Here is a 58,075-nt window from a genome sequence, read left to right on the forward strand (position 1 = left end):
ACTAAATGTTATTGATACTATTGAAAACAAAAGAAATGAATGTCTGGATATAATGTAACAAATTGTAACTGTCAAACACACTTTAGAGGTGTGTCATACAGTGAGTCTGAATCAGATGTACATATCAGTTACAAGGGGCCTTAAGGAATCAGGACTGCAACGCCAAGGAAGACTGATTAAAAAATGAATTTCTACTCTTAGTCAGAATTTCAAACATGGCTGCAGGAGCTTACTGTCTCATATGGCGCCACAGCTCAACTTCAGCATGACGTATAAAAGTAGCGTTGAGTTCCAAATGAAAATGAAAATAATTTGCCGTCGCGGTTTCGGTTCGCAGACGACGCAAATTTTGGCGATTTCACGTTGTTGTTTTGCATAGGACGGCTAAGAAATGTACAAAGTTTCAAAACGAACGTGCTGAGCTATTGTTCTGCCAATTAGATCTCTTGTTTTACCACGTCCTCGTTGCCTTCCGCCGTCGTGGTTGCTTAAGGTCCCTACTAGTACTAGTTTAACATGATAGGAGAATGTGTCGTCACCAAGAACAATGAAGATATTTTTGTACTATTTTTTTGGCTCACAAAATCAAAATACAAACCCCAAAGAATAAGCTTTTTGAGAATCATAGTCACATGAGTGCATTGTGAGCTTGTGTTAACATTCAACCAAAAGTCCATTTCGTCTATTTCAGTTCCATTGCTTGGGAGCAATAGGATTTTTTGATTTCATGTCATAGTGTTATAGGGCAATTGAACCATGAAAATCTGATCATGGAATAACTTTGTATTTTACAAGGGTAATTGTAAAAGGTGTAATTTCTTACACCTATTGGCAGAAACGTCGTCTAAGAAATAGAACTTTAGCACATTAGTAATAATACAAAGAAAAGCGTTCCTATTTTTCTTTTGTATTTTAATATATTCCTAACATGCTAAAGTACTAGAGTTATTTTTTTCCAAGGCCAACATTTATGCGATAAGGTGTATTTAAATTGTTAAGGCTGTTTGACATTTATTTGTGTAAGTGTAGCAGATATCTTGGTATAGAGAATACGCACAAAATACCTATGCAGTAAGAACATGTGGGGATTGACTCCTGCACATTATGATTTAGTAGTTCAGTGCCGTTAGGTTCAAGGTCATTTAAAATTCTAAGGAATCAGCATTTATTTCCTCATAAGGACATGATAACCACAAGAGGACATTGTTTAGAAAAAAGTTCCAGTTTTCATTTCTAGTTCAATACAATTTTGATCAGTTAGATGGTCATAAAGATAGTGACCTAGCTTGGTCATGTATACAGTTAATATTGCAGTTTGAATAAAAGCATTTTAATAATTTTTTTTGGAAATTTGGAAATTTTCAATTGTTGCAAATAATTTCCAACCCATGATATTCTCAACAAAATTACCTGATTCTGATTGGCCGAAAGGAGAAAAATTTTATCGTAAATTGTACTCTGCAGTATACAATGACCTTAAACCCAAATTTAGCTTTTCTTTTCATTGCAATGTTTTTACCTTTTATTGTACTTAATTCAATTAGAAATCATATTAAACTCGTCTCCAATTGTGTTTGACAAATTTCTGATGCAAACTTAGAAACTTACAAATTACCCGCTTAAGTGATTTCTACAGATCTTGGTCTTCCTTGAAGTAATTTTGTTGAGTGTATTATTTGTACTGCAATGTAGAAACATTATTTTTCTTGATTTTCCATCACAACAGCCATGGATGACAAATTTCCATCTAATAAGAAAGTGATGGCCATCAATATGCCACAAGGAATTTGGCCATTTAACAAAGTACTTTCTTCTAGATACAACTGTTCCCCGTCTCAAGATTGTATTATGGGGATCAACATTATTGAGAGCTGACCTTATTCTACCTCTATGTACATGTAGACCCAAAGAATGAAAATATCCTGTCATAAAAGGCTCACCTGTAGTACAGCCATGACGAGAAATAAAGTTTTTGATGATATCTTCGATCCTTTCATCAGAAATATCAGAAAACTTCTGCAAATGGCCTAAATCATATTCTGCTACGCGTCGCATAATAGTCCATCTTGACACTCCAAACTTTTTTTTGATATTGTGGCCCAAGAGAAATTCAAACCAGGTAATTCTATGAGCAATTCTTTGGGAATATAGAATTTCGTTCGACCCGGACCTTCACTTTCTAAAACAGACGACGGAAGCTTGACATTGCGTTTTAACGACACCCCCTGATGTAAGTTATAAAGCGTAATAAATTCTCTCTCGATTTCAGAGAAAACGTCTTCAATTTTTTCCAAGTTTTTTAGATCTTCTGGATATCAAGATCAGTCAAATCTAAAATTCCAGCCAAAAACTCAACAGTTTTGCTCAGCAGGTCAAGGTGTGCTAACAAGTCAGCCATAAAATCTTCTTCGTATTCTTTTTCTTTTCTCTGAATATCTAACTTCCTCGATTCCATGAAAACAGACGCTAAAAATCTTTCGACTTCTTCACCGACATCCAACTGGCTGTTTGCCGCCATGATGCCACGAGCACAGCCTAGTCCTCTTCCCGTCCTTCACATGAGAATGAGGCCTGGCCGCGCTCGCCCCAGGAAGATTAAATGAAAATTTGCAAGTTCAAATTTAAATTAAAAAAAGTTTAAATTTAAATAAAAAATGATTAAATTTAAATAAAAAGGTTTAAATTAAAATCAAAAAGTTTAAATTTAAATGAAAAAGGTTTAAATTCAAATCCAAAAAGTTTAAATTCACAAATATATGGCCTACATAAGATCAATAATTTAAGGATTAAATATTGCTACCGTTTGGCAGCCATATTCCATCCAATTTGACAGATTTCAAATGGTAATTAGCGTAATAATTGTGCGTAATGCACTGAACAAACCCCACAACTCTAGAACTTCCTGCAAGCATTAGTCTCCATCGCAGCCGTTGTTTGGGCTCGTCACGGAACGCTTCCTCCCCCACCAACCTGGGAGGGAGCGTTGTGTGACAAGCCCAGACAACGGCTGGGAAGGAGACTATGCAAGCATGGGTAACCTCGTCTTTTAAGTGTGACCGAACACCCGACCGATTTTTGATATTTATGAAAATTATTTTCTACTCCGAAAGTTTGTTTGGGAATACCTATGAACTTCTTCTCGTTGCTTGCATTATCTTCAAACTCTTGCGTTACCATCAGAACATCCCGTTCCTTTTACCTTGCCGCCGAACGTTTTTTAAAAAAAAAAAAAAAAAAAAAAAACCTGGATATCATTGATCTTTCCAGTTAGTTGGAAGACATAAACATTTTCATATCATTTTTATCGTGTCCAATCGATGTGATATAGTGAGATATGGGCGCCTGCCTGACGAACGATAATTTGTAGTTGTCGCAAACGTGCTTGTCTTAATTAATTGCTCGCAATGTATTAAATGTCACTTAGTTTTTTTTCGCAGGAGAATGTGACTAGTGGGGTAAAGAAAAATTACTCGGTGGACTCATACAGTGCTTGGAAAGGCACATGATGTTGAAAATCAGCTTTGGTCAAGGGTGGCGACTGAGAATTTACCACACACGGTGTACCACCATTTCGAGCTCCAATTTATTCGCTTACAATAAAATGGTTTGAAAAAGTTCATAAAATAAATAACTGAAATTTGTGTTGAATATGGAAAAGGTAAGCATAGCTTTCAGTTCGAAGCGAAGGTCAGCAAGGAAAACTTACATGCCTGTACATCTCGTTGGAAGTCTTCGTTTTGGCAGTTCTGAGGTTTTGCAGGGTTCGGCAAGCCATCGTCGCGGGTTATTTTTGCCGGCTGACCTTTCTTTATTATTTCACTTTCCGGTAGCTTGTGGAGGCTTACACCTTTTCCTTTTGAATTTTAGTATGTATTTTGACATTCAATCACATGACAGTTCGCCTCAATTCAACGATAGAGTACCGAAGTCGTGACGTCAAGTTACCAGGGAGGCGCTTTGGAAGGTTCTAAACAAACTTATCAATATGGCGTCTTGAGTCGTGTAACGCAATGCTCACTTAGTAAAATGATTGAGTGCTTTACTCCTGACTGTAATCTCCAGTCAGAGAGGGAAACGTGTACGTTTAACAGATTTCCTAAACACCCTGGTGAGTTTGAACGATAGATAAAACTTCTAAGGTAAGAATTATTTGCGATTCTCTCCACGCTTTGATTGCTGACATTGCGTGATCGTCGAAGATTAAAAATAACCGTGATCTTTTGACCTTAAACCTTTTTTAATGGTATAGCTTTTGAAAAATATAATCTGAAGGTTCTTTATCGTAGTATAAAGTAATTTAAACGATCCTTTTAATTATTATTTTGTAGACGACATGACGGAAAGCCAAGTTGTTGCTCGGTTGTTTGCAGCTGCCATTTTCGTGGTAAATTGAAAGTCAATGGTCCCGAAATATTTAAAAGGAAGTGCAGACAATTCTTTTCCAACGTCTGAAACACGAAAGCCTAAAGTTGCTTAAAAAGGAAAGTTACCTCCTAAGAATCAAGAATCGATATTGGTAGAAGAGATAGCAAAAATGCCCAAAACGTCAAACAGGTCAACAAGGACAAAGCGCCGAACAAATTTTGACTATTTATATGTCGGAACTGACGTAATATCCAAGATGGCGTTTTTCTAACCGCGGAAGTTGTAAAAATGGGCAACTTCAAAGCGTTGTTGTCGCCAACACAAAGAAAACTGGACAAAATGGCAGTTATTTTCAAACTCCTGAGGAAAAAGTCTTCTAATTGTGATAAACTTTTTCTAGACCGTACCTTCCCTTTAAGCAAAAAGTTAATTAAGCATACTTTACCTTCTTCCAAAGTGATGACTATATTTTCATCAGAGTTTTATGTTTAAATATTCTAGATGAACATAATTGGGGGGTCTTTAAGAGGTGGTACATTTTCATTTAAAAGGCATACATCTTAAAAGATGTCTTCAATTGAATCTTTTGTATAACCGCGATAAAATGTGGTGAAAATGTGGCCTACGTCCTAATTACCATTTTCCGGTCTAACGTTTAACCGAGGAATAATCTATTGGACAGCAGATATCCATTTCACGCAATTCCTTGCGTCCGTGAGTACGTGTTCACCTCTACTATTCGAAGTGATTTCCAAGTCCACTAATTCTTAGGATGATTGAGTGCTGAAATAATGATATACCACTTCCACGAATATGAAATTACGATTTACCTGCGAGGTCAGCGGCACCAAGGCGTAATTACCCAAGAGTTTGAATGGCACACCACAATATTATTAATTGAGCCGGTTGGGTCTATTACGAACACTAGAAGGTAGCATATCACCCATGGAGTCTGTCTTATCAAGCGGTCTTTCAAATATCAGCGATATCAACTGAAAAAGAAATATGAAACTGAAAATAAGGAGGAGAATGATCTATGCAAATAATATCTGACTGTCAATAGAGCTTGGCATTCAGAGTGACGTTTATCTGATGTTACAAGCAGGCTGGACAATAATAAAGTGATTAGGTCCAATGTTTTCTTGTGCCCGACGTCAGGTCTCATCAGATCTACTCAAAACCTTGTTTTAAGTAGGTTTCTTATTTGGCTTTTCATGCAGATCTGATTGGTTTCCTTAGATCGATATTTTCGAATCCAACCGACGACACTCTGATGCCCTGTTTTTCACATTCATAATTATTCCGGATGGTTGTTTTTCGAAAATGCCATTTTTAACTGACTTGAAGACATATTCTAAACTTTTAACCTAAGATGGCCTTCGAGGGTTATTTTACAATTTTGATTCAGCAAGTCTAAATGATACGCTGCAAAATGTAATAATCGCCGCAAAATGTAAAGCTAACGCAAAATTAAATGCCTTAATATCGACGCCTAATGTAACAAATCACTCAACGCAAAATGTAATAAATTTTCAACCCGAATGGTACTAACTTCTTTAACGCATTGTCTAATAACGAAAAATGTAATAGCTTTCGAATGACCTTACCCATCGTAGATTATATGAATCAAATAAAAGACTTTAAGGTTTCCTTGTAATCTCTAAAGGCAGGGTTCCCCGCTTGTGAATTAATACTAAAGCATTAACTCTGATTTAACTACCATTTACTCGCTCAACAATTGTTCTATATTTTAGCTATTGAACACCAGAGGGTGGGTACATTTCGCTGACCCCCAGTCCATGGACTACCCTCGATGGATTACCTAAATGGACTACCCATATGGACTACCCATATGGACTACCCATATGTACTACCCTAGATTACCTACCTTTAAAAAAACAGAGATCGATAATAGATGGTCGCCATTTTGTTTTCTTAATACCGCTGGTCAGCTGTTCTTCCTTTGATCTTTATTCATTCATCGCGCGTGAAGGGTGGTGAGTAATTCGAATTTACAATATTGTATCTTATAAGCTTGGCTGTTGCTGTCACTGTCTTATAAGCTTGGCTATCCTCGAGAGGTAGGACATCGGCTTTTTTTATCTTTAGATCCTTCGAACATAGTTATGTCTGGTTGCGACAAAAGGGTGGCACTTGTCGCAAGCACGCGATGACAGATTTTATGTCCAATGTAAACACCAAATGTATTAGTGCGGCCCCTGCCTTTCTTTGTCGGTAAGTGTAACTATTTCCTGCTATGTCAGCAGGAAATATTTATATTCTAGGAAATATCTCTGGGCCCAGCTCTACAGTGTAGTTATTTTCACGGATATTGCGATCTTCAGACGATTAGAGCAGTACATTGAAGCTTAAACTAAAGCTACACAACAACACCAACCGTGCGTCTGTCAAGAGCGATCAAGCAGTCCTGGTAGATTCTCGAAGCATTTTTTTTCTCTTTAATAACAGCCGTGGAAATATATCGTGGAAATATATCAGTTTATTTTTAACAGGTTGTCGCCGGTTGAACGCGTCTGGTACAAAAGAGAATGAAGTCCCTCTTTTCGCTCTATTCACTCGCGTGAAGGTAGGTAATTTAGGGTAGTCCATATGGGTAGTCCATTTAGGTAGTCCATATGGGTAGTCCATCGAGGGTAGTCCACGGACTGGGGGTCAGCGAAATGTTCCCACCCCTCATGAGATCTAGTTACGCATAAAATTACAAAGTTTATATAAGGCTATTTTCTGTCATCTATTAGTTTTGAAGCCGCCATGTTTATCATTAGTCTTGCAGGGGTTTGATTGTTTGATTCTTGCTAGATATCTTGCTCTTGCTCAAAATCTCCTCAAACATTCCTCTACAGCTTTGCTTTTCATTTATCTTCTGCCAAGTTCGCAGAATTTCTCACTTATGTTAGCTATGAGGAAACTCTGCACACGCTGGTTCTACAGACTTGGACTGCATACTTTCGGTTAACTTGACTTTACTCTTCACAATCCAACATTACACTAGCTCTACACCTAGGAATATTCGCGAACTTTTTATTAATTCATCTGACGTCCATACATATAAAACGCGTTTTTCTTTTAGAGAGAATTTCTATGTACAGAAATCTAGATTGCAAATGAAATTTAAGTCTTTCTCTGCGTTTGGTACGAGTTTATGAAACTGTCTAAACCCTGACTTGCGTAAGCTCACGAAAAGAGCATTTAAAAGGAAAATTCATAAGTTGCTTTTGACAGGCTATACTTGGGATTGAGACTATTATGTTGACGCCCATTCACTAATATTGAAATTCAATACCAATGATTATCGAAAATTATAACTGTAGTACTTCGCTCGCATCCGTATATCACAATTCTCTCCTCTCTACTTTCCAGTCTGCTCTGCCTGTATTTGTCTTGTCTTAACTCACTAGTAATTTTATTGTATTTAATCTGTATGACAACTGTACGTATCTCTTAGCTTATAATGTAGTAAACTAATGCATGGCTTATAACCCCTATAATATTGTAGTAATGAAATCTCTTTAGTTTATTGTGGTAGTGAAACTTCTTTAGTTTGCAATGTATAGTATTTAATTATTTATTACTAATACCCGCCAAGACTAGCTAATGCTATATGCGGGTTGTGTAAATTTGCTTGTAATGCTCTATAAAATAATAATAAATAAACAAACAAACAAACAAACAAACAAGCACGTTCTGCTCTACGACCTATCTCAATCCCATCATTTTTTGAGTTACAAATTGCTTTGTTTTATTAGCTACGGATATACACACCCAGATACGTAAGTCCGGAGTGATAAGATAATTTAAGCTAACTTGATAAAGTTCCAGTTTTGTTTTACACATTCTTCAGTGATTCGTGGCCACTAATTTCCTGTTACATGGGCTTGCTCGACAATCATAGTGTTAATCTATGCATGCGGTTTTACTAGCGACCATTTGATTAAATACATCATTGTTTGTGAAGGCTCGATTACACGACGCCGGTTAATACTTCCTTTGACATTCCACAAATCAGTGCCAGCGACTGAGCACGTGCAAACTTTTCACGACAGCCATTGTGAAAGTTTGGAATAACAATCAGCGTAAGCTTACACCATTTTTTGCTTCTTGCTACAGGTCATCCAAACTTTCAGCCTCAGGTAAACGGAAGTTCAAATATTCGAAAAGGGTGGTTGCTATGGAGTGTCGTCATAAACCGGCTAAGTTTCCATCATCGCCTTCACAGCCTTTTGCGATAATTGCTCACAGTAATCTGAGTAATTGCTTGAATTTTAGCCTGCAGAGCAGGCGTTCTTGTGGAATTTGGGCGAAAATTAGGACTTCGGGCTTTCTGTTTTATTTTCCAGACTGCGCGTAAAATGGAGTCAGGCGAACAATTAGAAGGTGGGGGGAGGGGGAGAGGAGAGAAGGGAACGCCTGCCAGCAGCACTTGAAAATTTGAAAAACGCCTCCTAATTGGATATGCACGAGTAACGATAATGCGCAAACAATTGGCCAATCAGGTGGCGCGACGGAAGTGGATTTTCACTACCGTTGTTTGTCAAAATTTGTTGTTATTCGAAGGGAAATCACATGTGTCAAAATTTGTGTTCACATGTCGCCTAACGAGAATTGTCGATTTTGCGGCTGTAGTTTTAAAGTTAAATACGGCTCATACCTGTCATCAGAAAATTTATTCAGAGCATCGAAGAGAAGTGATGCTTTTGGGGTAATTTTATCAGACGTGTGTGCTGGAAGTGGCATCGAACTCATTCAAAACAACGAACAGTTATCCGATCGCTGTTGCAATCCGCGTGCTAGGAAAGTCAGAAACTTGGGACAGCTACACGCATTCATCCTCAAGAACGCAAATGACCAATGCAAAAATCCAGAAAAGCCCAAAAGTGCAAATAAGCGGCAATTAGATACGCCAAACAGATCTAGCCCGGCATGGGGGAGGAATAAAGTCGCTCGTATGTGCAAACCACCAACACCGAAATCAAGAAAATGCTTAAATATGAGCGAGAATATCGATCCAGCTTCATCAAAGAGAAACATACCGAAAGACTTGTTGCTTTTAAGCCAATTTCTTGGGCCTTGACAACCTGGTCGTCAACGATGCTTTTCAGAGGGCAAACGACAACCATGCAACTGAGTGTTTCTTCGTGAGAAGCTGCTTGACTCGCACACCAAATCTAAAAATAATGCTTTTACCGAAGCCTGTCGGTAAGACCGCCAACACATCTTTATTTCTGGAAAGTTGTCGTATGGCATCTTGCTGTTCTTGTTTTAAAACAAAGTTCTCTAAGACATCAAAAGTAGCTAAAGAATCGTTCAACGTAAGATCTATCTCTTCTTCGCTAAACGCCATATTGGATGTGATACATAACAAACTGACCTCACATTCTGCTGTCAATAAAAATACTGGACCAATCAGAATTGCCCGTTCGTGAGCGAACGGGTTATTCAAATTTTCAAGTGCTGCTGGCAGGCGTTCCCTTCTCTCCTCTCCCCCTCCCCTCACCTTCTAATTGTTCGCCTCGCTCAATTTTACGCGCGGTCTGGAAAATAAAACAGAAAGCCCAAAGTCCTAATTTTCGCCCGAACTCCACAAGAACGCCTGCTCCGCAGGCTAATTGAATTTGTACAATAGATCTCTATTCCTGCTGGGTGCAAATAAGCCTGTTTTTTTTTAGGGGCTGGATCGGCCTATTGACACTTCGAGATTGGATTTCATGTTAATATGCATAGACAAAAGCGGGAAAGTTTAGTTTCCCGCGGTCGAGTGCAGTTATGGATCCCTTGGAACTTCGAAGAGTTGAATTGCTGCATTCTCATTCTACAGATAAGCCAAGGGAAAGGTTTATCTTAAATTTCAAGAAATGGGGCATAAAGGTCAGCAAGTCTTTCTGAAGTAGCCTGTTAGTGGCACATTTTCCAAGCGAGTTTTGTATATATGGTCCAGCTTTCGGATTTGAAAAATGGCGGAAGCTTGGATGGCCGATATTTTCAGAACAACAAAGTGGCCACCGCCTCTCTATTTGGAGTTGTTTCTGCCATCTTCCGGCAGAAATTCAAAGAAGGAGAGGTGATGAAATATCTGTAGTTGATCGATAAAATAAGTTCGCTTAAAATCAAAACGGAGACTAGCAAGACTCGACCAACAATACGCTTTCAACGCCGAACTGAACATTCAGTTATATTTCAAAATAGAAAACTTCTAGAAAATGACTTAAATTTAAATTAGCCCTTCTGGCCTCGTTCTCCAGTACAAAATTCAAGAGAATACATTATCTCAAGCGAGGCCAGAGGGGCTAATTTAAATTTAAACAAAAGAATATTAATCCGGCAGCCATATAGGAAAGTGGTCTATAGTAGTGAACATTATATGACTTTAGCCCAGTTAATTCATTATTAAGTTATACATGCACTTTATTTATAGGAATGTGCCTATCCTGATGTTCCTCGTGGGGAAGCCTGTGCTGAGTGTTTCATAAAGAGCAAAGCAAATATTGGGGGGTAGGTACAACTCTGCATTTCTGTATTGACATGCATAAAAAAGTCCAGCTTGCAGTATGGTACTTCACTTTCTATTTGGAACCCATGTCTTTAAATCTCACATGGAATATTTAGTTTGACAGACAGTCACCAGCAGAAATGTGATAAATTTGGATTATAAAGGTGGAAACTAAATTCACTGTTTTTTTTTTCTGTCTGTTTCAGATGGGAGAGGCTAAGAGATGACTTGCTCTCTCTCCTTGAAGAGGAACCATGTGATGTAAATTTATGTGCTCTGCATGCAATGTATAACATTTGAATTTTTAAATTGTGTGCACCCATTGTAGTATGGCAGAGTCAACATTGTTTTATTTTAAAGAAATCTATTTTCTTGAAGTTTAATCCTGTATAATAATCTCTTGTTTAGTGTTGCCTGATCACTTCTGAGATATATATTTATTTTTCATATTTCTTAGATTAATATAGCATTCAGCGTAATGCCTGAGGGCCTCTGAGATATATAGCAAACTCAGTTTTTCATTCACGGTTAATAGAGGGGAATGTTGTCTTTCCTTTCTGGTTCATCCAGGCTGAAGTCCTGGCATTCAGTGTAATGCCCGAGTGCTTCTGGGATATACAATATACTTACCTTTTCATTCATGGTCAATCCAGGGAAGTGTTAGTCTCCTTCGCAGCCGCTCGGGCCGGAGTCACGCAACGCTCCCCGTCCCCACGCGGCTGCTTCAAACCGACATACATTCCTTTCTCGGAAATGAACCAATCAATGTTTGGCTTTCATTTTCTTGCGAATGTTCGCGCGTTAAATTTCAACCAATCACCTGGCTCCTTTTATGTATCAGATAATGGCGGATCTCGAAGAAGCTTTCAATCTTGTAGCGTCAAAATTCGGCATACAGGCTTTAAATTCGCATCAGCAATTAGCAATATCGAAGTTAATTGAAAGGAAAAAGGATATTTTCGTTAATTTGCCGACTGGCTTCGGAAAATCTCTGATTTTTCAAGCTTTGCCGTTAGTCATCGACCACGTATCAAGTCAGCTAGGCCACATTTGTGTTGTTGTGTCGCCTTTGCTCACTCTAGTGGATGATCAAGTGGAATATTTGAGAGGCAAGGGAGTTACAGCGGCGAACATTAGCTCTTACACTGAAGAAGAGGCGACTTTGATAGAAAAGGGAAAGATTTCTGTTGTCTTTGGCTCCCCAGAAGCTTGGATTCAAAACGAACGGTGGAGAACAATGCTTGGAAATTCTGTGTATTCCAAAAAATTATGTGCTTTGGCCATCGATGAAGCCCACGTAATAAGGCAGTGGTAAGTGGAGTCTGTATATATATATATATATGCTTAAAGTTTCTGCTTAGCACTCCACTTATAAAATTTTAATCTTGCTTTGCAATGCAAATTGATCAAATACCATCCTTTTCATTGTTTTGCTGCAGTTTAAATTTTTGATGGTTATTGGTTTTTCTTATACAGGGGGACATCCCAAAGCAATAAGATGGCTGCATTTCGTCATTGCTATGGAAAGCTGTATGAGTTGCGGTCCCTTGCTCCAAATACCCCAATGGTTGCATTAACTGCAACAGCAACACAGCTAACTGAAGACACCATCAAAAAAGTTCTCCTAATGCAGAATCCATTTGACATTAAAGAAAGTCCAAACAAGGTAAATCTTACCTATTCAGTTACAAAGATGAACAAAGATTGTGACCTTGAATTATTCTTTGAGTGGCTTGTAGAAGACATCAGGAAATTAAAAGATAAGTGTGACAGGACCATAATCTACTGTCAGACCATAAAACAGTGTGGGATTATCTATGGAATGCTAAGAGGACTATTAGGGAAAGACCTTTTCATTGAGAAGACAAGCACTGGTCAAAAATTGCCCTTAGTAGAGATGTTGCATTCATGCACCCCTGCCTCAAACAAGAAAAACATTTTGATCTCCTTCCAGCACGAGGATGGGATCATAAGGGTCTTAGTTGCGACTATAGCATTTGGCATGGGAGTCAATTGCAAAGCTGTTCACAGGATCATCCATTATGGGCCATCAAAGAATATTGAAGCCTTTGTTCAAGAAACTGGGAGAGCTGGGCGTGATGGCCATCAGAGTAGCTCATTTTTGTTGTATAATGGCATGCTTTTGAATCACGTGGAGGGAGACATTAAGTTGTTTATTAAATTAACTGATTGTCGAAGAAAAGCAATTCTGGAACACTTTGACAATGATAATGAGAGGCCTCTACTGAAACATCTCTGCTGTGATAATTGCGCTAATAACTGTGACTGCGGTTTGCCAGAATGCAAAACTTCACTTCAATATCCTGTGTCTGTAGATGCAAAGAGTAGCACAAGTTCAGGCAGGACAAGAGATATTCAACCACTACAGAGGGAGCATGTAAAAAGTTGCCTGATAAAGTATCACAAGTCACTCTTGGTTGATCTTGTAGGCATGGCTGCAAAAGCAAATCTCAGGACATTGACCAACATTCAATTTATGCTAGGATTTGGAGATCTTCAAATTTCACAGGTTCTTGATAACCTGGAGCACATATTTGAAATGTCTGATGTTTACAGAACAGTGGAAATCTGGCATACAAGGCATGCACTAGAGATTGTCCGAGTAATTAGTGAAACTTTTCATGACACAAATCTCAACAGCAATGATGCTTATGATGTCAATGGTGATGATGATGATGATGACGACAATGTTGTTTTTAGTGAGGATCAACTTGACAAATGGAGTGATATTTTACTTGATGATGAACTGTTTGAAATGGTCATGGACAACATCTCACTTTCCCAGATGGATACAAGTTCTTTCCTTGGCAATCAACCCAATGATTCATCTGATGTAGACATTGTTGATGATGACAATGATTTGCTTACAGCTTTTGCTGGAACATCTGGTGTGTTATGATGTATTATTAATAAGTAATTAATATTAAGTGGACATTTAATTGACCCTATTCAAGATTAGTAAATTATTGGATTGTTCCAGTACCCTAAACCTCTCCACCGTATCCCCAAAATAAAAGGTTTTTTACAACATTGTAGAATATTGTTTGTTTTTTTTTTTGTAAGAGATTCTAATAGAGGATTTTACTTAGTATTGTCATATAGATGATAACAATTATGTGGCCTTGTGTTCTGGCCAATCCAATTATGTCATTCATTTTCACTTTAGTTGAAGTTAATCAAGCACCTACTGGTAACACACACTAGAAATTCATATTTTCACCCACACACAGTTGTGGATTTCCATTGCTGGCCTAAAGCCAGGGTCTATGAAACTGGAACATCTAAATTTAGGATCTGTATCAAATTAGATCCTTTGCATTTTGCAATTTTATAAAATGTTAGTAATCATGTGTTCTTCATTCTAATTTATTGTTTTTTTCAATAAAATCTTGATCTTATTAGTCTCCTTTCGCAGCCGCTTGGACTGGCGTGGACTAATATCTTATCGAATATTATTAATTGAAGGGGTGAGTGGAATGAAGCCCTAAGAGACTTTGGAAAACGTTGAGGTAGCCAGCAGTTAATGTATGGTCCCTTGGGAAACTAGTTAGTTTGTTTTCCCTTTAGTTCTGATGTTTCCCAAGACAGAGGACTCGGGAAAACAGAAACTGTTTCCCCAGGAACCATACATTAAGTGTATATTATTACTGATCTAAAGTCAAAGCCATGAAACTGCTACTTTGGGGAATACCTTGGGGAAAGGATTGGGCTTTGAAAGAAAGATTCCTCAATAAAATAATTCATCTAGCACGTGAGCCCAATTGGATATTCCTTTTGTGCTTGTTGATCCATTTATACAGACTTGATAGATCCAGGTCTTCAAGTCTGTCCCTCTTAAAGTCATTGAACGTTTGGTAGTGTCGCCCATCAGTTTCTGTGAAAACATCCAGGTCAACTGCCCTGTTGACAAGTTCTTCTATGTCTTTATCTGGTGAACCTTCTGGATGCTTGCCTGAGTGGGTTTGTCTGTTCAAACTGCCATCAAGTTTGTCTAAAATGGTGCGTGTTGCATTCTCTGCTTTGCACACTCGCGAAATTGCAGACTCTGTCAAATTAGGCCCCAAATTTCTTATCCCTTGCTTAACAAAATTGTTACTGTGTTCCATGTCTTCGTCAAGGGGGATATTTCCCCCTTTCACACCATGATTGTTCACAAATCGGTTCCAAATAAACCTCTCCCTGTCCCTCTTTGACAACAAGGCATGAACTAAGAAGAACTGGTACAAAATCTCAAGTGCATATTTGGTGCTTCTTGATTCGTCAGCTCTACAGTAGAGAAGAAAGTATTTATACTGCCGCATGACTCGTGCACCGTCACCTTCCTTTATGGCGTCAAGGAAATTGAAAAATAACATGGCATCAGTCATGAGAGCACAGTTATAACTGTAGACATCATCAACATTGTGTTGTTTGTCTAAGGATGGTGTAGGGATAGCAGTGGTAAGCTCAACAGAAGGTTCCTCAGCAACAAATGGTGGATCATGAGAAAGTTCATGAGTATTCCTCCTCTTCTTGTATTTGTATTTCGCATTACATCCAGGAAACCTACATGGAAACTTGTCATCATCTGTCAGCTCTTGCTGTTGCAACACCTGCTGTTTTTCTTCAGCAGTCAGGATGCGGTCCACCAAATGACTACTGTCTTGAAAAATGAAACCATCAACCACCTTGGCTGCAAGCTCGTGCAGCAGTTTGAGTTTCTTCGATTCCTGGAGGTTTTCAATATTGGGAGGAAGAACAAACTTGGATGGTTTCCCTGTTTTGTTCTCAAGTCCCAACACATTCATGGCAGCAGCAATAACCCTGGACTTCAACACTGTTGATAGGAGATCCCTGTCTGCCCTGTATGCTGACTTGACATCACTGCAAACATTCCTCCTGTTTATCACTGTACGGTCCGCAAACATGGTACACTGGTCAACAGCTGAAGAGCCACTATAAAATCTTGAATAGATCAACTAAAAACAACAAAACAAATAACCTAAATAAATAATAATGCTGTCCATGGTCAAGACATGCTATTACAGTCTTAGCCATAGTGCAGTTCCCTTCATTTTATTCACACTTTAAGATAAAATGAAGTCTACAGAGTATTTCCTTAAGTAAAAAAAAAAAAAAGAAAGTGGGAGGTGAATTAAGAGGACTATACATGTAGCTTTTGAGCTAAGCACCCCAGATGTTGGATAAAAGATTTAGGTAAGATGAACAAAACATGGCTTTAAACAATAGTTGTTGGGGAATTATCTTTTTCTGAGAGTTCAGCAAAAGTTATCTGGATATTTGCTTCTTCATTTACAAATAGCTCTGAATTTCAGAAGTTCACCTTTATGGTGTATATTCCCTCATCAATTTGGTAAGTAAAAAATGAGAAGTGAAGCATATCTGCTGACGTGCATACCAGATCATAATAATTGGCCCTCCATTGTGTTTTAAATGGACTTGACTGTAATTCAAGTACACCAATATGGACACTTACACTTAGCAATTTCACTGAGGCATGCCAATCCCCAAGTTGCAAGTGAATCCCATCCAAGCGATCCTGTGGTGTTAGTCCATTTGCCACTGAAGCTATTACATTAACAGCTCTCTCCACAGTCAACTGGTCACCTGAAAACAGCTGTCCATCCACTCCAATGGCTGCATCACTAGAGTTGGGGAGATAGGTGTGGAACATTTGCAAAATTTCCAGCATGTCCTCATTAACATTCTCATCCTTGAATATAAGTCCAAGGGGAACCTGTTGGGAGAAACAAACATCCGTTGGAAATACAATATTTTAGAGAGAAAGTTAACAGTGTACACTTTCTTAGGAACTGTATTTAATAGAAAACATTCCAACAGACATTAAGCATTCACTTTGAACTGAGAGGCATGAAATTACAAACAACAGGTTTATATTTTCCAGCCAGCAAATGGGTTAATTTATGCAATAAGATCATTTCAGTGATACTATTAGTATTATTTTATGAAAGTTTATAGAACTTCAAAAGTAATGACCCCACAATTCCCAAGTTTACTTTACTCCTAAGAATTAACATTTAATGATGAAATGCATACCTTTTTGGACTTCTGAGACATCTCCCTAGTGTATATATGTGGTATGTGGAATATGCAGGCATCCTGCAGTGGCTTCAAGACTTCGAAGTATGATACTAAAATTCTTGATGTCAAAATTATGTAGTCCAAACGTTGATTATGCTGATTGTACAAATTGGGAAGAAACCTGGTGTTTGGGATATTTACAATATCTTCAGGATCAGGTTTTCTGACATCAAGGGAGTTGCCAGAAACTCGGTTTTCCACCATTTGGTGGTTGACCCAGTGGTAGTCTTGATTCTGGTTATCCTTAGTCATATTCCTCCTCTTAACCTGAAAGTCAAGGTTGTCAAAGGATATGACAAATCCAGGATGAAAAGACTTTTTCAATTCATGCTCCTCCCGTGTGGCAGCCAGCAATGCAGGTGAGGTGATTACAGCCATTCCAAGGTTTTCCTTAATTGTTGAAATCCTCTCCTTTACTCTCATTAGGGTGGTATTTTCTTCTGAAATCTGGTCTCTGGTAGTGATTAGATCTGCATCGTGATCCTTCCCCAGTTCATCAAGCTTACTAAGTATGCTTGAGTTGGAATTAGTAAGTTTGAGCTTGTTGAACCTGGAAATAGTAGCCTATTATAGAAGAATATCAAGTGCATGTAAGTGTAGAAATAAGATCTTTTTGCTCTTGCCACCTAGATTACATGTAGCTGTGGCTATTTGCAGGTAGGCCAAAATACTGCCACATAAAGTTTGAACTTGTTAAGTTCAATTAAGGCAATCAATTGTGCCAATAACAATATTATTAATAATGACCTAAGCACACTGAGTGTTTGTTAACACAACCATTCACTGTACACAAGGGGCAAGACTAAATTAATGTTTTAAAAATAACTTTATCCTCGTGAGATGAAACTGTTTTGGCTTGTACAGTGTATTTGGTGCTGTGTTTACAAACATTGTAAGAAAGTATCTAACAATATTGGAAAACAGAGATATTAATAGTTCATGTTGTTTTCCAATTTTATCTTTATGGTTTCCTTTGTTATCAGTTTAAAACCAAAAAACACTATGAACCAAGGATACAATTAAAACACAATTTTTTACATAATTTTACACTGAAAACCATGTGTATTTAAATTTTCTAAAAATATATCATCTTCCCCTTCCTTCTGATTCCACTGACCCACTTCGATTCAGCCCGATAAAAACAGTATAGACGTTATGGGATCAAATTTACCTCAGCAGCTTTGCTCTTCAGCAAAATCCCCATCACAGCAGCAGTTGCGTTCATTTCACGATTTCTTTGTTTCAAGAGTATCGATCCTGCAAGTGCAACACTTCCAAACCAAGTGCTTTTACGGTTTGCCGGCTTTGGTCGGCTGGCACTGTTCAACAGGAACGCGTAAAATATTGGAGCTCTTTCTTGCCATTCTTCGCACAACTTTTGAAGATCAAAATTCTGCAAATCTTCCTTGCTTGTTTTTCTAAGCAATGACGGCCTGCTCTTGCCGCATAACCCTGATACTTCCTTTGATACAGCTTTTATTACACTTGAAACGACATGAATTCGCACTGTTGGGCAATTCATGACAGCCTTAGCGATTTGGGAAGGGACTCCGTGAGCTAATGCCTTACCAAGAGTCTGGTGGGAGCCAACTAGGGTTTTGTTCAAGTTTTTACTCGGATAATGTACATGTAACTTCACAATGGTGCTATCAGAGCATCCAGGTTTTGACAAATGGTAGCCCGTGGACACGTTGCAAGGATCGCCATGAACATCACCCTGACTGTCAGAAAAAGCACTATTCTTGGTTTGAATGGGTGAAATTCCGGTAAAGAGGAATGCTTGTCTGCTTGATGGAGCAGGAGTGGACTGAGCTAGCGGTGTAGCATAAGAAGTACAAGCGGCAGGATCGGAATAAACATGTGAAGTTTCCGTAGAGAACCGAAGACTTTTTGCAGCACTCACTCGCACATCTCCACTGTTGATCGTCTCCGGATCGTCTCTGTTTTCATTGCGTCCAAGTCTTTTTTCCCTCAGTTGCTCTCTATTTCTAAAAGCAGACAGCAGTTCCTGTTTGATTTCTCGCAGTTTTTTCGCTGCTCTTTCGTATTTAGTTAACTGCTGAAAACACCGTCGGCAAACAAACAAATTACTGTCCTCGTGGTATTTATTTACGTCAAATTCCAGCGACGATCGAATTAGTCCAGCTAAATCAGTGGACGTTTTACCAAATATATAGATCTTATTTTTACTGGTAGGGACAGATGAACAAATAAAACACTTATTATTGCTTTGCACGATCTTCTTAGGCGTCTCTTCCATAGCACGTTGTATGCCGCAAGGGTTTTCCCGCGAAAGAAAACACGACCTCTCGTGTGATTGGTGCAGCGTATACAATGACAACTATTTCATTGGTCCGGCCAAACAAAAGCGCAACACAAAGAGAAAGGAATGTATGTCGGTTTGAAGCAGCCGCGTGGGGACGGGGAGCGTTGCGTGACTCCGGCCCGAGCGGCTGCGAAGGAGACTAGGGAAGTGTTGTCTGTAACAATGTATGGTATTATTGGCAACCGCTGACAAGTCGGCGGGCTCGGAATACGTAGTTTGTACGTTCTACACGTTGGCTGACATTAAAAGATCGTTATATTCAATCTTGTTCAATCCTGAGCTTTCAGGATCTTTACATGGTGTCAGGAGTGGGATCCGAATTAATCTGCAACCAGTGAATATTGTATTTGGTGGAAAAGGATCAGATGGATCAGCTAAAGCCGCCAGAAAATCTTGATTTTGAAAGTCACGATTTGGCTTACGCGTGGAAAAAATGGAAGGAGGAAAATAAACTCTACCTCGACTTAGCAACCAAAACAGAAGAAACAGAGAGAAAGGTAAAGCTTTTTCTGTACCTTATCGATCGGTTCAAAGGGCCGAGAAATCTACGAGACTTTGCAGTTCGAAACCGAGAAAGACAGAACACTTGATGAATTAATTCAGAAATTTGGAGAATACTGTGATCCAAAAAAGAGTGAGACCGTGGAGAGGCATAAGTTCTTTACAAGGAACGAGGAATCAGGAGAAACCTTTGATAAGTACCTTCCAGAATTGAGACTTCTCGAAAAAACCTGTGACTTTGGAACACTCGCAGATTCCTTACTCAGAAATCGAATTGTTTGTGGATTATCCAGCTCCACTCTAAGAGAGAGATTACTCAGAGAGCCTAATCTCAACCTAAAGCAATGCATCGACATATGTAGGGCTTCAGAACTGTCAAAAGAACGGAACGAGTCCTTTGATAACACTGAGAGTGTAAGCAGAATCAACTCGACCAAGAAAGCTTTAGACATCTCAAAGCCACAAGTCAGGCAAGCACACTGAGTCAAAGCCTACCAAAGCAGGCTTATACTGTGGGAGACTGCATGAGCTTGTGAAAGCTAAATGTCCTGCTTATGGCAAAACTTGTAATCGTTGCAAAGAAGCAAATCACTTTGCTGTATGTTGTGGAAAGGCCACAAGTAACAAGCCTCCTGGACAAGGGCAGGTAAGATCTTTCATGATGATAATGATTATGTTGCTGAAGGTCAACACAACGAGGAAATAAGTACGCTCAGTACTCACTCAAACACTGTATACTCAGTTAAGGACAGTTACGGCAGAAAATTATTTGCAACTATGTGTATCAACAACACAGACGTTAAGTTCCAGCTGGACTCGGGTGCAACCTGCAGCGTCATTACCTCTGAGGTCCTTCAGCGTAGCCATTGTGATGCAGAGATCACACAAACAAGCAAAATACTCTCTATGTATAATGGTACAACCGTGAAACCCGTAGGTCATTGCAAAGTAAAGATGACAAACCCAAAGAATGGTCGCAGATATCGGGTTAATTTTGAAGTTCTCCCAGGCTCCCCTCCTCCAATTCTTGGCAACAAAGCTATTCAGTAAATGGAGCTGATCAAAGTGCTAGGAGAGAACATTAAAAGTGTAAATGTAGATCAGACAGTAGTAACCAAAGAATCGCTTTTGAAACAGTATCCGCAAGTATTTGAAGGCATTGGATGTTTGCCAGGCAACTATCACCTAACTGTTGACTCATCTGTGAGGCCTGTAGTACACCCTCCACGGAAGGTACCCCTGTCTATGAAAGGAAAGGTAGAGGCAGAACTCCAACGACTGACTGAGTTAGAGATTATCGAGCCCATATCTAAACCTACCCAGTGGGCTTCAAGCATGGTGACTGCACCAAAGCCAAATGGAGATATCCGAATCTGCATAGATCCAAAGGATCTAAACAGTGCTCTGCAACGAAGCCACTACCCGATACCAACTATGGATGATATACTTCCTAGGCTAAACAAGGCCAAAGTTTTTAGCACAATTGACTTGAAGTGTGGTTTCTGGCAGGCTCGTCTGGACGATGAAAGTGGCGACCTGACCACCTTCAACACCCCTTCAGGCAGATATCGATGGCTATGGATGCCATTCGGTATATCATCTGCACCGGAAGAATTTCAAAGGCGACAGCATGAAGCGGTTGAAGGTCTACCTGGTGTGATATCAGTGCATGATGATATCCTAATTTATGGAGAGGGTGATACAGAGCATGAAGCCGTGGTGGACCATGACAAAAACATGCGAGCTCTAATGGAAAGATGTACAGAGCAAAACATCACACTTAATAAAGATAAGATCCAGCTTAAGAAATCTGAAGGGCTCTTCCTAGGCCATCTACTAACTGCCAATGGAGTACAGGCAGACCCTGAGAAAATTCGTGCCATTACTGAGATGCCCAGACCTACAGATATCAAAAGTGTGCAGCAATTCCTAGGCGTTGTTAACTATCTAAGTAAGTTCTTTCCCAAACAGAGTGAAGTGTGTGAGCCCTTACGCCAATTAACATTGAAGGAAACGGAGTGGTGCTGGCTTGAGGCCCATGACAGAGTTTTCCAGTTTTCATCAGAGGAGTTCAAAAACCTCAGTAAGAGATGGGGCTTCAAACACATCACATCCTCTCCTAAACATCCGCAAAGTAATGGAATGTCAGAAAGTGCAGTGAAGACAGCTAAACGTCTAGTAAAACGTGCACTGTTCGCACATGAGGATGCTTATCTTTCCCTGCTCGACTTGAGAAATACACCTACACAGGGGATGACTACAAGCCCTGCTGAGAGGATACTAAACCGTCGGGAAAAGACACTCTTGCCTACGTCTCAGAAGCTCTTGTAGCCAAAACTAAACCATTCAGTACCCCGAGAAAGAAGTATGATCAAAGATAAGCAAATAAAGTACTACAATGCTAAGGCCAAAGACCTTCCACCACTAACCACCGGACAGGCAGTGATGATAGAACCTGACAGCAAAAGGTACCTGTGGTGCAAGGCAACAGTAGTTGGCCGGAGCGACAACAGACCCAGATCCTACGAAATAGAAACTGATACTCGGCGGGTACTGAGCCGAAATCGCAGACACTTAAGCTAACCCCGCTTAGCACACCTCAAGACGAAGGGGATGAACAAGGCTCTCCAGATGCAGAAGGTGAACAGGAACATAGACAACTTACAAAAGGAGTTGTTTCTCCAAAAGGTCAGGACACCCCGTATCTAACACGGTCAGGAAGGGCAAGCAAGAGACCCTCTTACCTTAAAGACTATGTGGTTTAGCATAAGAACATGGAACATTTACGGTCATTTTTTTCGGTTGTTTATGGTCATTCGTTTCTACTGTTTTACAGGCTATAGGACAATAAAGCTTTTTAAAAAAAAAAAGGGCATGTAACAATGTATGGTATTATTGGCAACCGCTGACAAGTCGGCGGGCTCAGAATACGTAGTTTGTACGTTCTACACGTTGGCTGACATTAAAAGATCGTTATATTCAATCTTGTTCAATCCTAAGCTTTCAGGATCTTTACATTGTCTATCCTTTCTGGCTCACCCAGGCTGAAGTCCTGGCATTCAGTGTAATGCCTGAGCACTTCTGAGATATGTAACATACTTAGCTTTTCACTCATAGTCCATATAGGTAAGTGTTGTCTATCCTTTCTGGTTCACCCAGGCTAAAGTCCTGGTATTCAGTGTGATACGTGAGCCCTTCTAAGATATATAACATACTTAGCTTTTCATTCATGTTCCATATAGGGAAGTGTTGTCTATCCTTTCTGGTTCACTCAGGCTCAAGTCCTGGCATTCAGAGCAATGCCTGAGCACCTCTGGGATATATGACATACTTAGTTTTTCATTCATAGTTAACATAGGGAAGTGTTGTCTGTCCTTTCTGGGTCAGCCAGACTGAAGTCCTGGCATTCAGTGTAATGCCTGAGTGCTTCTGAGATATTTTACATGTTACTTAGCTTTTCATTCATGGTTAACATAGGGAAGTGTTGTCTATCCTTTCTGGTTCACCCAGGCTGAAGTCCAGGCATTCAGTGTAATGTCTGAGTGCTTCTGAGATATGTAACATAGCTTCTCATTCATGGTCAGTATGACGGATGCTAGTTCAGTCTACATTCTACACCCAAAAAACTTAGTATTATTTTTATTATTATTATTATTATTATTATTACTATTATTATCAGGCTGACCAAGGTTTAGGCACTTATCAGAACTTAGATGTACTCTCAAAGCTTTTCAAAAACACTGACACAGTCCAAGCATACAGTTTTTATCCATTCGAAGATTACTTCCTAACTTCTCAGACCAAGAAAAAAACATTTGACTCTCGTTCTTGCTTTTAAAACCATTCAAGGGAAGAGAGCGCTTGAGATTGCTTGAAGCTTACAATGTTAATTCATTAAGCTTGATTTAAAAATGGGCTTGTAAGGCTAAGATTTACTTTTAAAGCACTGCTTCTGTTGTTCTAATATTTTCATTGTCAGTTAATTTTATAAATCATCAACCCCATCCAAATCGTCGTCATTTGTCTTGACCTCTTGCACCAGATAATATTCCTTCGACTCGTCCACTTTGTCAAAGTCAAAGTATTCAACTTCCTGATTCATCAGCTCTTCCAGTCTTCCAACCAGCTCCTGAAAACTCGGCCGCTCATTTAGATCTTGTTTCCAACAGTCCAGCATCAAAGAATAACTAGAATGAATGGGGACATCAATGAGGATTACTTCTTATAAGGGTCAACGACAAACGATATCCATTCAGTAAAAGTAATTAGGTTATATTAACTGAGTTTGTGATGTAGAATGACCATCGTGGAGAGTTTCTATGGTGACCTTTCCAGCAATAGCCCTTTGTAAAAGCGAAAATAATATAGTAGTGACGACTTGAAATTTCCATGCAGTTTCATGCATCTAATTCAAATAATGTTTGACTCGATAAAACTCTTTTTGCGCTAAAGAAACCTTAGAGTCCTCAGCTAAAGAAATTCCGAAAATAAATAAATCGAGTTTGTTTACCAAGTGCTTTCTTCTCTCCTATGAACAAAGGGATGGTTAACGTTGATCGCCTATCTCATCTTGTTGTCATAATTAGTATAAATTATCATAGGTAACGTGAGACCACGAGGTGGAAATAAACATGGCAGTTGTGTTCTAGAATCCTAGTGCTCTCTGTTCGCCGCTTACTACTCTTTCTCCTTAGTCAACTCTACAAATCAACAGTTAATACTTAAAAGCTGCAATTCTTTAAAAGACAATAAATAAACAAAGAAACGAGCGCGAATAATTCTCGCTAAATAGACAAGTTATACACTTGAGCTTATCACAAAAATTATAAAGAGAGAAAGCGTAAGAAGTGGATCGAAGAACTCTATAAAAGCTAGGGGTTCAACAAAAAAAAATCAGTTTTCTCGATCGAACAAGCTATCATTCCTCTACTGAAATGGAGACCACTCGTCGGTGAGGTAGGGAACATACGAGGTTAGTAAGGGGAGTCTTTTTCTGATTAACAATATTTTGGAAATTGAAGAAAAATGAAATCATTCTAAGAGATATACTTCTCTTTTCATTGTGACTAATCTTAGAGACATTCGAAACTAAGTTAGAGGCAAGTTACGTACACTAGATCTGAGCACAATTCAGGTTTCTCCATCCGGTGTCCGGTCTTGATAAATCTCATGAGTTCTGCATTAGTCAGAAGTGGATAAGGTGAGCCTCCTAAACAGGTAAATAAATAAATACAATGAAGAAGCATAATTAAAGGTTTAGGACCTGACTGAGCGCAGGACTTCATGAGGGGTCCTTGGTATTTATTGATTCAGTTATATGATCGTATGCAGCTCGGTGACAGAGTTAAAAAGGAATGAAGAAGTGAACGAAAAATGAAGCATGCAGTATAATCTATTTTGATCTTATTACCAACAGTTGCAATTTCCCACAGAACCACTCCATACGACCACCTGAAAAGAATTAAAAGTTATTGAATAATAACAATAATGTATGTGGACCTGTGTATAGATGTGCTGTGGTAAAGGTTTACGCGCGCGATTCCGGATCGAGATGCATTAGCTATAAACTGAAGCCTTCTAATACACTTGGCTCTCCTTGGTAACCGTCGGCAATAATTGGTCTTCGATGCAGAGAAATAACAAAGGAATATCGGAATTGTTGTTCCTTTCAGATGAAATGGAGAAATATTGCGTGAAAGAGATGAGAGAAAAAGATGCGTTAATATGCCAATAAATAAATGATGCACCGTCAATAGAATTTATGACTGGATACTGAATTTGTAATGAAACAAGGAAAAGTTACTAACACATCGCTTTTAGAAGTAAATATCTGTTCATAAAGGGACTCAGGTGCCATCCACTTAACTGGCAGTTTCTTCTGCTTCTGTACCTCATACATTTCATGATACACTTCACGCATCAAACCGAAATCAGCAATCTTGAGTCTTTTACCATGACCGACAAGGATGTTTCGTGCCGCTAGATCTCTATGAACGAGGCCTTTCCCAGAAAGATAAGTCTGAAGAATTAAAACATATTTGATTCAATAAAAGAAACAATCACAGTTGGCTATCAGGCCCCGGTTGTTCGAAAGTTAGCTAAAGCTATCTACTGGACAAATCTCTATCTGTTAGACGGCACAAAAACTTTTTGCTATTAATTATTCGTAGGATAGTGAATAATACATTGCATAGCTCCATCCATTGGATTTAGCTATCCAACCGATATACAACAGGGCTATGGTGACAATTTAAACACCCGGGATTTGATGAGTATTTACTCGTCCAGCGACCATGATTTGTAAAATTAACGGGCAATACATAAGACGCCAACATGCAGGAACAGATCACTTTGTGGGCGCTACATATATATTATTCGGACGTTTTGGAATGCAGTATCGCTGAGTATTTTTAAGAGTCGTGTCGTATTTTGACAAGCCCGTAGGGCGAATCAAAATAAAAACAACGAGTAAAACTACATTATCTTTTTTTACATATGATGCACGATCCTCGAAGTAGATAGCGCTATTTAAGCAATAGCGAAAATCAGACCTGAAAAAAATCAGGCCTGTACGGGATTCGAACCACTGACCTCTGCGATACTAGTGCAGCGCTCTACCAATTGAGCTAACAAGCCAACTGGGAGCAGGCCGTTAAGTTGATTGGGCTGGTCAAAATACAAACGCGTTAGTGCGTTATTTGTACTATACCAAGCACAGCTGGATAATAAATATCTCTTATCAAACGTTCTGTTGTGTAGTGTCGCGGAGTATTTTTTAGAGTTGTGCCGTATATTGACGAGCCGTTAGGGCGAGTCAAAATACAATTAACGAGTCAAAATACTCAGCGATGCTACACAACAAAACGTCTAAGAAGAGATTTATTATCCAATACGCCAAATTGTTATTTCATTGTGGATTTCTCCAGATGTTCTTTGGAGTACAAATACCGCGATATATTTGTACTCGTTTTGGGCGTTATTTATACTCTACGAAGCACCTTTGGACAATAAAATTGATCGCATAGTTCCGACAGTATTTAGTCACAATTTTGATTGAGCCTCTTTATTAAATTGCGGCAGACGCGCCGACCCAATGCTTGGCCTGCTGGACCTGGTTTGCAACTTGGCAAAGTCACTGTGTTATTAATCAAGATGCTTTATTTTCAAAGTGCCCCATTCCACCTAGGTAAACCTGAAATAATGTGGAGAAGTAACCAGCAACGGACTGGGTAGTAACAACATTCATAGTCACTTAATTTTTTAAAGTTCCTTAAATATTATTCTTCAAAGAACTTTAGAAAGTGCTACATTGCATGCTACAGGGAGTAAGATGCGCTGCAGCGCAATGGTGTTTCCAAACTTTTGTTGCAAACAGCTTCCTCTTACCATGCCTCCTGCTATCTGCCAGGCAAAGGACAATAAATCAGCTGGAACGAATGACTCACAATCAACGCTGCACTCTTCATCTGTCTTGCCGGACGTTCCAAGTGCTCCCTCGGCTTCCGCAGTTGAAAAAACCACCAGTGGTATTTTACTTTCATCTATTGCAGGTTGACCTAGGACATCCCTTGGATGGGGAGGTTCGGATACGTCCTCTGGTATCTCTCCCTTTCCTTCACTTTCACCTTTAGTCTGCATTTCTCAAAGCAAATGATAGTAAGCTTCATGTAACCTGTACCCCAGTATGCCTTACATAAACCAATGTATATAATTATGAAACAATACTTCGTAGAAATATTAACGCGGGGAGATGCTGCTACAAACCCCACCACATGACCAAATAAAAAAAGAAATACATTTTCTGTTACTATGAGAAAATGTTGCAATGTGTTTGGCAAACACTTTTTACCTGATCAATGGATGAGCCGAAGAGAGCATTCCTAGATTCTGCGTACAGATCGTTCTCTTTTGCATTGCTATCAGCCGGGCTTTTAATCTGAGCAAAGAACATTTGTTGACATTAAATGATAAACACAAGTTGTTTTAGTAGAAAATAGATAAATTCTATTTGAAAATATCATCCAAAAAAAGATCAAAGTGTACAAGGCATAATAAAGTCATTATAAGTCCATTAAAGGAAATCTATTTCGAAAAGATATACAGAGCCCCTAAGGGTTAAGGTAAATGGTTTCAATGAAAAGCTACAGTGACAATATACAACCACCTTAATCCATCTCATTAGATATCCGCTAAGCTTTCTCTGATTGTCGTGCTTTTCAAAGCGGTATTTTTACTCCCCATGTTGTATTAAGAACTCTTTACATTCCATTGATTTTTTTTGTTTATCTCGTTACCATGTTCCCACCAATATCTCCTTTTTTTCCGCATATAAACTTACACATCCCAAAATTCATCTTTTTGTTCTGACGAGGTACTCACACACGAAACGACAGCTTCAGAAACTTTATGGTGGTTAGTTGGGATGATCAGGTCAATTGGTAAAACTAAACCCTCCAGTAAGAAAATAATTCAATTTAGAGTTTAAAGACACTTTTCGTTTTCTTAACTGTATCATTAGTTTTGCACATGGAATATTTGCATTCCACCAGAGTATTGGGATTACTTCAATGTCGTTCAGTTTGTAGACGTTAGCGTCCCACAAACATTTCAAATCGTAAGAGTATTCTTACATGAACCGTGATAGGTTCGACTCTAGACAAGGTGACTTATGACCTAAACAGGTGGGGAATCCAATATATGTCGCCCGATCAGCCGACTATTGTTTTGCGAAAATTACCTGAGATCGCTTGCTTCGAAGCCAATGAAGCAAATCACCATGAGCCACGTACTCAATAACCAGGAGGAAAGGTTCGGTCGTGGTCCAACAGCCGAGGAAACTCAAAACATTCCGATGTTTACCAACTTGCTTCATCAGGTCTATTTCGTCCAGAAATTGTCTTCTCTGCTCTTCGCCGGCATTTTCTTTTTAACAAAAGACATATGTATTTGTGATGACTGTGCAGCATGCACCACTTATGTGCAGTGAGCACTTCGAAATTTTGAATATCATACGGCTTTCTGAAAACCTTAGAACGATTCCGGATTTTCCGTTAACATTGCGTAGAGAGAGCTTAGAAATTATATTTCCCCGGAGGGAAGGTACTTACCTGACGGGGAGATGTAGTTCTTCGAACTTCCTCGCAGACTGATACGAGCAATACTGGTACAGAGCGCGGCCGAGCGCGGTCTGAGTACCACATTAAAAAAAGTTCAAGGCGTTCCTTGCTCCATCTGAGAGAGTAGTGCGAAGGTCACGAATGACAGTAACAGGGAAGGGAGGAGATTAATCCGACTCAGGTTGGAGAACAGTATTGCTCGTACCAGTCTGCGAGGAAGTTCGAAGAACTACATCTCCACGTCAGGTAAGTACCTTCCCTCCGGGGAAATATAATTTCTTCTTTACTCCCTCTCCGACTGATACTCACAATACTTGTGCAGTTACTGGCATGAGTATCCCGTAAACCCGAACAAGAACCAGCTTTAATAACTGTTCAGCTAACTATGACATAAGGAGTACTGTAAATCTTACAGAAATCTAGGCTCCAGAGAAACTCCCCCACAAGAAGGGGAGCTGTAGACATCTGCTCAGTTTTTAAACAAACTCAGTCATGACACTGAAGGTCAATAGGGAAAGCATAGTCTGGAAAACCTAAGGTCCCACACCAACTAGGCCAGGAAAACTACTGAATACTGTGTCCCTAAGATAAAACAACAACAATGAACTGCCTGAAAGTTCCTCAGACAGTTAATCAGGCAAAACAGAAAGTACTGCTCTCGCAAATTCCCTTTTGTTGGGTGATCGCTGGTAAAATTGCTTAAATTTCTCCGAAGACGACCAGTCTGCTACCAATATAATAGACTCCAATGGGACCCCCACATGGGCTGCGGCAGAAGTAGAAGCACTCAAAGTGGAATGACTCGTGAAGTGGGAAACAATCCCTCCTAGCTGCATGGCTTTCCCTAGCCACCTTGACATAGTTTGACTTGTGATTGGTTTAAAAGGCTTAACAGAAGAGATAAGAAGGCGGGAAGACGTCCTCCTTGTCTCAGTTCTGGAACGATATTCCTGTAAAATCTGAACCACACAAATCTTTGGGTTGTTTGGGTAGGCAGACAAATATATATTTGTCTTGGAGAGTGACCAGGCCTCGAAACCTTCGTGTGTTCGGCTAAGGTGAACTCCCAGGAGTCATTCTTTATGGATACATAGTTCAGATTCAGCTTGACCAACTCGTGTGCCCGAGCTGAAGAATTCAATGCCAGTAGGGCAGCTAACTTGAGGGATATATGCTTCAGGGCAAGACCACTTAGAGGATCCAAGTCTGCGAGAAACTCAAGCAAGTATTTCACATCCCAGGTTGACCTCAGCCGAGGAGTGGGTGGCTTCATGCAAAAAATATCAGTATAATATAACTTATTATATTATTTAAAAAATACCCTTCATAAAACGAGACACCACTGGAAGATCTCCAAGTCTAGTCTGGCAAGCTGTCAGATGCCCTTGTGAAATTGCAGACATACACTGCCAGCGTCCTATATTGTAAATACCGACTAGTTGAGAGTTCTGTCAAGAAAGTCAAGACATTTGTAACTTGAGCTGAGAAGGGACACAAGTCTCTGGAAGAACACCATTGGACCATGCTCGCCAAGGACCCCGGTAACGCTTTTTGGTGGACTGGGACCACGATGCCAGAAGGATATTAGTCACCTCTTCAGGGAAACCCGCTGCGTGATAGGCTGTCCTGAAATCGGCCAGACAGTCATGTTGAGTGACTGCCACAGGGGATGAAATGCCTCCGGATCGAAAGGTAGCAACAGCAGTGACCTCTCCTTGGAAAGTGTGTATGGTACCTCGGTCAGCATCAGCTGGATCTGAGCATACCATGGCTGCCCCGGCCAGTTCGGGGCAACCATTAGGGCAGTTGCTTTGTCGCCTCTTACTTTCTGAAGAATTCGGGACAGGAGTACGACTGGGGGATGGAGGAAACACTTCCATTGACTCCAGTCTAATTGGAAAGCATCCACTGCTGGAGCTCCGGTATCCGGAGGCCGGGAAACAAACAGAGGCACCTGGTAGTTCAAGCGCGATGCAAAGAGATCTATCTCTGGAACATAAAAGTGTTGAGTTATGTCACTGAAGATATCCTTTCGAAGCATCCACTCCCTGTGGGCATTGAATTTCCTGGAGACTGTGTCCGCTTCCATAATCAACACTCCTGGTAAGTGACGGGCTGTTACCCAGGAACCTCTTGACAGCTGGAAGGACCATAGATCCAAGGCCAGTAGAGACAGGGTCGGTGACCGAGTGGCCCCTTCTGTTCACATACGCAACTGCCGTGGTGTTGTCCATCTCCAGAAGATTATGATGAGGGAAAAGTTGGTCCAGACCCTGGGGTAGTGACTGAGTTCCTTACCCTAGGAATGACTTCAAGGCAAGAATCTCTCCCTTGAGTTCCAGGCAATTTATGTGCTGATCTGCCTCTTCCACACTCCAGCGGCCCCCGGTTGTTCTGCCCTGGCAGGTTGCACCTAACCCCTGTAGAGACGGATCGGTCCTGATGGTGAGGTCGAAGGGAGGAGAGATGATGTCCTGGCTATTGCAAGAGGGTGGCGCTGGGGACGTCCACCATGTTAGGCCCTCCAGGGAAGGATGAGGCAAAGGTATCTGACACATCAGTCTCCACCCTAGACGGGGGAGAAATAGAGCCTGCTGCCGTTGTATGGCTCTGTAATGAAGCGGTGCCACCCATAGACCTGACCGGGCTGCGTGGCTCATGTCGCCTAATAAGCTTGACAGCTCCCCAAGCGAAGTTGCCTGAGACTATAGTATTTCCTGGCATGCCTCCTGAATCCGATGGATTTGTTCCTTGGGCAGTGCAATGGACATTTGAGTCGTATCTCATACAATACCCAGGAAAACTAGGCGATTCATGGGGGCTGGGGAGCATTTCTCGAGTCTCATTATCAAACCCAGGCTGGACAAAAGCCTCCGTACGTAATGGAAAATTTCTACTAGGGTATCCTTCTGATGATGAATCAGGAGAAGATCGTCGAAATAAATTACTGAACGTATCCCCTCTGAGTGCAGTTTCGCTATAATGGGACGGAGGAGTCTTGCGAAGACTTTGGAAGCCAGTGAGAGACCGAATGGGAGGCAACAGAATTCGAAAGTTTTTCCTTCGAACTGGAAACGTAAGTATTTCTTCGATTCCTGGTGGAGTGGGAATGCGAAGTAGGCATCCTTGAGGTTGAATTTCATCAGGTAATCGCTCTTGCGGAGGGGCGAGCGAGCCGTGCGGAGCCCCTCCATCTTGAACTTCTCTTTGGGAAGAAATCTGCTCAGTGCATACAATTGGGCGAGCTCTCCACTGACGTGGGGTTCTGACAAAGGGTATCTTGTACCCTGAAATAGTTTGAAGGATCCATTTGTCTGTTGTAAGAATGTTCCAGCTCGTCAAGAAAGTTTCAAGTCGGTTTGCCGTTTGATTCTCCGAGAGGAAGAGGGGATGAGCAGGTGACGGATAGTCAACTGCTGGTGCTGTTAGCCGACAGGTTGGAAGCTGAGGCGCGCCTGGCTCCTCCACTGGTTCTGTTTTAGTTAGCAACTGGGCGATCCGACTTGTAGGCCCACGTTCTTTTCTTGTCTGCTCCAGCCTGTTGTACCCTTCTGAAGAAGGAGTCACGAAAGGACTGGGACCGACCTAATGGTGCTTAGCCTTCCTTCGGCTTACAAATCAGTTTGGAGTTAGATGCCTTGTGATCATGCTCGCTCTTTATTTTTTCATGAAACTGGTGAGGGAACAGATGCTTATCTGTTGGTATGCCCTCACGCAAAGTCCGTTTCCTCAGATCAGTCAGGAAATCGGAGAAGCGACGCTGCCGCCAGATATTCAGACGGGCATTGGCATCGCCCAGCATGATGAGAGCATCTTGTAACATCTCCCGAATGACATCAGGATCTGACCGGATTGGCCTGGCCACCGTGATAAAGGGACCCTGTTGCTCAGAAACCCCTTCGACAAAGGCAAAAACATCGTTGGTCTTCTGATGGCCATGTACTTTCCTGATTTCTTCCTTCATGCCTGCCTCCATGGTGGGTGCACGCATGAATCCGTCAGCCCCCTTAATCGGGGGGTAACTGGCTGAAAGCTCCTTCCATTTATCCTTGGTCAAGGCCTTTGTAAAAGCTTTGGTGGTGAGATCTAGAAGCTCCGAAGAGAGCTCAACATCATCTTCTGTTGCATAGAAACGTTCACCCCTTACGGAGGACCCTGGGGTTTCCTCCTCTGATTGGGAACATCGGTTGTGAGGCTCTTACTGGAAGGCTCTTGCCATGCAACAAGGCCACCAGAAGAAAGAAACTTTGCCAGAAGACCCGGCTGAGACTTCGCAATGGACACCTCTATACGCTTCTCCAACGCAGGTGAAGCGACCTCCGCCATTCCGGTCGGAGCCGACTGACTCACATTGCCCTAAAGGACAATAAAGGCGGTCATGACACATGCCTTTGGGATATTAACATCGTCGGTGCGAAAGGAATCTACGAAAACATCTCGCTCAATCCGCTGAAAAGAGTTGCCATCTTCTGTCAAAGAGGTTAAAAACATAGAAAACGAAACACAACTTACGTTCTCTGATGTAGAATCAGCCATGATGAGCACAAAATGTAGAGGAAAACCTAATAAATAATTCATAAAATGAAGATGTGGTCCACCGTAGCACGCCACGGACGAAAGAGGAAGGAAGGAACGCTTTGAACTTTTTTTAATGTGGTACCCAGACCGCGCGGGGCCGCGCTCTGCACCAGTATTGCGAGTATCAGTCGGAGAGGGAGTGAAGAAGAAACAAATCCCACTGTCTTGTTAAGCGTTTTAGGAATTACGAGCACATTGATAAGACTACATCTTTGCCTTTAGCTATAAGCCTTAATGTAAGAATGTTTTTCCCGAAAAAATTCTCTGATAGACTCGAGCTTTGGCAAGCACCACATAAATATCTGAAAGGAAAAGCTCAAGATAATTAGCGCGCCAAAAATAACACAACTTAGACCACATAAGTGAACTAGGCTCATTTCTTGATATTGTTAATACTTTCGCAACTTTCTGATGGAGTTTAAACGGTAGATGAACATAAGAATGAAATGGTAATAATGACATCGAACTCGATCGTAGTCATACTTACCATGAAGTTCTTTTACTGCCACAATTTTTTGTCGCCTCGCCTCACCAATAGCGTCATAATTTTTTTTTAGGTAATCTAATCCGTCCTTTAGCATCGCCTTATGAACTTTCCCAAATGCTCCCTCTCCTAGGTCCCCAACAAATTCTGTTCTTAATGGATGAATTTCGCACTGCTCCAAGACATGAACATCATTGACTGTCCTTAATCAAAATCAATACACTTTTTTGAGTTTAGCGGCATCATAATTCTTAATCCGAAAACAAGTTTACTTCCGCATCAGTTGTAAGACAAAGCTGGTCTCCGCAAGTAAGAAATTGATGATTATAACGATATTAATGAAAATTATCACACTAAAGAAATCGCCCAACAGCTCAAATTTACTCGAAGATTATATTCCTGGCTGGAGCAGTAATGATTTTGCTGGTCAAAATAGAATGAAGTGTTAGGTCTGGGGAGGGATAAATTTAAATTTAAATGATAGCAATTTGAAAGTGCAGAAATACCTTTTGACCTGTTTTGATGCCCGCTTCTTGTAGTAGTACCACACTCTTATGAACAGTAGAAGGGCAACCAAAACAACAACGCCGGCAACGATCAGTGCAATTTGGCTACCCAGATCTAACGGCGGAGGATCTACAGCAAAAAAAATATCACTATCTATGCGGCTTGCGAAAATTACTTAAACGTTTTACCATTTTATTACTTTAGGACCAGTCCTTGAGGTGCCTGTCACGCAGCAATAAATTAGCCTTATTTAGTTTGATGTTCTCCAAGCGAGAAAGGCTTTCCTGCTTTTATGTTTGGAACGTTTTGTCGAGTTGATCTCAACTTTGTTGGCTGAGGCAAGATTGTCAGTTGGTGGAGAAATCTTTCGTACTTTTGGAGGAGAGTAAAGGGTATTCAGCAAACCAATTGCAATTAAAGCTTAAAAAACTGCCAATGTAAAAGCTTGTAATTTCCACTTTCAATACATTTGCTCTTTATTTAAAAATCTCCTTGTCAATAACTCATGTGTTTCAAACGAAGTTTAGATACATTCATGAACTTGATATCGTTACCAGTAATATACAATGAAATATATGAAGTTCATATATTTTGAACTGCGGTATTAGATACATATGATACACGATCCTCGCAGTAGATAGCGCTATTTAAGCAATAGCGAAAATCAGACCTGAAAAAAAGCAGGCCTGTACGGGATTCGAACCCCTGAATTCAGGTCTGATTTTCGCTATTGCATGAATAGCGCTATCTACTGCGAGGATCGTGCATCATACGTATCTAATACCGCAGTTCAAAATATATGAGCTTCATATATTCATTGTATCTGATTTATCACTTTAGCGGGTTTATTTCGAATCAACTTAACGGCCTGCTCCCAATTGTTAGCTCAATTGGTAGAGCGCTGCACTAGTATCGCAGAGGTCAGTGGTTCGAATCCCGTACAGGCCTGATTTTTTTTCAGGTCTGATTTTCGCTATTGCATAAATAGCGCTATCTACTGCGAGGATCGTGCATCATACACATTGATGAATTGTCAATACCATGATATCCAATCATTCTCCGAAAGATTATAAAGTCGTCTGTCCTTTGTGACTGCGATGAAGACAGATCTCCCCCCCCTAGCTCATTCCAGGCCCTGGCCTGAAACTCATAGGTCGTGGAGCAATTCAGCATAAGTTCCATTTGGTTGACTCCCTTATCTGTTACATTAAGATCTGTCCAAGTGTTGTCATTATTAATTCCTTTTTTCCTGTAGCTGATTGTGTAAAAGAGTATCGGGCAGCCAATGGATTTAGGTGAGGTCCACTTTAGTGTAATATTACATCCTGAAACTTCTCGGTTGACTATTTCAGGTTTACCAGGACGGTCTATCATTTCCGTGAAGTAGAGCAAGGGTATAAAACGTAAAAACATAACGTTAGTGTGGTAAACACGACTATTACGTTACCGTTTTTTATTTACAATGGACTAAAGACGTATCGCGAATGATCATGTAAGAAATCAACCCTAGATTGCAAATTCTTCCGATGGGCGAAAGAAAAGAGGTTTGGATAGCTCGTTTCCTTTCGTGTCTTCAAGGAATAACGTAGAATAATATGAAACTGAATAATCATTATTCTACAACACTGTGAAACAGGCTAGATAGTAGGAAGAGAAAATAACCGTATCAAGTTTACACCTGCTAAAGAAATTGTACCTGCTAGGTTTGTGAATGTTTCCTTGGTGTCGGATGGCAAACTGTATCCAAGTCTATTTTTTGCAAGTACTCTCACACGATACTTGGTATATTTCTCTAGCTGTGTAAACAGACATGTACTTGTTTTGGATATGTTATATAACGTGCAGTTACTCCAATCTTTTTTGAGATCAGCCTTTGTGATCTGTGCTAGGTATCCGATCACAGGATCTCCTAATGCCCCAGGTTTCGGTGGACTCCACGTCACGCTGAGAGAGTTACACTCTCCCGAAATTGGAGGATGCAAGGTTGGTTTATATGGAACATCTGACAAAAGAAATTGAAATAAGCAAGAAGAACGCCCAACGAAAGTTCAACCTCGACTTCAGTAAAAATGGGTGCCTAACCCACCCTAAATCTAAGTAAGAACATTGTTTATGTTTAATCAAGAAAATGATTCTTTTTTCATATCAACCAGATTTTTTCCAAGAATGATCTCTTATAAGAAATGAATGATTAAAAGTTCATCCTGAAATACTGGGGAACAAAAGACACCAATAGTAATCAACACAATTGTGTAACTGCCCTACCTTGAGCTGTTCTTACTTTCCAGGCTGAGCTGTTTTCACTTGGTCCCACCTTGTTCCAAGCCGCGATGATTATTTCGTATTTTTTGCTATATTGAAGCTGTAGTTGATAACTTGTAACCCCCGAGATGTTTATTTGGCTCCAGCTCTCAACAAGTGGTTCTATCACTCTGAAGTAAACGGAGTACATGGTAATATTGCAATTGTGATATTCAGGATGTCTCCAAGTTACAGTTACATTTCTTTCAGGAACTGTTGAACCATTGGATATAATCTGTGGTGCATCAGGCCTACCTAAAAAGAAGAAAAACATAACGTAAGGAGCTTGAGCTAGGATAAGAATGAAAATCTATATAAACGGCCATATTTTTATCACAATACACTTGTTTTAGTTCGTGTTTGTTTTTAACCCACCATCCATCCATGCCTTAACCGTTCATCTATCCATCCATCCATTCATCTATCCATCCATCCATTCATCTATCCATCCTTCCCTCCTTCCATCTATCTATACTTCTATCTACGTATCCATTCGTCCATACATACGTACATGCATCTATCCACCTATCAGTCATTCCGTGCAGCCATCCATCATTCCAGCCATCCTTCTCTCCATCCATCCTTCTTACCTCCATCCATCTATACCCCATCCCTCCATCTATCCACTTCGGCTACATCACTCCAGCCATCCTTCCATCCCTACAACCATCCTTACTTCCATCCATTCATTCCCCCATCCCTCCATCCGTCCATCCATCTATCCATCCTTTATTCCATCAATCCATATATCTATTCATCCATCCATCCATCCACACCTCCATTCATTCATTTATTCATCCATCCAACCATTTTTTCCTTCACCCAGCCATCCAGCAACCCAACCATTCATCCATCCTTGCAGCCGTGTATCCTTCCATCCGTCCTACCTATGCGTTCAATAGGCTTGAAAAAATTTTGGAAGAAAATTATTCTCACCTCTGCACGAACAGTTTTTATCGCATGCTAAGAGGAAAGGTATCACTTACCTACGCGGTCAATGAAGAATGTACGATTCGTCCAATTACTGAACCCCATCCGGTTTGAAGCTCTAACGCGAATATTGATTGGAGTTTCATTATTGTCAGTGAGCAAACCATTGAAGAAACATGTATCATTTGAAAGGAAGTGACTACAGTTACGCCAATCACCACCTTGCATTCTTATCTGGACTTGGAAATCTGTCACTGAGCCTCCCCCAGAATCAGAGTAAGATCGCCTCCAAGATATCTCCATTTCCCCACATTGCCTCCTTTTAATTTTCGTAATACTTGGTTCAAAAGGTACCCCTTTAAACGTAATCAGAAAAAACGCTATTACCTACATCGTGTTATTCTGATAGGGAAGCAAATCAGTCCTCAACAAAAAAAACTCCAAAGCTATTACCATTTTCCGTTCGTACGGACAGCACAGACTTCCAACTGTAGTCGTTATGTCCCCGTTGATTCCAAGCAAAAACCATAATGTAGTAGTTCTCGCTGCAGTTTAACCTGAGACGATAATCCTTTACGTTTGACCTTTGCAAATTAATCATATTCCATCCGCTCCTTTCGTTTCTGAAGTGAATTGTATACCGAGTTATTGGGCAGCCGTTAGGGGTGGGAGTATTCCACGACAGGTTAGCACTGCAGCCAAATGGAATCGCCTTTATATTAATTCCACCTGGAATATCTGCAAAGAAATAACGACAATTACTAATCATTTCAATGGCTGTTGATACCTTTTAAGGAATTTTAATTTTTGTTTCAACTTGATTTAATGTAGCGTTACACGAAAGTAATAATACAAATTTCTTTGATGAAGTCGGAGTGAAGCACATAGAGGAAGCCTACCAAACAGATAGGCTCTTTGCAAGACTTGAGCAAGTGATCAACTTTCGGGAGACTCAAAACAGTTCACTTTTAAAAATTTTGTTGAAAGAGCATTTTAAAATTAGGTAGCCTGAGAAGTTTCAGCGGTATATCTCAAAAGTACCGATTGCAAAGGTCGCCGAAAGGTAAAAGCATTTGTATGAGAAAAACTACTTTTGCCACCCAGTCACGCTGACGTAGTTTTCCATACAAATCCTTGTAAATTTTATCAATTTCAAAACTGTCGTTAAATATTTCCCTCAAATTGCCTGTTTTGAATTAAAAAGGAGATATGAGCCCCGTAATGCTTAAGGAAATATTTCAAAAGTGAACTGTTTTCGTAGTTACCGAGAGTTGATCACGTGATCAAGTCATGCAAAGAGATTATTTCTTTATTTCTCAAAGCTTATCCTATGGAGCCTAGACTATATCACATTTCCTTTAATTTTTCTTTGAAGTTAGAAACAAAAGAAATGCCTAATTATAGCTCAAAAGGTGTTACCATAAGAAGTTACTGAGTGAAAGTTGCAGCGGGTCAGAAACATCCATTATAGAACCTCCAATGAAATTACTGCAGCTCAACACCTAACGGGTCTCAAAGACACGTTACTAAGGTCGCTCTATTATTTTTGCCGCACTGATGATATTACATTCCATATTCCAGAAGTGCGCCGATGTTCGTATTTGTTAGTTCTTTTAAACTGAATTGAAAAAAACAGGGAAGAGCGAACAACGCCATGATATTAAATCAACCAATTTAATTTGATTCCTTCGCTTACCTGTAGTAGTTTCCATAAATTCTTTTTTCCAAGGACTGATAACTGTTAACGAGCTATTGGAATATTTAGCCCGGATATTGAATTCATAGACTGTGTTCATCTGAAGTCCGTCAAATTTGTGTGAGACTACTTTCCTTAGGACACTAACGTTCCGCCTCGATCTTTCATTGATGGATCTCAATGTAAATTCATAACCATAGATTGCATTGGTTTTAGGCTCTGTAGTGGTCGGGGGGCTCCACTTCACTGTTATGGCACTTCCACAATCGGTTGACTCTGAGCTCAGAATTGTTGGAGGCGCTACCGTTCTAAAATCCACTAGAGGATAAATTATACGAAACGAGATTGCCTTGCTGATTGGCTAATATATGGGCGTTGGATGAACGGATTGACGGGTTAGCAAATCAATGGAGGAGTGAGTGGGTGGATGGAAGGATTAATTGAAGAAAAAGGGGAGAAAAGATGAGTAAATAAATATCGGAACTTAGTCAACAGTACAGCGAAGATATTTCAGAGACATTAATCTTGTCCTTTAGGAGAGCTTTTGTAGAAATTACTTGAAGGTTAGAATTTTTTCAGATGCTTTTGTAGAAATTATTTGAAGTTGAGAATTTTTTAAGGGGCCTTTGACTCATGAGCGAGATATGGAGGGACAATAGCTGAGAAACTAAACTCCAATTTTGAGCGGAGCTTTTACAGGATTTCTGATCTGCACGAGAGCGTTAGACGCTGAGACAATGGTAGCGTAAATAAATGAATATCTTACCCAATAAAATGTCGTTTACCGCGAGCGTAGTATTAGACTGTAGCAGTTCACAAACGTATTGACCCAAATATTCTTTAGAAATTTTGGTAATACGAAGAGTTGTAGACCCTTTCGATTGCTGGCAAAAGTTGGGAGGAAAAATGTGATTAGATATGCTGTAATTTCCTTCCTTTTTTATGGCATGGCCTTGAAATCTCCACTGCCAGTGATAGAAATGCAACTTGTTGTAATCCAGGCCGTTTGCATGACATTTTAATGTGGCATTTGACAAGCCTGATGTAACTTGACGATATCTTGCAGTAAGCTCAGGAACGGTTGGTGAACCTACGCGAGAGAGAAAAACCACGTTTACTAAAAAATAATCATCGATTCTCTCTTAAAAAATTAAAATTGACGGTATTGGTTTTGCAGTGATAACGATGATAATAATAATAGTTAACGACCAATAAATTGAAATAGGAAAAAAGGAGGGTTAGTTTCTCGACGAAGGGCTAACGCTCGAAACGTCAGCTTTTGTAATTGTTACGGTGGCCAATTTACCACTTCAACTTTGTTGATGTATCCAAATTATTTCGTTACTCCCACCGACGCAGCGACAAACAGTTTCTTTCGAAACTATCAGCCTTCATTCATTAGTTTCTCGAAGTTGGTTAATTCAAATTGCAAAAAGTTTTAGTGGGTGAATGACAGACGTCTGTCACTTTACCAACTTTCAATAATTTCAAATAAATACAGAAATAAATAGATAGTTCATGTATTTGTCTATTAGATAGGTGATTGAGGAGACAAATAAAATGATGATGAAAACATTGTCTCACAGGCGACTGATACTTTAATAACACGCCATCTTGTAAGATACTTGTTCTTGGCTTCGCAGGTGAAGTTAGCAGCATGATGTCTGTCGACTTCAGAAAGGTGTAATGATGAATAAATATTATCCGCCTGTTTCTTCTCTTTAAGGGATACTGAATGGTTGAGATCGCCATCTTTGAGTTCCATGCCATCCATGAACCACGTCACTGTTGGAAGGGGTCGGCCGGTCACGTTGCAGAATATGACGGCCTTTCTTCCGGAAAAAAGCTGTATAGAATCCTCCGCTACACGAATTGATGGATTATCTGTTCAATAGACAAAACAAAAACTGTTATTCAATTTAATTGTCCTGACGTTTACACGGATTATTCTCGCGAGAATTGCCTAATAAAGACCGAGATTCTTTCCAACACTTGACCAGGAAATGTATAACGGCACGAGTTTTTTTTTTTCAGTCATTAGGACATCCGTCTGTCGACACCAATACATATACTGTCAAACCTATATTAAGCGGTCAGCCACCGCTTAATACAGCTTCCACAGACAAGTAATATTACAAAGAAACGACAAAAAACGTCATTTATACCACAATTGGCCACTTAATGTATAAAACTCGCTCAGAAATACAACCAACATTGAATTCGGAGGATGACTCTATATTAATTTTTACAGGAAATATTATTCTTAGGTAAGAGATTATTACTTTATATGTAGTTCCGCTTTAAATGACCACTCAATACGGGTGGAATTCGAAGAAAACCAAGGGATTGCTTAATAGAAGTGACCCCTTAATCATGGTGAAAATTAAATTATAGTGTTAACTGATAAAAACCTGATAACTTCGATTCTTCATTGTGTGTATTGGCTATGAGTTTCAATCTAGCAAGATAAAGCTTGAAAACGAAACTTCCGACAAAGTTTTTGAACTCTCACGGCGGCTTGTAGTTTGTAGCACGATAAGAAACTGATGCCCATGCCCAAAGGATGCAGCTAGGTTCTTTTGAAAACAGATGATAAGTGCATTTCCAAATCCATTGAGCACCTTGTGGACGAGATTTTCCTACTGAGAACTTAAAACTTTCATTCACTTTTCAAAGTGAACGCACCTGTATCATGACTAATCACGCACCATTTCCGTCAGTCTATTGAACTAGACTTCGCACTTAGTATTCTTCGCTCTCCAAGTTCTCTATAATTTTTGTTTGAGTGGCATAATTAAACAAAGTCGCATTCTGATTGGTTAACGAAGCAAGGTATTTATTGTGGAATTACGAGTTGAAAAGGAGGCTAAGTGATATTGTTTCGCATCTCTTGTTTCGCGCCCAGGATAAAAACAAACGAAATTATTGCTGTTTCTCTTTTTCTTTTCCAATTTTTTTCAGTTGTGTAATTCAAGGAAAACCTATCACCCGACTCGTGAATTCCGCAATGAATTGCAAAAATTGCGAAAACCGATCTTGCACGAATCGCGGAATTCACTAGTCAGGTAATGAATTTTCCTATATGATTAAATGTAATGTATGTCAATCAATAACTGCTTAATAATAGGTTCAATAATCTAATTTGAAAAATTACCCTTACCAGCAGCCGCGATAACCATTTTGACCAAATGGTTTGTGAAAGGACGAAGAGAAAAGAATGAGAGGTAAGAATGGTATGCCATAACAATCACGTCTTCATTTCCCTCTGTGATTCTTCCAAGGTCCCTATACATACGATAATAAAAACCTATGCCGGCGGCCAAAATGCGAACACCCTGCTCCTTAAGTTCCTCTGCGGGCGCAAATGGATCGTGAGGTAGCGTTTGTACCCCATCAGTAATCAAAATTGCAATTTTTAATACGTTTATCCGAGAAAATCGAAACACCATTCTTGACGCCACTTCTAAACCTTTGTGTATCATTGTTCTTGCACCAAGCATAGGCGGAGGGGCATCGGTTAATCTAGAGAGGAACATATTTAAACTGAATACCGGGGAAAAGTTTTTTTCCACAGTAGCATAATCGCCGAAAAACACTATCGCAGCATCAAGCGTTTCACATCTCATGAAGATTTTCTTAGTGACTTCCGCCACAAATTCTCGGACATTCCTATAGATAGGTGTTATACTTGCAGATGCATCCAAAATGAATGCTATGTCTGGCCCATTCCCACACTGGTCATCAACTGCAAAAAATTTTGAAAAGATAATTCAAATAGTTGAAAATTAAACATATGGAAAACATATGAACGTAAAATTTGCCAAAAGTATTAATTTTGTTTTCGTGGAGCATCGGCTGAGAGCGGAGGCAGAACAAAAGAAGCTGAGTTTTAAATAACATGGAAGATGATTTAATTGAGACTGCGAAAATAAAAATTACAACTAGGGCGTTTATTACAATTTTTTGCTTCAATCTGATTTTCTGATGAATATGCCATACCTGAAATTCTGGTATTTCTGAGAAAGGTAGAGGGGGAAGACTCCGTAAGAAAAACATAGGGGATCCAGGAATAAGGAGCGAAACGTTTGTGTTTGATACATTTTTAGCGAGCTAAAGCAAAGAAAGTATTTAGGCAAAAAAACTCAGGAAGTTCCCTTCGTGATATGCCCCAGCTTTAGAAAAAACGCCTAGTGAAATAATATTATAATTCTTTGTTTCCTACGTTTGGTTAATAGAAGACTATTGTTATTCGAAAATAATTATCATGCATTAATTAAATCGCGATATAGGCACAGTTAGGTCCTATATTAACAAAAATTAAGGGTACACGCCCTTGTACATACCCGCTACTGCAGTTAGTTGAGCTATACAAAGACAATAAAAAGCGAAGAGGACATTACAACGTTCCATCGCTTTAACCCTCACATGAAGGAATACACTCAAGCAAGATCTGAAAGAAAGAAAACACACGTTTCTAGAGAGATACAAGAGCCCAAATCTTGCGAAGAAATGGAAGCTCCAGTCACATTTAGGCATTTTATCATTATAAGACTGAATGGAGAAATCAGCATTGCCATTTAGAAAGGAAACTTGAATATCGATACTCCATTCCTTTTATTTTTTTATTAAAAAAAGGAAGTAATTCCAAAGCAGGAACTTGATCTTAGTTTCTCAGGATATTATTAGTCTTTTCCTCTTGGCAAATAAGCACTTTGGTCTCAATTCGCAGTTTACTTTGTTTGCTTTACTTTATTTAACATTTTTGTTTTGTTTTAGTTTTTGTATGATTTGATGATTTTTGGGAGAAAAACCTTTAAGGGCTACGCTTATCCAGAATGCATTGCAAGGGTAGTGGCCTTCTCAGTATGTTCTGTTTTACAGAAAAGGGAAGCCTACCGTGTGTGCAATGTTATTCGACTAAATCTTTTCAATCCTGATCGAGAACCGGCTTTTTATACCTCATCTACTTAGTGTCTATGTCTATTGACTGCGTATTTTTGTCGTTGAATTCCGTGTTTGCGGAAATGAAGCCATCAAAAAAAGGTCGTCCTGCTAGATGGAAAGCAGCCGTATTATATTCGATTTAATAAATTTAATAGCATGGAATGAGCGAGAGGCAGCGTCAGGATTTGACTAGAAAATGAGTAGCGGGTCTGCTGCAGAAGCCTGCTACAGCATTTCGGAGGAAAGGGAAATAGAAAGCTACTCTCAGCGTCAGACGGGGAAACGTCGGGAAACGTTTGCAATCGATCTTAAGCCTAGTCCCATGTAAGGTTTTGAGTTATCTTTCAATCTTGGTGAGATAAAATTCAGGGATACATTCCACTAAATTTCATCGTGATACTCTTTCATCGTATTTCCAAACATTGTGATTTTTACTTAAACGCGGAGCGTGACAGATAATTTTACGTATAAAGAGGATGGCGCTTCTCTTTTAACGAATCCTCTCTTTGCACCTGGCGAATGACACAAGTGAAAAAGTCAAGTATTCGAAGGATTTCGTCTCTTTGTAATGCGTTTGGACGTCAAGGGTCGATTCACTGTTAAACCAGTCGCTTTCATACACTTTTGTGTCCAAGAGTGTACCCTCTGAGTCTTATATTTCAGCCATGAATAGCGATAGTAACGTGGTACAATGTACAGAATGTAGCTGTTTGCCCGTCTTACAAATTCTTCTATTTTTTCTTTGGTTCTGTTCCACAGACAGAAAACCTCGTCAGTATACCTCTTCCAAAGTAGCGGTTTAGTTGTGCTCTGGCTGATATCTACCCTTCTCCTATTTGTCCATGAAAATATTGGTAAAAGCTACTGCCGTTGTCCGTTTCCGTTCGGTTTGTCATGAGACTGAAAGTATCGAGTTCCCGGATAATATCAATAACAATGGCGCACAAAGCATACTGGTCGTAGTGTGGCCCTTTAACGACGTCCCCAAAATTCTGCTTTATTTGAACGAAACTGGTATTACGTGATTAATCATTAATCACACTGAAGCTGCTGCGACCCCGAATTCCTCAATATCTGTAATTTCGCCAGAGTTTTAGGCCATTCTGATATAAATTTTTGGTTGAAGAACAAATTTATGATTAAAAAAAGAGATTTTTCTAACCAACATAGCGTGTTTTATACTAAGGAGGCCAAGTCAACATTTCTGAAAGTAAACCTGAAAATATCGCTTTGAAAGCATTAGTCAAATGCTAAGGAAATGCTAAACAACCAGATGTTTGATACAATTTTAGCGTGCCTGTATTAAGTTAGGTAGTTTTGGATATTCTAGTTTCCTTAGACAATAAGAGGGTTTTCTTTCAATTTTTGGCTGGTGCGAAGAAAAGACGACCGTGCCAAATTTATTTTACGATAACGATTAAGCGTGAACTTGACGGCAAACGGTGAACGAAGAAATCATTGGAAACAAAAATCTTACCCCATGCTTTCAGCTTCCTATTCAGTAAGGTGAAGACATTTGAATTGACTGCATTTATTTGGGTTTTTTTCTTTTTTTCAATTTTCCTGATGCTGAGGGATGGATTTGGGGTAAAGATAGCAATACTAAATTTCCTTTTTTTAGCTTGTTTTTCAATGTCGTGAACATAATGTGCTAACTTTACATCATCAAATATTTCTTACCTTGTTGTTCAGCTAAGTAGGTTTATCCTGTATTGTTACCAATAGATCAAAAAAGTGTGGATTTTCCACCACAATTCTCAGCGTTTGGAGACACCCATTTTAACTTCGCCTAAAGATATATCATTTAGCCCATTATGGTCCACTATTGAGAAATAAGGGAACACAAGTTCAATTAAAACAAGCAGATGACTTTTTATAGTCTGTCAGTTACTAAGCGGGGAAAACATCTCTCCATTGGAGGATCTATCGTACAATCATCAACACAGTCAGTTTAGTTCAACTAGTTGGATATTAAATGTCCATCAGCTAAACTGTGCTTTAAGTAAGGAAATTCTATTTTACATTCTCCAATAACCTCGTTTCGTCGAAAGCGATCATAAAAGTTTAAAAGACAAAAGATCGTTAACGCGATATTGATCATCATGTTTTTTCAATTTCAATTTTCCCCCTTAAATTTTCCTTGCCAGGTTCAAAATTATAGCCACTTGTGTTACCAATCTCGGAACCGGGGTGCTTTACGTTGAACATTAGAACCTGTTTTCAAGTTTGGACTAGTGCTGTCGGTTTTTCAAATGGCGAAAGATCAATTAAATATGCATGAGATGAAATTGAGAAAATCCCTCTTGCCTGACAGAATGCAAGTTAATTGTCTTAAAAGATAGTGACTAAGAAACGCATCAATCTCTAAGAGATGACTAACTCATACCGAATGTAGGTCTGGCGAATTTTCTTCAAAATAATATCCATAACGATGATGAGTTATGTTCCAGCCGAGAATGATTTGTACTGGATAAAAAACATGGCACCATATTGTCTACACCTGTTGCGATCTGAATTTATAAAATACTTATGGTTTAACATTGAAATTAAAAATGGAAAGGAAAGCAATGCGAAATAAGCAGTCCATGTCTTCTTTGAGGACTTCTACGGAAAGGCAAAATATGTAACTCGTTGGCCTGGATTTCCGGTGAAAGAAGCAGGTGCCTACAACCCAGTTGATGCGGAGTTCTATCTTGATGTCAAATTATTGACAGCTATGCCTTCAGGAAAAAACTAAATGGCTTGCTCTAGTCTTAAACAGTTGAAAAAATCAAATTGTGACATGATCCCATCAGTGGTCACTTGTAGTCTGCAAAACACACCTTTGTGGAAAGCTTATCGTGAGTTAAAGTCTAGAACATTCTACTAGACTAAGTTTTAATCGTTTAAAAATCAGCATTATTATGAGGACTATAATACTCCATATCATATAAGGGGCAAAATTACTGAATTGTGATTGGTCAAGACAGAGGGCGTTTTTTCTTAATTTTTGTAATTGCCCCGGGAAAAATTAATTGAAAATGATTGGCTGAAAATCGCTTAACAACGGCTGCCAAAGTAAAGAAATTTCTGTTTTTTTTTGTAATGGCGTCCCATTTTGCGCGAGATCAGTAAGAAAACATTTTGCCCCTTATATTATAAACAAGTAATCACATGGTTCCTCGTAAAATTAAGGATTAATATCACTTGTGTTTTCGGAAGTTGCAGAAATTGCCCTCGTCGCTGCGCGACTCTGGCAATTTGAGCAACTTCCGAAAACACGCGTGATATTAATCCTTAATTTTACTCGGCCCCGTGCGATTACCTATACATATGAAAACAACGGTGTTATATAGAGCGGTCGCTTTTACCACATTCTTGTGTGGCTCTAAATCGTGAACTCCACATAGCTCGCATATCAACCAACTTGATGTCTTTCACAAGAGGTTATCTTCGGATAATTTGCGGTCACACTATTGAAGAGCGGATGCCAAATGATGGCCATTTTCAACAAGTGCAAATTCAGAAGGATTTAGACCTTCCTAATACAATCGATCACAGCTATGCTGGGCTGGTTATGTCATTCGAATAAGAAACGAGAGATTCCCTGAGCTGAACGAAGAAAAAGGAAAAGAAAGAAAGAAAAAAAACCAATAATAATGATCATGCAAATAAATGTGATCGGCTTTTTTTTCGTTTTCTTGCTTTATTGGTACTTAGAAGCCAGCCAATGAAGGAGCTTTAAGGTGACATGACATCGACGCATGAAAGGCTGAGTAAAACAGACTCGTGAATACTGAGAGAGACTTAAGGCGGTTAGCATCTCAAACGGCGCCATTGCTTTCTTCGGACTAACATGTAAAGACAAAGTCATCTTAAAAGTGAATTATCGAACAATTTTCCATCGGGATTCTCATCTCTGATTGGAAAAAAATGGTTATTTACGCTTTTGTTTTGCAAAGCAAATTCGAACAAGTTTCATGGGGCAGGTGCAGGGCTTCTAATTTGTTCATTGAATACTTCTTTTTTCCATGTAGCATCTCGCTATTGCTATTAAGATGTAACGATGCCACTAGAGCTTTACGTTTACTTGTATAAGTCAACTGAAAGTGGAAGACCGAAGAATTTTCCATTGGGGTTCCTTATTGGAAAAAAAAATGGCCATTAAAGCTTTTACTTTTACGTTAACCTGTTTAGAAATTAACACTTTATCCCTCCAACGCGAAGCGCATTTAATTAATTAGCTAGACCTTTCTAGCGAATTGAAATCTAGGAATAAAGGTCTAGTTCACTTTTTCATAATGGAAGTGTTTTATTTTTAATTTCCGGCGCTAAACTCCCTGCCATTCTTTACAAAATGATTTAACATATGTGATAAGGATATCTTCTGGGAACGTCCCATTTATGCTGCCTACTGTTGAGTTATAATACTTGAGAGCAATATCTCAATGGTATTCAGCATCACAAAGATACCATCTAGATCCCCTGCACCTGCCTTGAGTACAGGTAAGTTATAAAACTTCCAGTGTGCCTTTAAAATAAGTTATAAAACTTGTCATGTGCCTTTTGAGCTGGTAATGCCTAAAGTGTCATGTATATGACTCAAATGCATGCAATACGAGAGCCGGGAAATAAGAAGTATAATTTTGTACACGCCTTTAACCTACAGTAAGTAGAAAACCTGAAATTGGCTGGCTGAGTCAGGGAAAATATATGAAAACGGGTCATTCTCTTTGATGTAAATGATAACTCGTTTCCTTTCGTGTGCTTTAACTAAAGTGTAAGTTGAATTTTCGAAAATTTCGAACGTGAGAAAAATTTTGAAGAAAAACTTCTCTGCCCTTTTTAATCGTTGTGGAACAATCATAGTATTTTAATATTTAAAAATATTTGATGAATAGAACGGAGCACTTTGGAAACGTATCTACAAGGCTGACATGTAATGAAAGATGATACAATATTCTATAATAAGAGAAAAGGAATGTCACTCCTCAAAGCAAATATGAGAGGGAGAAACGTTACAGGCAGTTTCACCGATTTGGTATAGGCAAGTGTCTAAATCAAAATGTCATAATCATGGATGATAACGACGTTTACTTTCATAGATTATTGTATTTTTTTAAAGTTTTTTAGGCTGCAGATTGCGTTCCACCGACTTACGAGCCCATACAATTTTGTTAGAGTGAAATCTCTACTCTTGCCCATTTATACAGATATCAAATTGCACTCGAGATCACGTGGCTATTAACACTTACTGACAGACTTTATCTCTTAAAATGTTTTCGAGAAATCGCCATTAAACGAAAACAGATGAAGCCAGCACCATCCACCATGTTTTTGACGAAAAATTAATTCAAAACGATTTCCGTTTCAGGATGATTTCTTTGTTCAAGACAGAGGCAGTTCTTAACACCGTCCTGTTGTGCTGTCTTTGCTCTTAACTTGCAACTTCGGTGACGGGTACAGAATTACATTATAACGACACTAGGAAAGAGTTACTCGTAAAGACACAAAACTTCTAGATAAACGGGACAAAAAATATCGCCATATTTCAGTCTAAACATATATATTGAGATGATTCGGAAATCGTTTGGATTTTTTATTAAAGACCGAGGCAAATTTCTTTCGTTCATTTAAATTAGTTCATCTTTGATTAATTCATTTACCATTAGCTTTGCTCGGTCCGCCGATCGATCATAGCTCTTCCGTCTCAATGTAGCTTTTCAAGTTAAAAGGTCATGATATGACAATAATTGAACTCACAGTCTCTCTCCTCAGTCAGCACCCAAAGCACCCTTGTACCATTGCTAACTTGCAACATAAACCATATCATCCTTTTCTGTCCAAGCCCTTGTAGTTATGTTCAACTCTAACAGCCCGATTCAGCAAGCCAAAATACTTTTGCTCTTTATCTGATTGTTTATATCACAGAAGAGGTCAATTACCCTAATGGAGCAGAGATAGCAATCGTCGTGGATACCAGTGGAAATTTAGGCCCAACAAATTATCATCAACAAGAACCAATTGTTAGGAAGATTGTGGAAAAAATCGCTTCAGACGTTGCTAAGCTCAGTATATCATTAGTATCATCAAGCCGGGGCCGTGTGCAGTTTATATCTGATTTGAATCCATTTATACAGGATGGAAAGGATTTTCTACCCTACGAAATGGGTCCATCACTTTTGAAATTACCTTTGGATAAAGTATCGACAGAAGTGTTCATGAAACCTAACTGGAACGTTTCTAAGATTACAATTGTATTCACGGCCGGGTTTAGTTCACACCCCATAATCACCTTTCTGCATCTGTGGATGCACTAATACAAAAAAGTGTTCCAATTTTTTCCTCGCATTTGGTGCACTAGCGGATCCAATTACTCTATGGAGTATTTTACCGAGATGGGACGACATAATTTATGAGAAGAGCTTATACACTTTAAGTGATCATCTTGACGATTTGGTGAAAATGACTCTTCGAGTCATCGGTAAGCTGGAAATGAAATGTAACGAAAACTAATAGAATTTATCTCTGTATTTTCTTTCAGATCTGTTTTATTGCGTTAACCTTTTTTAAGGGCCAGGATGGATCTCTAAAAGTATACCTTAAAAAGCTTACTGATGAAATGATTTGGCTTTAATTTGCCACGACTGTTTACAAAACATAAATTATCGTAGCTCCTGTTGTTAATCATTGCAGCTAGGGAATTAAAGATGCCTTGTTTACAGGATTTAGGCTGATACAGAATGACCAGTGTTCTCTTTACCTTTCTTCGCCAAAAAAGCATCAAATTGGCCAATTGGATCGCACTATATGATATTTCATTCTTTGCTGAGAAGGTTTCTTTAAAAAATACTGGCAACGTGAGTCTTACGGCGTGGGACAATCATAAAAGTATTGTATGAGGACGTAGTTTAAAACAGTTGTGTAATTTTTTCGGCAGATAATTTCTTCAGTTCGTTTTAATGAGCATCAAAACTGGTTTTTTGCCGGAAGAAAAGCCGAATTACACTGTGTTGCATCAGGCCGGCCTCTTCCAATGGTCAAGTGGCTGATGAACGGCAAGCAGGTCAAAGAGGGAGATCTCAACAAAACAGTTAGTCTCTTCGTAGAATCATCTACCATAGAATCAGTCACCATGTCGCTTCAATTCTCTGAAGTAAACCCTCAGCATGTTGGAGAGTTTACCTGTGAAGCTGAAAACCACTTCAAATTTACAAGGCGTAATACCAAAATATCAGTTAAATGTAAGGAACTATTTCGCGTTTCAAATTTTTTTTTGTCCTCATTAGCAAAAATAAGTTCAGTAAGAAAAGAAAACTGATTACATGAACTCTAGAAATTTGTGGCATCTGCAATAAATCAAGGCATCACCATTTTTCCTTACATAACCCATTTTCATTTCCTTTTATTTTACACTTCCACAAAAGCTACCCTCCTACTGCAAAACACTAGCCTTTTCTTCCATTGACTACAAACCTGGCATTACTTTTTTCCATTGACCCCAAGTGCGGCATCACCGTTCTAATTCAGCAAGAATACTGTTGCAGAGTGAAAAAGGGGACCTTAAACACTCTTATGATGGGGAATTAAAGCATTGGTTACGTTTAAGAAAATCAGACTAAAAAATTCCATTACTTAATCCAGAGATGCCCATTCTATTTGCACGTTAAAGGTTATAGGCTAAAAGTCAGCTTTTGCATATTCAGCAGATACTCTTAGGAGAAACTGATCTTACTTCAGGGCAATCAGTGTTTGAATTGTGTTCCAAAGGTCCACCAGTTGTCATTACGCTAACTGCAAAGTACGAGGCATTTCAATCAAACTCAAGAGTTACATTGAAATGTGAAGTAGAGGGTCTGGATTATCAACAGCTACATTCTTACCGCTGGCAGTGGAAGTTTCAAGGCAGAGAAATAGAAAGCAGAACAAAGCACAAAGTGTTTATTCATTCTCAGCCTCCCAACGTATGTCAGCTGTCAAGAGGATCTGCCATTCTTGATATCAACAACGTTTCTAGAGAAGATTTTGGACAATACACGTGTGTGATACTACAGTTTAACATCACACGTGCAGAGAGAGAAGTATCTTTTCATTCCTTTAGTAAGCATTTTCTTTATTTTGATAAGGATTCCACTACGTCCTCGATATTCTTTCACAGTCTCTACTTCACAACTTTGAAGAAACTGGCTGCAGCGAAACTGAGATTAGATCCCATCAAAAGCTTTTCTTTAATAGCCAATATCATCATCATATAAGGCGGCATTTTGATGTGAACTATTAAACTTGTCAATGTGTTGTTCTGTTGTGTTTTTTTTTTCCTATTTTGGTATCCACGTCATCGTTAAGTCAGTTTCTTGCATTTATCAGCGGCACCACCACCCGAAATTTTCATGGCGGACTCACACAAATGTAGACGTGCTATAAAGCTGCAGTGGAATCCTCCACTTTTGCTTGAGAGTAAAATTAGTGGTTACCAAGTTGCCTTTAGATCAGTCCATGGAGAATCTAAGCGCGTATTTAATCTCTCTGGCGAAGTTCGTTCACTCGAGTTTGATGGACTTGAGATGAATACAGTCTATGAACTGAATGTTCGAGTAAGAGATTTGAACGGATTTGGTCTCTGGGCAAAAGAACAGCTAACGACGACTGCAGGTGAGAAAATAAAACCATTGAAAATATCTTTGCCAAGACATATTTATCTTCTGAAGGCAAAGGTTTGTAATCGCCATTGGGATCAGATGTAGACTGCTTATGACACATTTACAACAAAATTGGGATCATTCACGGTTTCCGGGAAACGAGCCCAAAAGCACCTGATCAAAAACGACCACGATTCCTCGTTTTGCCAAGCTTCGACATACGAGCCTCGTTTTTCCAATCGAGCCTCGATTTTTCAATCGTGCCTCGATTTTGCAATCGAGCCTCGATTTTGCAATCGTGCCTCGATTTTCCAATCGAGCCTCGATTTTCCAATCGAGCCTCGATTTTCCAATCGAGCCTCGATTTTGCAATCGTGCCTCGATTTGGGAGGGAGCCTGGGGTGAGCGAGAGCGGTCATGTTCTGGAAAAATTGTCGAGTTTAATTTGTGAACTGGGGAAGTTTTCGAGGAAAGAAATAAAGAAAAAAGGGAGAAAGAAAGAAGGAGAGTAAGAAAGAGAAAAAGAATGAAACACCATATTCTGGTCGAACTGCAAATTTCCTAAAATTCCAGAGATTATGTGGTTCGCGCCATACGAAAAAGACAAGAAAGAAAAAAACAAGAAAATAACAAGATCAATGAGAGTTCTTATCAGTTAAAGAAAAAATTATAGTCTGCCTTTCGTAGACATTCCATCTTTTTTTTAAAAAAAAAAAAAGCGAAAAGAATGCGAACGAGAAATAGCCCGGCATCGAAACTGGATTTTTGGGTGGTCACTAACACTTCGCCTTTTTTTTTCTTTTTTCCACAGTTTAGGTATATTTGAGTGATTCAGCTTTCTTTCAGTTTTCGTTCATCTTTCTTTCCTTCGTTTATCATTAACACAGTACGTTTCATTTTATAGTTTAACAACTAAAAGAAGTCGTGAAGCTCTATTTCATGCTATCATTATTATTATTTCTTTCGTGGCACAGATTAAAAACAACGTTGGGGTTTAGCTTTAATAGCATTAGTTAGTATAACGTAATGTGTTTGCAGATCTGTTTTCTTTTCTCCTAAATCTTTAGGTTATAGCAGCATCCTTTTCCGATCGCGTGTCGCTAAAGTGCCTTCTACAAGAACCTTCTACAGTCCTCCAACCCACGGTAAGTTCTTCTACAAGCTCCAAGCAATCTTGGACGATCTTTGGTTGAAAATATTCAACATTATGATCATGGATGACTTTGACTCCAATATCAAAACAAGTATGGGGAAGCGCTTGTTAAAAGTGGCTAAACATTTTGGTTTAGAGAATGTGATTGAAGAACCGAGTGGGATTACGGAATCTTCAAACACAACCATAGACCTGATCTTTACATCCAACAAATCCAAGGTGAAACTTGCAAGCGGTCATGACCCAGGGATTTCTGATCTCCATCTTGAATATGCTTTGGTGAATTTGCGAAGGCAAAAGTCAAGTCCTGTGATTAAATAAGTGACTTCTTTTAAGAGCCTTAACTCTGACCATCTCAGACAGGACCTCGATACATCACCCTGGAGTATTTGTGGAACTTTTGATGATGTGGGTTATGTTGCTTGGGCCTGTGAGTATTTGTATAAATACATAATGAATGAGCGTTTAAAATCCTGTAAAGTAAAGGTTCGCACCAATGGACTGAAGTGGATGAATAGCAATATCATAGACTTTAAAAAGGCATTTGATTACATTTGTCATAACACGATGGCCCTCAAACTCCAAGCCTTTAGATTATCAGGGAACCAAAACAATCTGATTGAAAATTACTTATCTGAGAGAAAACAGTTTGTTGAGGTTAAGGGGCAAAGATCTAATGAAGTGACCGTCAAGTTTGGCGTACCCCAGGGACAGTACTTGGCCCCAGGCTTTTTAGTATTTACGTCGATGATCTGCCTGAAGTGCCTAGTTGTGGAAAGATGGAAATGTTTGCTGATGACACAACTCTATATTGTATAGGCAATTCCATTGATGATGTCAGCCTTAAGATCCAAACTTATTTAACTGATATAGCTAAGTGGTGTAACAGGAACGTTTAACAATTCATCCCGATAAAACTGAGGTTATGCTTCTTACCCGTAATGCTTTCATTGGTCCTTTAAGACCAGTCAAACTGGTTGGTCATGCCATTAACTTTGTCAACAAGTCATACTATCTTGGGTTTATGATTTAAAAGAAGTTAAGCTTGGACCCCACATCAAAGATCTATCAATATCTATGGTCAAGAAGGTAAAGCAACTACGCAGGTTCAAAAGCCCTCTCTCTCATATCTTGGAGTCCATATATTTTAAGGGAATTTTACCAAGCATCACTTATGGAATTTTTTGTATGGGGTAAGCAAAGTTATGTGTTTTAGAGAAAATTCACCTGAGGGCTGCCAAGGTTATCTTCAAACAACACGGAGGTACTAATTCCCAATCAGTGATACCGTCTTCTTAGAAATCCATAAGTTATTTCTATAAGATGAGGCTCCTTTCTCTGACACACAAAGCTTTTTATGGGATCAATCCTGAGCAGGTTGTAACAATTATTAGGAAAAGTCCAAATATACGAAATATGAGGGACAATTTAAAACTAACTCTGGAGCTACCAAACTCTAATGTTGGAAGACTGTCTTTTAGACATAGGTCTGCAATAGCGTGGAATTCTTTGCCTCGTTCAGTTAAGAACGTAGAGGATAATAAGAGATTTAAGAACAAACTCCGTTCTCTTTCAACAATTATTGAAAAGATATCTTTTAATCAAACTGCTCTAGTTGGCAACAAGGATTTGGTAAATTGTAAATATTTTTAGGAATTTTATCTTACTACCTCTATTGAAATTTATGCTAGGATTATAAACCAGTTTGAATCACTACTCACATTATAATTTATGCTAGGATTTTTCTACTTTTTTTTGTAATTACTTTACTTAAATAGAAGCTAGATTTGTCGCAGGTCCACATCAGCTTAATGCTGCCAGTAACCAACCTGCGTTACCAAATAAATTATCTATGTATGTATGTAGGTATGTATCAACTATTGTGTTTTCACACTTGTGTTCTCGTCTCTTGAGTATTAAGGCTCTAGAAGAATCCTTTTTCAATTTATTGATCTTGCAGCATGCCGCTAAATTGCCTTTTGTAAGATTTGTTTCGCAAAACAGTATTTTATACACAAAGTTTTTGTCACTATCACCTAATGTTTTTTCTCACTTGAGTTCCTTTTCCTTGAGTCTTTAGGCTCTAGCAGAATCCTTCAGTTTCAATGTATTGATCTTGCAGCGTGCCGCTAAAGTGCCTTTTGTATGATTAATTTTTGTTGGAAAACAGTATTTTGAATGCACAAAGCCTTTGTTACTATGACCCATTGTGTTTTCTCACTTAAGTTCTTTTTCCTCGAGTCTTTAGGCTCTGGCAGAATTCTTTTTCAATTTATTGATTTTGCCACTAAAGAAGACAGTAATTTTAAATAAACAAATCTTTGAAATAGGTCGATCTGCGAACTTCCTTAGGTTATAGCAGCATCCTTTTCCGAGTTATTGATTTTGCAGCGTGTCGCTAAGTTCCTTTTGTAAGATTTGTTTTTGAAAACAGTAGTTTTTAAAACAAAAAGCCTTTGTTACTATCAACTCGTGTGTTTCCACACTTCTGTTCTTTTCCCTTGAGTATTTAGGCTGTAGCAAAATCCTTTTCAATTTATTGATCTTGCAGCGTGCCGCTAAAGTGCCTTTTGTAAGATAAATTTGTGTTGGAAAACAGTATTTTTTAATACACAAAGCCTTTGTTACTATCACCTAGTGTGCTTTCTCACTTGAGTTCTTTTTCCTTGAGTCTTAATTAAGGCTCTTTCAGACTCCTTTTTCAATTTATTGATTTTGCCTCTAAAGGGCCTTTTGTAGCTTTTATTTTGGAAGACAGTATTTTTCAAATAAACGAATCTTTGTTTTAGCATCATTTCTTTTTTTGGGGCTTGAGTCCTAAGGCTCTTCCAGAACCCTTTATCAATTCGCACTTTGGCGGCATACTTTCAATTCTGTTTGCCGCTAAAGTGCCTTTTGTAATATTTATCTTTTCATTGTTAATTAATTAAAAGCTTTGTTGTTATTACTTTGTGTGTTTGGAGACTTATGTTAATAAAGACATGTCTGTTTCAATTCATTTTTTTAGCATCTTGTCACTACAGTGCCATTTTAGTCTCCCATTTCCCTCTTCAGTTTGAGGACTCCGTTTCTTTAGGAAAACTGAAGACTGACCTTATATTATCAGCATCTTTTTTTTGCTCGAGTCTCTAAGCACTAGCAGAATCCTTTCTTTTTTATTTAAAAGCTTGCCGCTAAAGCGCCTATTGTAATTGTTATCTTTTCAAAGCAGCATATTTTAATTAAAAGCTTTATTATTACTTGTTGTGTTTGCAGATCTACGATTATAAAGACAATTCTTTTTCAATTCATCGTTTTAGTATTGTGTCCCCAGTGCCTTTTTAACTTAAACAATTGTTTTCAAAATTAGGTTTTCTCTGGCAGGGGTACACACCCAAGAAGCAGAATCCGCGCGGGCCAATTTGAAGGCTCCAATTAAGGCACGGCGTGGCATAGCACGTGATGACCTTCAGTCGTACCTTGATGATAGGATGTGGAGGCAATGGCGAGGTCTAGATAATGTGATTGGTAATTTTTTGCCTGTTTTAGCCTCGCAATATAGTAACTACGTAATTTAGGTTAATTTAGTTTTTGAGGCCAGGAACAAGGCGATAAAGAGTACAGTGGAATTCCGATTTCTTAAACTTCTAAGAAACATAAGAGCAAGTTAAATCAATCAAAGTCATCAAAGGCTGCGAAAAAATCGGACAAAGAATTCAGTGCAGTTCGTCTTGGGGTAAAGAAACCACTTTCGGTAAAGTTATCGGGAGGCTCGAGAATTTGAAGGATCGGGGAATATACAAATGCCTCAGAAACTACTTTCAGAAAATTATACTACCTAATAAATTATAATCACCAAACTCAAACTCCTTGAAATTTGTTGTGATAGCAGGCTAGCTCGTGAATCGCGAGTGTGTGATTAATTTTTTAATTTTCATTTTTTTTT

The 58,075-nt window shown here is 39.2% G+C and overlaps 3 protein-coding genes and 1 pseudogene across 3 annotated transcripts; 1 reads left to right on the forward strand and 3 right to left on the reverse strand.

The window, feature by feature from the left end:
• Positions 1-11,538: 11,538 nt before the first annotated feature.
• LOC111344600 (uncharacterized) lies at positions 11,539-14,300 on the forward strand. Its single transcript, XM_022951843.2, has 2 exons — positions 11,539-12,184; positions 12,350-14,300. The coding sequence occupies exons 1-2, from the start codon at positions 11,706-11,708 to the stop codon at positions 13,791-13,793; spliced, it is 1,923 nt and encodes a 640-aa protein (XP_022807578.2). The 5' UTR covers positions 11,539-11,705; the 3' UTR covers positions 13,794-14,300.
• Positions 13,812-18,664, reverse strand: LOC148723852 (uncharacterized). The gene is made up of 4 exons (XM_088733496.1): positions 18,168-18,664; positions 16,952-17,560; positions 16,371-16,631; positions 13,812-15,852 (listed from the first exon to the last, which is right to left on the reverse strand). The coding sequence occupies exons 1-4, from the start codon at positions 18,516-18,518 to the stop codon at positions 14,635-14,637; spliced, it is 2,439 nt and encodes an 812-aa protein (XP_088589622.1). The 5' UTR covers positions 18,519-18,664; the 3' UTR covers positions 13,812-14,634.
• Positions 18,665-23,446: 4,782 nt separating this feature from the next.
• LOC111320407 (uncharacterized) lies at positions 23,447-43,845 on the reverse strand. Its single transcript, XM_088734496.1, has 19 exons — positions 43,779-43,845; positions 42,596-43,180; positions 41,020-41,319; positions 40,202-40,525; positions 39,436-39,753; positions 38,193-38,477; positions 37,796-38,095; positions 36,774-37,064; positions 36,205-36,510; positions 35,549-35,875; positions 34,508-34,637; positions 34,005-34,204; positions 28,561-28,745; positions 27,673-27,759; positions 27,210-27,455; positions 25,631-25,842; positions 25,234-25,274; positions 24,936-25,032; positions 23,447-24,010 (listed from the first exon to the last, which is right to left on the reverse strand). Exons 1-19 carry the CDS (start codon positions 43,843-43,845, stop codon positions 23,809-23,811), a joined length of 4,503 nt encoding a protein of 1,500 aa, XP_088590622.1. The 3' UTR covers positions 23,447-23,808.
• Positions 28,766-31,130, reverse strand: LOC148723853 (uncharacterized; annotated as a pseudogene).
• Positions 43,846-58,075: the final 14,230 nt, after the last annotated feature.

This window comes from Stylophora pistillata, chromosome 9, assembly GCF_964205215.1.
Source record: "Stylophora pistillata chromosome 9, jaStyPist1.2, whole genome shotgun sequence".
NCBI lineage: Eukaryota > Metazoa > Cnidaria > Anthozoa > Scleractinia > Pocilloporidae > Stylophora > Stylophora pistillata.

Excerpts from the sequence above, each read along its gene's own strand:
- LOC111344600 (XM_022951843.2), top strand. The coding sequence starts at position 11,706 with ATGTATCAGATAATGGCGGATCTCGAAGAAGCTTTCAATCTTGTAGCG. Across the intron at positions 12,185-12,349 it reads GCCCACGTAATAAGGCAGTG|GGGGACATCCCAAAGCAATA; the intron begins GTAAGTGGAGTC and ends TTTCTTATACAG.
- LOC148723852 (XM_088733496.1), bottom strand. The coding sequence starts at position 18,518 with ATGAATTGCCCAACAGTGCGAATTCATGTCGTTTCAAGTGTAATAAAA. Across the intron at positions 17,561-18,167 it reads TGAAGAGCAAAGCTGCTGAG|GCTACTATTTCCAGGTTCAA; the intron begins GTAAATTTGATC and ends CTTCTATAATAG. Across the intron at positions 15,853-16,370 it reads CCTCAGTGAAATTGCTAAGT|TTGATCTATTCAAGATTTTA; the intron begins GTAAGTGTCCAT and ends TGTTGTTTTTAG.
- LOC111320407 (XM_088734496.1), bottom strand. The coding sequence starts at position 43,845 with ATGGAACGTTGTAATGTCCTCTTCGCTTTTTATTGTCTTTGTATAGCT. Across the intron at positions 39,754-40,201 it reads GGTAAACGACATTTTATTGG|TGGATTTTAGAACGGTAGCG; the intron begins GTAAGATATTCA and ends TTTATCCTCTAG. Across the intron at positions 25,033-25,233 it reads GTGGGAAATTGCAACTGTTG|GAGGCTCACCTTATCCACTT; the intron begins GTAATAAGATCA and ends TTACCTGTTTAG.